The sequence below is a fragment of the Solea solea genome, chromosome 10 (assembly GCF_958295425.1).
Source record: "Solea solea chromosome 10, fSolSol10.1, whole genome shotgun sequence".
In the NCBI taxonomy this organism is placed as follows: domain Eukaryota; kingdom Metazoa; phylum Chordata; class Actinopteri; order Pleuronectiformes; family Soleidae; genus Solea; species Solea solea.
The window spans coordinates 903,280-964,227 of NC_081143.1; the positions used below are offsets into that span (position 1 = coordinate 903,280).

The 60,948-nt window shown below is 40.8% G+C and overlaps 4 protein-coding genes and 1 long non-coding RNA gene across 8 annotated transcripts in view; 2 read left to right on the plus strand and 3 right to left on the minus strand.

The window, feature by feature from the left end:
- Window positions 1–11,399, plus strand: part of LOC131466889 (syntaxin-10) — a 13,614-nt gene extending 2,215 nt beyond the window's left edge. The window contains exons 3-10 of one of the 3 annotated variants that reach the window (XR_009241456.1): window positions 1,970–2,063; window positions 2,932–3,026; window positions 3,942–4,004; window positions 6,484–6,585; window positions 7,713–7,819; window positions 8,437–8,531; window positions 9,457–10,393; window positions 11,039–11,399. Coding sequence is in view for 2 of the 3 variants with exons in the window: in XM_058640472.1 (XP_058496455.1) it covers window positions 1,970–2,063; window positions 2,932–3,026; window positions 3,942–4,004; window positions 6,484–6,585; window positions 7,713–7,819; window positions 8,437–8,531; window positions 9,457–9,533 (633 nt within the window). In the remaining variant the exon portion in view is untranslated. Of the gene's footprint in view, window positions 1–1,949; window positions 2,064–2,931; window positions 3,027–3,941; window positions 4,005–6,483; window positions 6,586–7,712; window positions 7,820–8,436; window positions 8,532–9,456 lie in introns of all 3 variants that reach the window. The other 2 variants (XM_058640472.1, XM_058640473.1) reach the window with 2 other exon arrangements.
- An 11,746-nt stretch (window positions 11,400–23,145) lies between these two features.
- On the minus strand, window positions 23,146–39,168 carry LOC131466381 (uncharacterized). 2 transcript variants are annotated; one of them, XM_058639568.1, is made up of 11 exons: window positions 38,693–39,111; window positions 37,870–37,997; window positions 37,612–37,715; window positions 36,397–37,521; window positions 36,173–36,240; window positions 35,427–35,728; window positions 35,279–35,335; window positions 35,144–35,188; window positions 34,747–34,809; window positions 34,496–34,610; window positions 23,146–23,280 (listed from the first exon to the last, which is right to left on the minus strand). In XM_058639568.1, the coding sequence occupies exons 6-11, from the start codon at window positions 35,640–35,642 to the stop codon at window positions 23,201–23,203; spliced, it is 576 nt and encodes a 191-aa protein (XP_058495551.1). In that variant the 5' UTR covers window positions 35,643–35,728; window positions 36,173–36,240; window positions 36,397–37,521; window positions 37,612–37,715; window positions 37,870–37,997; window positions 38,693–39,111; the 3' UTR covers window positions 23,146–23,200. The 2 variants fall into 2 exon arrangements, with proteins under 2 accessions (XP_058495551.1, XP_058495550.1); XM_058639567.1 differs by lacking the exon at window positions 23,146–23,280 and having other exon boundaries at window positions 33,459–34,610; window positions 38,693–39,168.
- Window positions 31,591–33,072, minus strand: LOC131466382 (ATP-dependent DNA helicase PIF1-like). The gene has a single exon (XM_058639570.1). It carries the CDS (start codon window positions 33,070–33,072, stop codon window positions 31,591–31,593), a length of 1,482 nt encoding a protein of 493 aa, XP_058495553.1.
- A 29-nt stretch (window positions 39,169–39,197) lies between the features above and the next one.
- Window positions 39,198–41,001, plus strand: LOC131466383 (uncharacterized). Its single transcript, XR_009241419.1, has 3 exons — window positions 39,198–39,715; window positions 40,556–40,748; window positions 40,862–41,001. It is a non-coding gene; the product is annotated as an uncharacterized LOC131466383 (long non-coding RNA).
- A 9,943-nt stretch (window positions 41,002–50,944) lies between these two features.
- Window positions 50,945–55,706, minus strand: LOC131466643 (gastrula zinc finger protein XlCGF57.1-like). The gene is made up of 2 exons (XM_058640038.1): window positions 55,309–55,706; window positions 50,945–52,487 (listed from the first exon to the last, which is right to left on the minus strand). The coding sequence occupies exons 1-2, from the start codon at window positions 55,373–55,375 to the stop codon at window positions 50,989–50,991; spliced, it is 1,566 nt and encodes a 521-aa protein (XP_058496021.1). The 5' UTR covers window positions 55,376–55,706; the 3' UTR covers window positions 50,945–50,988.
- Between the last annotated feature and the right edge of the window lie 5,242 nt (window positions 55,707–60,948).

The window sequence follows — 60,948 nt, forward strand, 5'->3', positions numbered from 1 at the left end:
AAAAAAAGAAAACAACCAAAATAATATATTTTCTCAGATTTATACATCATAAATTGATGCATTGATCGCACACTTTACTTCTTTTTCTTTTCTTTTCCTCCTTTGCTGCCGCATTTGTCATTGTTCTGTAGGAAGAAGGCGTTTTAGAGTCATTTGTATATTAATGTGTGGGTGGAACAGGGGCGTGGTGTGCACTCTTCTATACATGAGGCCCCTGGTGTTCAACAGCCATAACTTACGATAAGACACAAGCTAGGCGCCTTTTCAAGGTTCCCTCCCTAGATACCAAGGCGCCAGGCATCTGGACCTAGTACACTATCTCAAGGCTTACTAACTATATATGTATCAGACCTGGCACGTTGATGCCTTACTGTTCAGATGTCAGGCAGTGTCTCACATCTCCTCACATCTGAGCTGCCTTCAATAAAATCTTTCCACTTAAAGGGGACATATTATGCAAAATCAACTTTTTAATCATTGTAATACTTATATTTGGGACTCTGGAGGCCCTACCAGTCGCCAAAGTGTGGAAAAAGAATACTCAGTCATGTTTTCGTGGTCCCCCTTAGTGTAAGTATAGAAGATAAAACACGTGATGTTGAATTCCCTGCGCTTATGACGGCAGCATGTGCATTTCACCGCGAATGTTACCGCCCCACCAGTAAGTTTACTTGGAGAGCTCCACCTTAGCTCCACCTTAGCTCCACCTTAGCTCCACCTTAGCTCCACCCTGCGAGAGTGCAGGTGAGGGAGGAAGAGCGGTATTATGTCAACGCGGAGGGACAAGTGTGCTGTTGGTGGCTGCACAGTGGAGCACAGTGTTTTACACAAACTTCCAGCCTCAGAGGATTTTATATATGAAGCTAATGTGCCGGATAAAGTCAGCAAACGTGTGTTTGTGTGTTCGCACCACTTCACATCAGACTGCGGCCAGCGGTCGCCGTATTTAGTCAGCGACCGTATTTCACCGACGTACAAACACACACATTTTTAAGAAAAGGTCACATAGAGGTCATAACTGACCATTCTGACACGTCCTAATTAAAGATATTTGTTCAGTACGTCCTCCATGACCGGAGCACAGACTCAGTCTGATACAGTCACATACAGCAGCAGTTTATGCAGCGATCAGCGGTGGTGATCAGCGGTGCTGTCCCTAAGTGTTTTTAACTGATTTACAGTTGGTCAGTGTTCGGCTTGATCCTTGTGTCGGACGTCGCTTCCTGTGACGACACTCTCGCTGCCATGTTGATATTGTCAGAGAACTAGTGGAGGGAGGGGGAGAGGAATGGAGCGGAGGAAACAGGAGCTGAGCGAGTGAGCGCAGTAACAAGGACAAATCAGAAACCCCCTGGAAGAAGTGGGCGTGTGTTTGCCTGTGTCTCATTTGCATATAAAGGGACCAGGCACAAAACCGAGCGTTCTGAAAGGGGCGGTTTTAGCAGGGTTATTGAACTGCTATGGTGCTTCATCCTTATGGTATTTTGACCAAAGCATGTCACTGACATGTTCATTAGGACACCAGGGAACTATTTTAACTTGGGAAATAGGGTATAATATGTCTCCTTGAACTCATCACTGACTCCAGAGGTTCCATCACTGGTCATCTCACCTGATAATCAAAAATCTCTGTAACTCTTACAACAAAGAAATGTCATTGTCGCTTCATTTTGAGTTAAAATGTAAACTTCTACACATTTTAGGTTTGATTCATCAATGCCCAAACCTATAATATTAATGAGATGAATGACTTTTATATTTCTAAGGCAAATGTGAATGAACAATACAATAACACAGTTGATATGATACAGACATGGTTTTGGCTTAAACGTGGTCTTAGTGTTGGTAAGACTGAGAACACATTGATAGTGATCCCCTATACTATATGCGTTGCTTTCACTGAGTTTACTATGCAGTGGAGAATATTTATTCTTTATGTTGGTGTATAGTTAGTGTTTTTTCCTCTCAGGTGAGTCGGGATGAGCTGGACTGGAGTGCTAATGAACTGAGGAACTGTCTGAGAGCCATAGACTGGGACCTGGAGGATCTCAGTGAAACCATCAGTATCCTTTCTGTGAGAAAAAAAACGTTTCCCTTCAAATTACTATTTTTTATAACAATCCAATGCTTTGTTTCATTCCTTCATGCTCATCTATTTATTTTCTGACTTCTTCAGAAGACGTATTATTCTCATAAAAAGTGGAACAATTTTTCTTGCATGGTAGTTAAACATAGATCTGAAATAAGAAAAGACTCTTTCAGTCGTCTGGGATGACGGCCTGCTTCAATTTACCAGTAAAACTTTTCTTTTGACTCAAGACTGTTTTTGTTGCCTGGCCAAATAAAAAGTCGCTACCTAAAAAAAAAGGGTCACACACTCTAGTATTTTGTTGGACCGCCTTTAGCTTTGATTACGGCACTCATTCACTGTGGCATTGTTTCCATAAGCTTCTGCACTGTCACAAGATTTATTTCCGTCCAGTGTTGCCTTCGTTTTTCACACTTTTTTTTCCACCTGATTGTTTGTTTGTGTTTGTTTGTGTTTGTTTGTGTCTTCTGTTTTCAACTGTACAGCAATCTTGGGTTTCATGGAAGGTGCTTTATAAATCTAACTTATCATTATTATTACTATTATTATTATTATTATTCTCCAGCACAACCCAAAGATTGTCAGTGGCGTTAAGGTCTGAAAATGATGTCTCATGCTCCCTGAACCCCTCTTTTACAATTTGACCAGGCAGTGTATATAAGAACATGTTGCCACTAGCAAATGAAATTGAACACAGCTGTTCATATAACAGGGTTCAGCTGGGTTTTATTAATAAAATATCTAATATAGTCTACAGTTAATTTATATTGAATGTTTTTAAAGGTGTTTTAAATGAGTCGCATGATGTGTTGTCTGGCTCGTTTGACCCTTGACCCTTTCAGGTATTGTGGAGTCAAATCCAGGGAAGTTCAGACTCGGAGACAATGAACTGCAGGAGAGGAGAGGTTTTGTGGAGAGAACCAGGAAATCTGTCCAGGTACATTTCAACACAAGTCGTCACACATGATGCTCCATTAAAGCTGTCTATGTTTGCTTCACATATTAACTAGACAGATGTTACTTATACTTATAGATGTGGTCTAATTATTGTTGATTCCCAAAATAGATGTACATTTTCTGGCTTAGTCTTATGACGCTTTCACACCAGGATAGTCTGCGGGACTCGGTTTGACAGAATGCTGAAACTGTTCACACCTTTATTTGGTTTGGTTCACTTTCACACTGCACTTTTGTCAGCTGTAGGGCTGTAAACTCCTCGTCGACTGGTCAATTTATTGGTCCATACGTTCTGGCTCCACCGAAATTCTGTGTAACCCATAAAATGCCCGAAAATTATAAATAACAAGCAGTCTTTCCTTAACATCAAAAAGATTTTCAGTGTATGGTCATAGAGGAGCAAAACAAGAAGAAAACATTCATATTTAAGAAGCCCAAACCAATCTAATGGTGAGTCACTTATCAGATAATTGTTGCAGTCCTTGTGTGGTTTACTTTAAAATGTGTTGCCAATGGTGACAGGTAAAGTCAAACATCAGTGAAACACACCACAGTAATTGATCTATTTTCACTTTGGTGTTGTTGTTGTTAAAAGAACACATAGAATTGATCGTCAATCGTCGTCTGTCTGCTATTTTTACCTTCACTGCATCTGTTAAAGCTCCTTCTAGCTGAATTGAATCTCTGTCCATGCTGCAGGCGCAGTGGAAAACATGAGTCATTTTCTAACAAAAGCCTAGCGAGTAAAGGTACGCTCCTAAAAATAGACCTGAAAGGAATGGAATCCTCTGAGCCTAACAATAGATTTACTGAGAACAAACAAAAGACTTTCTCAGACATGTTTGTTTTTGTAGGATTTATGATTCAATGTAAAGTTACAGGTGTTTGTGTGCAGGAGATGAAGGATCAGTTGTCCAGCCCTTCTGTGGTGGCTCAGGCAGAGAAGAAGAACAGAGAGGTGGGTGAACGTTCAGGCTTTGTCCACACTACAACATGCTCATTTACATGAGCATGTAAACAGTTGAGTGTCTCTGGAATTAAAACGTACCTGTGCCCTTACAGTAGTGTTACCATGACTGCATTGTTAGAACCACATTCAAATCTGGTTCTGACATCTGTCCCCAGTTATCATGTGCAGATCACACACAGGTCTCCCAGTCTGTCAGATCAGATCTGACCACAAAACCTGCACCTGGAGATGATTTTATGGTTCATGTGGCCTGAGCACGCATGTTCCCAGTGCTAACTTCCTCTGACCGTCAGAGTTTCACAGTATTTTTTACGTTAAAGCTGTAGTCAGTAGCTGAAATAGCACTGTTTTCATGTCTGTGGCAACGTTCCAAAGCTACACTCTGAGTGACACACTTAACATCCCACCACACAGTCTGAACATGCTATACTATGTTAAAACGCAGACATACAACACCTACATCAGAAGACAGCATCACTCTCTCTCTGAATGTGTGTGAGTGGGTGGGGGAGAGAAAGGTAGGTCATAGACCACACTGTTCTGGTAATTACTCAGAAGTCCACAGGAGGTAACAGGTGTTTCTGCTCCACACCGCTAACAATATTAACCATGGTCAACACATGATTTATTCTTCAATGCTTAAAATCTTATTTCATCTTGCAGCAGCAGCAGAAGAGCATCGATTGACTTGAGCTTTCTCATCTCTTTTTTCAACACATAGTCAGGCTCATTAAATACATCATGTTACCTTCACAGACACACATGATGTGTATGTGTATTTGAATAAAAGGAGGAGAAGCCAGTGTCCAGGTGTGAACAGATGGTCCCAGTTTGCCTGGCTTCACGCCGACTCTAGTACCTACTCAACGTGGACGAGTCATCACTGCACCACTGCAGGAAACTGCCATGACTTTGTTTTATACGCGACACACACACTCACACGTGACCAGTGACTTGTAAAGCAGTTGCTTTCACTGTAACTGAATCATTAGAATCAGTTCATTAAGAATATGTGTTCAGTTCTTCCTCCATGACCGGAGCACAGACTCTGAAATACAGTAACCGCTCACGATCAGCAGTGCTGTCACTATATACACCAGACTCCTCTGTTACATTTTGAGACTTTTTAACTGATCTACATTTAAGCATTGGAACCTCGCCAGAGCGGGCATGTAGTAAAATAACTCCAAACATGTTTTATATTTTAGATTCCTCCAAGTAGCCGCCCTGTGCTTTGTTGACCGCACTGCAAACCCTTGGCCTTCTCTCAATGAGCACGATGTAATCACCTGAAATGGTTTTCACTTCACAGCCCTATTTGACAACTGTTAGAATTCATGTTATGATAAGAACCAATCAGCTAAGTGAAGAGAAACAACAGTCCAGCATTGCTTTGACAAATGAAGGTCAGTCAGTCCAGAAAATTGCGAAAACATTTGAATGTGTCATCAAGTGCAGTCGCAAAAATCCTCAAACACTACAAGGAAACATGAGGACCGCCCCAGGAAAGGAAGACCAGGAGTCATCAGTTCAGATCAGAGCCCAGATCAATGCCACACAGTTCTAGTAGCAGAAACATCTCTACATCAACTGTTCAGGGCAGCCTGTGGCCAAGTGGAAAGGGAACTTGGCTTGTAACTGGGGGGTCGCCCCATTGCTCCCCAGGCGCTACTCAGTGTGGCAGCCCACTGCTCCTAAATAAAGTATAAGATAAGATTTCAGAGGAGACTGTGCCTATCAGGCCCTTATGGTCAAATAGCTGCTAAAAAACCACCACTGAGGAAAAGCAACAAGCAGAAGAGATTTGTTTGGACCAAGAAACGCAAGGAATGGACATTAGACCAGTGGAAATATGTGCTTTGGTCTGATGAGTCCAAATGTGAGACCTGTGGTTCCACCCGTCGTGTCTTTGTGCGACGCAGAAAAGGTGAACGATGGTCTCTACATGGATGGTTCCCACCGTGAAGCTTGAGGAGGAGGTGTGATGGTGTGGGCGGGGCTTTGCTGCTCACACTGTTGGGGATCAGACTGAACCAGCATGGCTACCACAGCATCCTGCAGCATCCTGCAGCATCATGCCATCCCATCATCATCATTTATCTTTCAACAGGACAATGAGCCCAAATGAGACGGAGCACAGAGTGAAGTGCTCAGCATCTCTGGGAACTCCTTCAAGACTGTTGGAAAAACCATTTCAGTGACGACGTCATGAAGCTCATGGAGAAAAGGCCAAGAGTGTGCAGAGCAGGAATCAAAGCAAAGGGTGAAGAATCTACAATATAAAACATGTTTTGTTTACTACATAATTCCATATGTGTTCATTCATAGTTTTGATGCCTTCAGTGAGAATCTACAATGGAAATAGTCGTCATGAAAATAAAGAAAAACCATTAAATGAGAAGGTGTGTCTGGGAGTGTACATGCACGTGTGATTTTGCTGCTAACCTCATGCCATGTGTGTGTCCAGGCTCTGCTGGCCTCTTCAGGCCAGGAAAGGTCAACCGGTCTGGAGGCTCATCTGGTGTCTGCTAACTCCAGATACATCCAGGAGCAACAGGAACAACAGCAGGTATAGACGGTCTTTAAGCAACGTGACTGTTTTGTGTCCGTCCATCTCCCACGTTCTTGTGAACATAGTAAAGTCAATGAAATAAAATGTCTTGAGAGAATCCTTTCAAATTAAAAATGTACTGCTTTGGCTATGGTGGACATGTTTGATGTGAGCGCCAACCTGAGGATCGACATCTAAACATAAATGTTCCGGGTACAGAGACTGCATCACCTCCTGCTAACAGGAAGCAGTCCCTCTGACAAACATATATTTTCACTGATATTTTCACCTGATACATAGCAAACAAAGTATAATTGAAGTACATGTCCTTGATTCCTCTCTGTGCAAACAGGATGTTGTAGATTTTCCAATTTGGTCCAAAATTCACATGTACAGTAGGATTTGAGAACAAAAGTCATCCACCCTCACCCATGCTATTGATCATGCAAAGGCAGATTCCCCTGCGTAGTGTATTCCTACAGCTGTATGAACAAATAGTGTTTCCTGTTGCCGGGTGAATACACTGTTGCAGACTGGACGCTCTGAGTCGCACAGCTCCACCAGTTTACAGTGCTGGTGTCTCACGTCCGCCCGCTTCTGTGTGCCTGCACAGCTGGAGTTTAGGATTCTTCTCGCATGGAAATCCACTGTAAATGTAAACACAACAAACAGAGCAGTATTTCTACTGAGCAAATAAACACGAGGATTCTTTCAGTGAAATACGATGTGATGTCTACACAGGATCTTTATTCTGAAAAGTAAACCGGATGCTTTAGGTTCCTACTACCGCTCCTGCTCGTGCTGAGTTCCGCTGAATCCATGCGGCTCTGCTGCGGCATCCGCCGGAAATACAGGTGCTGCGTATCCACGCCGACCCCCCACTATACTGGGGGGTGTGGCCAGAGGAGGACGATTAGTGACGAAGCACCGGGAAGAGCCAGCTAATAGGAAAATTCAAATGTAATGGGAGGTGTTAAGCCAGAGGCAGTAAATACACCCTTTAACACAAAATATGTCATTCAAATCCTTTACACAAAACTAGAGAAAAAAAGAGTTGGACCTGGATCAGTGAATAACATTAGGGTTAAAAATAAAAACAGCACAAGAAGTGATGACATTAGGTTCTGCTGTGTGTGTTTGAGCAGCTTATCATGCAGGACCAGGACGAGCAGCTGGAGTTGGTGTCCGGCAGCATCAGAGTCCTCAAAGACATGTCGGGACGTATTGGAGACGAGCTTGATGAGCAGGCTGTGTGAGTGAACACACACACACACACACACACACACACACACACCTGTATCTGTCAGGTGCGCTGGTCGTGCACTTCCTCAGAAATGTAAGCGTCCATTGGCACTGCAGAAGCTCTTTAGTAACCACACAGAGCCGTGTACCAGGACCACAGCAGCTCACAACAAGGTTGAGTCTTATTTCTGCCGCCTGTGACAGTCATGGGATAGTCGTTCTCTAACCCTTTACCTTTAACTCAGGTGGTTAGGTGGCATCAGACTACAAGCTAACTTCCTCCAGTGTTGTTGTCATTTCAGTAGTTCTATGATCTGAGTGCTGTGTTTGCCCCCTGGTGGAAACATCCTGTAATGTATGTTCTAAATGATTAGTGAATCACACAGCATGTATATGAACAACTACAGCTGCGGCAGATCCTTGAAAAGGATTGTTTTTCTACATTTCAATAAATGGCCGCATTAAATTTGTCATCCAGTAAAAAAATCAAACACGGTCTTGTTTGTAGATTTATTATTGGCTACAAAAAGTGATTTATATGCATTTAACACAAGTATGTTTTTTTGTCTCGTTTTTGCCTTTGTACACTGTAAATCTAAAATGATACCTGGTTCTGTTGATGTTCAGTATGTTAGGTGATTTTGGTGATGAGATGGACCAGACATCATCCCGCATGGACTCTGTCCTAAAGAAACTAGAGAAGGTGTCTCACATGACCAGCAGTAAGTTACTGTTCATCTGTTTATAATTGTGCCTCTGATAGAATATCAGTGTTAGATCAACGCTAAAGAAAGATTTGTGGCTGTTTAAAACAAAAACACAGGATTCAACTTGTGATGCTTCATCAACCTTTTTAACCCAGACTTTTAAAAACTTCAGGTATGTTGTTGTTGTTGACGTGCAACCTTCCAAAGATAAAATGTGTTTGCATTAATGACATTTAATAGTATGTCCAGTTTGAATTCCTTTCTCACACTGTTGAGCCTTGTTTGTACTCTGTGGTAAAGATAGAGCCTAAATGCTCTGAACTGCCAGGCTGTGTACAAATAAATGATGTTGTAAGGAAGCAGGAAGTCACTTGGATAACATTGGAAATGGTTCTAGTCTTGAGGACCACTCAAAGCTGCTTTACACTGGGTGTCATACCCATTCATACGCTGCCGTCGAGTGTCTGCCCAAGGACACATCTGCATGAAGACGAGCAGAGCTGGGAATTGAACCCACAACCCTTAATTTGTAAGGTGACGAGAGAGAGAGACCCATTTTAATTGTAAATGGTTTCTGCATTTTAAATACCACATGCAACAATAAACATTATGTTATATATACATGTACATATATACATATATAAGTACATGTATATATGTACTTAAATACATATATAAGTACATACATATGTATGTGTATATATACTCTCCTTTTTGTTTTTTTATTTTCTCAGTTTCTCAACCATTTCATGTTGTATTTTATTTGTGTAATATTTGCAGTCCTGCCCCACAGAGGCATCTAGAGCTCTACAGCTGTTGGTGTGACTTGTGTTTCCCAGCATTAAAGAACGTCAAAGGGCCATGATTTAGAAAGTCAACCACATCGTATTTCCTGAAGATTTAAAGATAATAATTGTGCTTTGTTTGTGTTTGGTCCCAGGTCGGAGGCAGTGGTGTGCCATAGGTGTGCTGGTCACCATCATGATCGTGGTGCTCATCCTCTTCTTTGCTCTCTGACATCAGTGACCTCTCACCTCTCGACCACACTCACCACCTCCTCCCTGAGAGGAAGAGCGACGTGACTCCCCTCCTCCCCCCTCCGTCTCTTCTTCTGTTCACACGAAGGAGAATGTGGTGATGTGCAGAGAGAAGCTTGAACCCTCTTCTCTCTGCTTTAAACACGTCTGGTGGGGAAACACACAGCTGGTTTTAGTGATTTTTATATCGGTACATTTCGGTTATTGATGAAAGTAATGGTACTGAAGAGGAAGGGGCGGGACAGGAAGCTGATGCTGCCAAGATGAAAACACATTTGAAAATAGACAAAACATTTGAGTATATTAAGGTTTAACATTTACATGAAAACACACACACGTCACATGATGTATGCATCAATCGTGTGAAGGATGCTCTGAATGGAGCAGTGCAGTGTTCAAATGAACTCGGAAAACAACCCCATGTCAATGTTGAATGTATTAACACAGGGTAAAGCAGTTTAGACAAAGCCGACTTCCAAAACAGTCAAGATCAAGAGGTTTTTATTGTCTTTATGAGGACATAATGACATTTCTGCAGAGATATAGTCACGTAGGTTATATTTGTTTCCTGTAATGAATCGATAATGAAGCCATGTAATGACACTAGAAACAGCATTTGTTTTTTCTTCTTTGATGTCGTACTGATGAACCACAAATGTTCTCAGTCATCAACACTAGTTAGTTGTAGGCGACTGGATTTGCCTACAGTTAACTACTGAAAATCAACCATAAACTCCTCCTACTTTGTAAGCAGGTCGTTCTGAGAGGTTACACGAGTACTTAAAAGAAGATGAACGGTTGATGTGATGACAACGGCTCATGTGACACTTATCTCAGTTGGTAAGTGAACCTTGATTCTCGGCAGGTTAAACAGCCAAATAGTTTTGGACGCTGATAAATAACAGTTTCATTTGTGTTTTTGGTCCGTAGAAGCATCAGGGGAGGCAGGAGATGTTTTCAGTGTTGCCTTAAATCTATTTTTATACAGTCATGAAATGTGCAGTACGTCTCTGTGCCTGTGTGTGACTCAGTTGAAGAATGAAGTCTCAGCAGTCAAATGTAGTCTAAAGGTTTTTCTTACAGCTGATTTTTACTGGCGAGCACATTTCAGCCTCACAAGAACGAGTAGTCCCCTCTGTAATCAGAGCTGTGGTGCGTTTATGGTCCACGCTGCTGTGGTGCGTTTACGGTCCACGCTGCTGTGGTGCGTTTACGGTCCGCGCTGCTGTGGTGCGTTTACGGTCCGCGCTGCTGTGGTGCGTTTACGGTCCACGCTGCTGTGGTGCGTTTACGGTCCACGCTGCTGTGGTGCGTTTACGCTCCGCGCTGCTGTGGTGCGTTTACGGTCCTCGCTGCTGTGGTGCGTTTACACTCCACGCTGCTGTGGTGCGTTTACGCTCCTCATGCTGGTCTGGCTCTTGCTTGACGGGGTCTGGTCATTTGTTTGATGCTCCTGATTGTGATGGTGTCTCCTTCTGTCTGCAGCCGTGCAGCCACCTTCACACCACCTGCTCGTGTTGGAGCACATGATTGGCTGAGACTCTGTCATGGCTCAGGGTAAATGGGTTCACCAGGTTTCTTGAAAAGCTCATGCTGACGAGTGTAGGAACGGTTGCTGGGCAGGATGTGTCCACACAGATCCCAGATAAGGGCCTACAGCTCCCTCTGCTGGGGGGCGGTCGGCCATGTTAGGTAACGCTGCCCATATTAGGATGTGTTGCAGTGCACTACACGTTGAACACCTATGATGCTTTAGTATGTTGTGTTTTTGTGTTAGTCATTTTCTTCTTTTATCAGCCAGTTAGGGAAAATAAAACTATCAAGTGATGGATTTTCTTTCCGCAGACATCAGAACCTTTATTTTGTTTCATTTCAAAGGGTTATGTGTGCTTTTAATGTCTTTAACATATTCCAGCCCATTATTTAAATAATAATAATAATGTGGGAAATCAATCAACGTGTGTGCGTCGTCATAAGACGTCTACACACGTGACACACGTGACACACGTGACACGTGACACGTTACACACGTGTTACACGTGACACACTGGTCAGTGAAAGTTTGTGGTGAATCTTCTCGATCATGTGTGAGAGTTTGTTTATATGTGGATCCTGATTCATATTGCTTCATAGCATCTGTTTAATCCAAAGTGAAATTATAAACACGGCAGCCACTCGTGCAACATTTTAAATAAAAAAAAACATTCAAAAACCTGGGGGAGGAGTCAAGTGCAGCAATTTCTCTTCAAATGATTTCCACTGCAAGAAGCCGAGTCCTGCTGGACATTTGTGAAAGAATTGAACATGGAAGAGATTAACAAAGGCTGGAGTGCTTTTATGATGCCTTCAATGTTCAGGTTTTGTTGACGCTGTGGAGTCGACGGTTGTTTGAATGTTTGAACCTTGAGGCCATTAATAGTGCTGACGTCATACTGAACTGTTTAAAGGGTTAAGCATGTTTTTGAACTGGTGTTCATCTGCATGTCATTGCTATTGGTGTTGATCTTGTTGACTGCCAACAGTAAGATGACATCATCCAACACTCCATTCAATCACTTAAGAAGCTACTGTGCTCTAAAACCCACTTTATGACGGAAAATTGCATTGAAAGTTATATCATAAATTTGCATCTGAGATGGTTTAGGTCGTTTCTATCATGATGATTTCTTAGTCTCGTATAAAACCATACCAACATGCTTCTTTAAATTCAAAATGTACTGTAATATTAAGAAGAAAGATTAAAAACTAAATCCTTGCTCCGCCCACAAATGGCCGCACAACGTTCTTCCACTAAGTTTGATGAACATCCACTTTGTCCAAAAGTGTTGAAACAAAACAGGACTTTAGAATCGACTGCATCACAGTGGCCCAAACCAAGATTTCATAATTGGTGAATCAATCATTTCTAGCAATATCTCAAAAAGTAAACAAACATGTCAAATTGCTTATCGTGACCTTTGTTTTTCAAGGAATAAAACAAATGTTATTAGTATTTGACAAAATGAACTGTTGTTAAAAACTGTAAATGAAACCAACCTAAGTTACGCTAAAGTGCCAATAATCAGGATTTTATTCATGATTGTTCCTTTTTATTTCATTTTTACTACACGTGTGTATATATATATATATATATATGTACACATAACATTTTAACGATGTCTTGTTAAGTTTTTGTGGAGCTGAAGGTGTCAGATGTTACATGATACTTGTTACCTTTGTGCTCTTCTCTCTGTTTCACTGCCTTCAGTAAAGCTGTGGTTCTTTCTGCTGCTCTTCTATAGTTGATGATTTAGTTTCACGTTCACTACACAAATACTGCTGCTGTTACGTGTACGTGACTGTACTATAGCTGGCAGAGTTCTGAAATAATTCAGCTCAATGTTCATTTTCATTAAAGTTGTTAAGCATCATGTATGTGTGTGTGTGTGTGTGTTATTGAGGTCAGAGCTGCAACGGTTGTGAGGAAGAAAGTTCTGGTTCCTGTGTGTAAAAATAAACGCACGGCAAACTCAAATAGAGCTGATCGTCGTGATGGTTGCTCTGCAGCAGCCATGTTTGCTGTTAAACTACTGCAGTTTAAGTGTGAGGACATGGGAGCAGCTCATCTACTACTAACTTGTTTATACCCTTGTGTCACCTTCAAATGAGGGATTTCAAATCTAAAGTGTGATTTTGGTGTGGCAGAGTGAGTGTACAAAGTGAGGTTAACTTCAGTTTCCAGTCCAACTGTGAGAGGAACTTCCTTCAGCTTCTCCCTTTAGGGGACACCACAGACAGTGTCTTCTGTGACGAGACTGCCCATCCATGAATCTCCTCGGTATCCTTGTACATTTTCAAATGTTGAAATCTCCTAATGCTCTTTGGTTTTACATGAAACATTCAAATAAACATTTTTATTTACAGATCCTACAGTGTGTTCTTTTTGATTCCATTTTAAGCACAACGCTATAGCATTGTATCATTTGAAGTGTTTAGCCTAGCTGTAGATTCAGTTGTGATGGAGCATGTCACTCATTGCAAAGGATTATTATGCATTACCAATGTTTTATTTATATTTGTGTTAGTTTTTGAACAGCACTGAGTAGAAATTGTGACAACCAGTATTTTCCCACAGAGAGGGTTCATGGATGTTGTGACACATCACCAAAAACCAAACTGACTGCACATTTAATTTCATTTTATTGTATTTTATTTGTATTGTGCCAAATCATGACATACATTATCTCAAGGCTCTGTATATATGAAGGCATATACATTATTATAGAGCGCAGAGAAACACAACAGTTCACACAATCAGCAAAGAAATCTCTGACAGAACCAGACTCACACATGTGCAGCATCTGCCTCGACCGGTTGGGGTGAAAGGAAAAATGGGGGACAGAGGAGAGGAGGGGGAGAGAAAGGACAAGAGGGAGACGAGGTAGAGACAGAAGAAAGAAACCAGGAGAGACCAAAAGACACTTCTGAATCAGTCATGACATTTCTTCTTGACCTTAGGGGTCACTTCAGTCGTCTCACATGGAGAAATGAATGTAGACAGAAGCTGACACCCTCGCCCTCCTGTCGTTTCTCGTCTAACTAGAATCTTTCTTAGGTTTTCCAGGGGATTAGAATTTGTCCCGCCCCCCCAAACAGCAAGGATTCTTATTTTTCAATATTAAAAAATCACATTGGATTCCCAACTCCTATTAAACTGAGTTTGATTCAAAATCGAGACATCTGTCATCTTTTTATTATTATTGTTATTATCAGTGTTGTTGTTGTTATCATTATTATTAATTAATTAAATTATTATAACAACAATAATGATTTCCAGCAGGCTGAACATCATGAAGTGCAATGCTGCCCTCCACAGGTTGAAGTTCCCAATCACAGCTGAAAGTATTTTACCACAGCTCGTCAACTTCTTCTTCCTCTTCTTCTTCACGTGGTGTGGGGTGGTGAGAGGAGAGCAGCAAGGAGAGCTATAAACTCATATATATGTCTATATAAACCTATATATCTTTATTCTTAGTTCTAATTGTTTGTGTATTGTTTGGTCATTGTTAGTATTGTGTGTTAGTTGTTTTGTAGTTTAGTGTTTACTGTGTTTCCGTGTTTTCACGGCAGGGACGGCGTCTGCTGAGACGCGGTCCCTGTCCCCGAAGCACGGAGTGCGCATCGTTCCTCCGTCCACTGTGACGGTGGAACAGGTGTTGTTGGCGGTGGGAGATGAAGTGGGACACGGGAACATCAGCTACGCTTCCCGCATGAACAAAGCGGTGGTCGTGTTCCTAAAACAAGAAAGCGATGTAGCGAAGCTCGTGGAGAGCGGCCTCGTGCTCAGCGAGGAGTATACACAGGTGTCACTGTTGGCTGTTCCTTCCACAAGGATCACGGTGTCCGGAGTTCCTCCGTTCGTATCTAACAAGGCGCTGGAGAAAGAGCTACGGCGGTTCAATAAGTTTGCCAGTGGGTTCCGATCGGTGGGTTTGGGTTGTAAGGACCTTAAGCTGAGACATGTCCAGTCTTTTAGAAGAGAAGTACTGATGTACTTAGACTCACCCACTCAAACACTTGATGTCTCGTTCCGTGTAAAACATGACAATGGTTATTATATGGTGTTCGCCAGCTCTGGAAACATGAAGTGCTTTGAGTGTGGAGACGTGGGACACAAGCGGATCGCCTGCCCGCACAGGCGGCAAGCAGCGGAAGCTGCTCCGCCTGCGGTGGCCGCGTTGGCTGCGGCGCCTGCGGTTTCCGCCGGCTCCGCGGCTGCGGTGCGCGTCGCGCCTGAGGATCCTGCTGGTTCCGCGGCTGTTGTGCGTGTCGCGCATGTGGAGCCCGCTGGTTCCGCGGCTGCGGTGCGTGTCGCGCATGTGGAGCCCGCTGGTTCCGCGGCTGCGGTGCGTGTCGCGCATGTGGAGCCCGCTGGTTCTGTTCCGGACTGTGTGAGAGCAGGACAGGAGGTGGCTTTGGGACAGTGTGTTGTCATGGGGGGTGACTGGAACTGCTGCACAGATCCTGTAGACAGGACTGGTCAAGAGCTGCACCCTCAGTCAGCTGCAGCTTTAAAACATCTGCTAACAGAGGCTGACCTAGTAGATGTTTGGAGGATGAAGCAGCGGTCAGTCAGACAATACACCTGGGTAAGAGTTGTAGGAGGTGTGGTCAGTGCAGCCAGGTTGGACAGGGTTTACCTGTCGTCTGATTTTATTAATAGAGCGGCCACGTGCTACACCCTCCCAGTAGGTTTTACTGATCACCATGTCGTCTGCATGGAGTTTGTTTTATCAGCCAATGACAACGTCAAATCCTTTTGGCATTTTAATGTTAAACTTTTATCTGACTGTGTTTTTAGTAAAAATGTTCTGTTTTTGAGTATTTGTGTAGTGAACGTGAAACTAAATTGTTCTGGGCAAACTGGAGGTCAAGGAAAGAGTTTTTCCCCTCCTTGAGTCAGTGGTGGGAGGTTGGGAAAGGCCATATCAGGGTGTTCTCTCAGCAGTTCTCAGCCTATTCCACAGCTAAATCTGGAGGTGGCCTCTGGTCAGCAGAACACCCAGTTACAAGCTAAAACACAGCAGCTAAATTCCTTCCTGCAGGAGAGAGCCAAAGGTGCCCTGGTTCGAGCTCGGTTCACTCAGCTTAACAGCATGGATGCACCATCCAGATTCTTTTCTTTAACCCGGAGAGGTCGGTGGACCGGAGAAAACAGATTGTGTGTCTCCAGCTGCCTGACGGGAGACTGACGTCTGATCAGGCTGAGATCAGGAGACAAGTGGTCAGAACACTGACCTGTTCAATAAAGAGAAATGTGATCTAGATTCTGTTGCGGAGCTAACCCAAGATCTTCCGCAGCTGAGTCCAGAAGAACGCTGTACCCTGGGCTCAGACATCAGTCTGGATGAACTATTGACTGCTGTGTCCCAAATGGCCACAGGAAAGGCTCCTGGGATTGACGGACTATGTGTTGACTTTTTTAAACATTTCTGGACAGAGTTGGGACCTGACTTGTTGGATGTTTTTAAAGAATCTTTTAGTAAAGGTACTTCACCAGCTTACTGCAGGCGAGCGGTGATCTCCCTCCTGCCGAAGAAAGGAAACCCCACATCCGTAAAAAATTGGAGACCAGTTGCACTTCTGTGTTCGGATTATAAAATCCTCTCGAAGGTTTTATCAAACAGACTGAAGGCTTTTATTGATGTATTGATTGGAACAGATCAATCGTACTGTGTCCCTATGGTGTTTCTGTCTCTGTGAATGAAATCTGTGCCATGTCTTTCTCCGACCACTCCCCTATTCTGTTCTCTGTATCAGTCCTATGCTCAGGTAATACCCCTAGTATCTCCAAACGGGCCTCGCGCTTGATTAACCCCTCGACTGCTGGGCAATTTTCAGGCGCTTTTAATGACTCCCCCTTGTGTAAGCCGTCATTGGGCCTTAGCTCTGATTTTACTGCTGATCAGCTTCTATCTATGTTCTCTTCAGCCTGCACTGTAATTCTGGACTCTGTCGCTCCTCTCAAGCCCAAACGCACTAAAGCACAGACATCACCATGGCTCAACGATGCAACGTGCGACCTCAGACGTGCCTGTAGGTGGGCTGAGCGTAAGTGGCAGAAGGACCGCCTTCACGTGTCCCTCCAGATTCTACGGAATTGCTTGGCGGATTACCATCGAGCCGTTAAAACTGCCAAATCCCAGTACATTTCCTCCCTGGTCTCCAGAAACAGTCACAAACCCCAGGTTCTTTTCAATACACTAAATTCTCTCATAAATCCCCGAAATGAATCCCCTGTCGTGCCCTCACCTGCTCTCTGTGAAAGCTTTTTAAAATTCTTTATTGAAAAGATTGCAGCACTCAGGCCTACTGATACCTCTGCCACCCCACTCCCTGCCCCACCCCCCCTCCCCCAGCCAGCTGTCCTCGAGCGGTTTGAGCCCAGTACCCTATTCTCCCTCTCTAATGCAGTTAGACATCTGCGGCCCTCCAACTGCCCCTCTGACTGCCTACCCTCCCGTCTATTCAAGGACTCTGTAGTCTTCGACTCAGTTGCCCCCATCCTTCTACTGCTGATCAACCTCATCCTCTCCTCCGGGTGCGTCCCAGCTGCCTTCAAGCATGCCGTGGTGCAGCCACTATTAAAGAAGCCAAACCTTGACCCCTCTATTCTCTCGAACTTCAGGCCTATTTCCAAGCTACCCTTCCTGTCTAAAGTCCTTGAGCGAGAAGTCTATGTCCAGCTGCAGTCCTTTTTAAATAATAACAACATCTATGAGAAATTCCAGTCTGGCTTTAGAACAGCTCACAGCACTGAGACTGCTCTCCTGAGAGTGCTTAACGACCTGCTCCTAGCTGCTGACTCAGGTAATCCTGTGATCCTGGTGCTTTTAGACCTTACAGCAGCCTTTGACACGGTGGATCACAGGATCCTGCTGTCTCGGCTAGAGCATCACGCAGGCATCAAAGGCACAGCCTTGAAGTTCTTCCGGTCCTACCTGGCCAATAGGAGCTTCTCTGTACAGCTTGGTGATTCCATCTCGTCTGCTGCCCCCCTCACCTGCGGGGCCCCTCAAGGCTCCATACTAGGCCCCATTCTCTTTCTGTTGTACGTTCTACCCCTAGGGGAAATCCTAATTAAACACAACATCTCCTTCCACTGTTATGCAGATGATGTCCAGCTGTATCTCCCCCTCAGGGTTGATGGGCAGGCTGCACTCCATCCACTGCTTGACTGTCTGGCTGACATCAAAGCATGGATGGGTGCAAACTTCCTCAACCTCAACGAATGCAAGACTGAGATCATTGTTTTTGGAAAAACCTCTCCAGCCTTCTCCACTGATGCCCTGGGCCCTCTCGCCTCTAACATCAGGCTTTCTGTCAGAAATCTGGGCGTGATTTTTGACAGTGCCTTTAAGTTTGAGCAGCAGGTCAGCGCAGTAGTTCGAAAAAGCTTTTTCCACCTGAGAACTATTGCCAAGACCAAAGCCTACCTGCCCCAGAGTGATCTGGAGAAAGTCATGCATGTCACTGCAACGCCCTATACACCAGCATCGACCAATCACAACTCCGCCGCCTGCAGTTAGTTCAAAACTCAGCCGCCCGACTCCTCACTTGTACTAAGAAGCGAGATCACAACCCCCCGGTCCTTGCATCACTCCACAGGCTCCCCATCTGCTACCGCACTGATTTCAAACTTCTCCTGACTGTTTACAAATCCCTCCATGGTCTGGGCCCCACATACCTGTCTGATATTCTCCACCACCACATCCCTTCTAGAGCACTCCGGTCAGCTGACCAACTGTTGTTGGATGTGCCCAGGACCAGGCTAAAAACCAGGGGGACCGAGCCTTCGCTGTGGCAGCCCCCAGACTCTGGAACTCCCTCCCCCTACACATCCGTGCGGCCCAGTCTTTAAATATTTTTAAATCCCAGTTAAAGACCCACCTTTTTTCCCTTGCCTTTGACTAGTGTCTTTTTAAATTGTTTAACTCGGTCTTCGTCTTTTAACCCTTTTCTTTTCTTTCTTTTCTTTTTTTTCTTTTTGTATTTTAGCACTTAAGCACTTTCTGTGAAGCACTTTGGTTGTGGCTCAGCCGTTTGTATATATGCTATATAAATAAAATTTGACTTGACTTGACTGAACGGTCCATGCTGGACAACTTGTTTTTAATGAGAGACTGCATGGATGTGTGTGAAATGTATGGGTTACATGTGGGGATTGTATCCATTGATCAGGAGAAGGCCTTTGATCGTGTAGACCTGTCACGGCTTAGCAAGAAACCCAGAACGAGACTCTGACTGACGAAAGAAAAGGTTTATTTGAGATGAGGGAATGCGGGGAAGGAAGTGTGCTGGTCCGGGGGGGGGGATGACGGCTGGAGGGCTTGAGGTGATGGCTGGGCTGGCAGACGGGCAGGCAGGAAAGGACTGAACAAAAGACAAACAGGTTTAAATTCTGCACCGACTGGCAACAGAGTACAGTTTCTAAAGGTTAGCTCGATTAGTAGTCTTCTTCCAACAAACCGTGTACACTGAGTGACGATCCGGCAGAGACTGAAGGTAGGGACAGGAACTAAGTGCAGACTGGGTGATGGGCTGATGGAAACCAGGTGGCTTGATTGCAGCAGCAGGGCAGGTGTGGAGTGGGAGGTAGGCAGATCCAGCAGAGGTGACAGAGTGCAAGGGGGGAGGGGAAAGTGACAGACAGACAAAAACAAACACCAAAACTGTCATGAGGCTGGCCTCATGACAAGACCACTCTTTTTTGTTTGCTACACTTGGAGCGTTTGGTGCTGGGGAGCACTTTCTTTCATGGGTGAAGCTGTTGTACAACAATGCCTGTTGTGTTATAAAGGTGGGAGGAGGTCTTGGTAGGCCTATCCCAGTTAAGAGGGGGATTAGGCAGTGCTGCCCCATTTCAGGCCAGCTCTACAGCGTGGCTATCGAGCCACTCCTCCAAAGACTGAGATCCAGGCTGGGGGGTCTCTCTCTTCCGGGGCTGACTGACTGCCCCCCTGTGGTCATATCCGCTTATGCAAACGACTTAAATGTTTTTGTCCGGGACCGGGGGGGATGTCAGAGAATTAGAGGCGGCACTGGCTATGTATGGGAGAGCCTCCACAGCTAGGATAAACTGGGAGAAGAGTGGGGCTTGTCTGGTTGGGTGGTGGAGTTCAGAACTCCCCCCAGACCTTCCGGGCAACCTCAGTTGGGGAACAGGAGGGTTAAAAGTACTAAGGATCTATCTGGGCAATGAGGACATAGAAATAAATGTCCTGGGAGATGTGGGAGGGAGTGCTGGTAAAGGTTGAAGCCAGATTGTCTAAGTGGAAATGGCTGCTCCCTCAGTTGTACTACAGGGGAAGACTTCTGATCATTAACAACCTGGTCACCTCTGCGTTGTGGCACAAGCTACAAGTATTGGTTCCACCACCAGGTCTTGTGGAAGCACTGCAGAGACTGCTGGTGAACTTTTTCTGGATGGGTCGTCATTGGCTGCGGGCAGCTGTCCTGTACCTCTCTGTGGCAGAGGGAGGACAGGGCCTGATTGAAATCAGATCTCAGCCAGGCTCAGGATAGAGCACTCGTTCTCGCAACTGACCTGTAACCTGGGAGCTTTTGAGGAAATGTGGGGCATTGGACAAGTCCTGTGTTCAGTAGTAGAGGATGGGTCAATGCAGCTTAATTTTTAATTGTGTGTGCGAGTGAGTGAGTGAGTGAGTGAGTGAGTTGATTATTGACTATTATTAATGAATTGTTGGTTTGGAAAACTGTTTTCCTTAACGTTTTCTTAAAGTCAAAGTATTCTTCTTCTTCTTTTTCTCCTCCTTCTTCATCCTCGGCTGTACGGTGTGAGATGCAATGTGTCCCTTCGCACCACATTGCTTCTTCAGGCCCCACTGATTATCTTCTAATAATCATTTCCAGCTTGTTATTATTATGATGTACACTGTCTCATGATGTCACTAAAGATTAAAGGACAAAGGCAGGTCTGTCCTCAGTCTCAGTTACTTCACAGCCACACCTCCAGTTAAAGACGACTACAGAGGAACGTGGAACTGCCAATAAACACAACTACTAACCAAACCGACTGACCTCCTCAATCTCATGTACTTCATATCCACACCGACACGAAACTTTCTCTAGAATGAATTCCTGGGGAGATGGACAGCATAACGGTAGAAATCGTAAGTATTTTGCTCTGATTCACAGTTGGGTCACATGATGGAACACAGTTTTCTGCCGGTTCTCCGGTTTCCTCCAACATTCCAAAACATGCAGAGGTTCTTTGAACTCTCTGAACGGCCATGAGTGTGAATGTTGTTGTTGTTTACCCTGTGATGTAACCCTGCTTTTCACTTTCCTGACTCCAGATAAAGCAGCAGTCGACACATGAATGAATGATTCACAGTTTCATTGTATGAATGATCATAAGTCACATTTCTCTCATTTGAAGGTCCACCTCTGACGGTTATAAGAAGACAGCGTCCGTCAGCGTTTTTGTTTACCAGGCGGGAAATGGCTTGGTTAGATCGACTGTGGCGATCAGGGATCAGTGAGTTTGCGTACATGTTACGAGTGGCATTTCTGCAGCAGGACGGCCATGTTATCGATGACATCGATGAGGACATAGATATCGATGACTTCAATGACAATGGCGACATCAACAACAACCGTGTAGATTATTATATTGGCAACAACAATGAAAATGAAGAGGATGTAAGTGGCGAGGTTGAGGTGGACCAGCATGTAGAGGAAGAGGACTTCCTGTCTGCAGGGTCAAGAGAGGAGGACAGACGGGACGCGGAAGGATTCAGGCGGGGGGAAGAGAATGATGACACAAGTAACTCAGATTATTATAATCCTGAAGGACTAGTATTGGATGATTAAATCCACTTTTACAAATGCCAGCTGCCATAAAGAAGCTGAGGAATACAGTGATACTGGGAACAGCTCAGTATACACTGATGCTGATGACATCCAACAAAAACAAGACACTGTTCCAGCTCATGCAGGTGATGAGCAACAACAACCAGCAGCTGGAGGGGAACAAAGAGGAAACGTGATGGAGACATCACTGACACTGTTTTCAAGACCAAATCCTGGATCCAGCCGGAGAGGACGTGCTCGAGGCCTGGTTTCAGGGTTTTTCTGAGCCATACCAGGGGTAAAGAATGAGTATTTGGGTCAGCAGAGGGTGTAGGTGCAGTTTCACTACAAGCCAACATGACCACAAACAGCCTAACCCATCCTTTAAACAAAGAGTTTGCCATATATGTTAAAATGATACAAATCTTCTGTCACAACCACTGCAGTGATTAATGTAATAAATGACAATGAAAAGGTAGAATTTAAATAGATTTATTATGTCAGATCTGCATCACCCACTTCCCATACATTGACCTCAATCTGTTCATCGGACAGGGATGAAGTTCCGCTGCACACCTGTGCACACTATAAGTCAACAGGTCTGACGCACTAATAGAACAAAACAGCACACACGTGTATGTTTTTACAGTACTGTACTGACTACATCGATATTGGAACTGGGTCTGATACGAACGGGGAAGTGAGCAGATAAAAACAAACGCAAACTAAAGAAAAGAAAACCTTCTTCTGCCTGCTACTGGCTCACAAAAACACAACAGTGCCTCCACAAGAGCAGCTAGCGGGCCACTGATGCCGTTGTCTAGTTATTCTTAAAATAATGTCTAAGATAATATTGAAATGCTAAGTAGACGTTGAACATTTCTCAGAGTCCTTCATGAACCTCTGGTGTCTCCGTCCCCGTGTCGTCATAGCCTGTGCCCGTTCAGTCTTTGTTGAAGTCGAAATTGCATTTCCACTTGTTGCTGATGTACGTTGTGAAAGTGGATCATGAGTCCCCTGAACTGTTCTTCATTTCCTATCGCTCGCACATAGTGCTCCAAAAAAGCAATCGTCTCGTTGTTCAGCTGATTAGCTGGTGGCACTCTGCCTATAGGAAATAAGATGTGAAAAGACGGACCTGCAAATCAAAGAGTGCTACAGTTGTTATTATTATTCAAACAATGACTATCTGTACAAACAATGATGAACTAAATCCTTACAGTTTCTTCCGTTATGTTGTCCGTCTCCCATGGCGTTCATGTTAGACACAGCTGCTTTACTTGTGCTGATGTTTTACAGGCGTGAGAATGTCTCGTCTTCATGTGTATGTTTCACGTCAGCTGGTATCTGCAGTGTTGCATCACTGAGCTCTGCTGGAGTCAACATACGCACAAATACGTCAGTTATAGGGCTTCACATTCATGATGTGGACGTGTGTGTTCGAATATTCAGTCCTTTCATCTCCCGTCGTGTCATCATATGACACATGCAGCGTAAAGTGGAGATCACATGACAAAAGAGAAGTAAGACAGTGATGGTGGAGATGGTTTGTGGACAGTTGCTTATGACAGACGATGGAGGAAAAGAGGAAGACCACAGAGAAGCTTCATTAATGTTGTGAAGGAGGACATGAGGACAGTTGTTGTAACAGAAGAGGACATGAGGATAGTAGTTGTAACAGAAGAGGACATGAGGACAGCTGTAACAGAAGAGGACATGAGGACAGCTGTAACAGAAGAGGACATGAGGACAGTTGTTGTAACAGAAGAGGACATGAGGACAGCTGTAACAGAAGAGGACATGAGGACAGCTGTAACAGAAGAGGACATGAGGACAGTTGTAACAGAAGGTCCTGGGTCGGGAAGGAGCCGCTGCCCGTCTCTCTCTCCTCACTTCACGTCGTTTACGTCAATAGAGGGAAAATTGAATTTGGGCTGAAAGTTTTATTGACAAGATTAAACTGAGTAACACGATCTCTGTCTATCGATCGCGCTTCACCTGCACACACACACACACACACACACACACACACACAAACGGTGCTGTCCACGGTGCTGTGACACTGAACATGAATATCATGCTCACACAACGATGGGACTTACACGTTTTTATTCACCATACGCACAGAGCTGTAATACTTTTCATTAGATAATGTGATTCCGATAGGTGCAGTTCATTTTAAAGATGCAGTTTTATTTATTTATTTTGTTTGTTTTTTGTTTTTTATTCTTTTTGATGGCTATCCCCCGGTGGGTGCCCGAGCACCGGAGCACCCACGGGATCGGCGCCTATGCTTAAGGATATCATTATAATTCATCCCTAGATTAAAATAAAATGAAATCAGATCAAACTTGTCCATGTTTGCAGCTGAAGCTACTGATGCCAGAAAGTCAACAGTCTCACTGATGAAATGACTAACATTTCTCCCGGCCACGCGTTATTAATTTGTGGCCACCTAATAATCATCTCGTTCCCACGCATTTAAGCAAGTTGTGGCTAAGGAATAGGATCTCGTTCCCACGCATTATTAATTTGTGGCCACGGAATTTTTTTTTTTCCACCCATGTCACCAGAGGGGCTCCGTAGATATGTAGTTCATTCATTTTGTATTATTATTATTATTATTACTATTATTATTATTGTTGTCATTATCATTATTATTTTTGTTATTATCATTATAATTATTATCATCATTGTTATTAATTATTATCATTATTAATATTATTATTACCATTATTATTATTTATTGAATGTGTTTTATTTGTACTCTACAGCACTCTGGTCAGTGTTGATGAATATAAATAAATAAAAATGACAGCTGCCCCGTGGTCTTCCTCATCTTCCACATCCTGTGTCCCTCCTCTGCACGTGAACCTTCACTCTCTTACTCTGCTCTAGTTTAAACTGAGAGTAACTGAGGGAGGAATGCTGCCAACAGCTCGAAATGATGCTTTAATAACACCTTCAAGTCATGTGATGACAGACCGACATTAAATATTCAGTCACATTATGAAGAGAATGAAAAATGAAAGACTGACATATTTGGTGGAAAAGCTGTATCCTGGTAGAGCTGTATCCCCCACCTCCTCTTTTGTGTGTGTGCTGTGGGCGTGTCTCGTCGGTGTGGTGACACAGGTGTAAGGAATCAGCTCTTGGAAACACTCTCTACTTAAGCAGCAGACTCACACTGCTCTGGCTCTCTGTCTCTGGTTTGTTGCCGTCCAGGTGTGTTGGAAGGGGGATATACGGGCATCGCCCTGGGAGGAGAACGCAAGTGGGTCCTAGTCAAAACCAAGGTCCGATGAAGAACCACAGCTCAAGCTCCACATCGCCTCACCGCAGCACGGCCTTGCCACTCGGACCATTAAGCAATTGACCAAATCTCCTCCACTGACTTTCCCCCTGCCCAACTATTAGCACACCTGCACTTTGGATAGATCTCTATTTTAATAATACCCTTTTAACCTTTTAAACTTTGTAATAAAATGTAACCTTTTAACTACAACCTGCTTTATGCATTTTTGTCCACACTACGCTGGTTGGTCAGACAGAACTCTGGGCGTTACAGAGCGACATGTTCACTTTTCATCCTAACGGGGGCGACAGAGGCTCAGTGGATAGATACTTAATCCCACGCTGCTCCTGACAACTGTGTGTGAGTCGGTATGAAAGATAGAACATAGATGCACTGTATGAACGTATGAGTGTGAATGGGTGAACCTGCAGTGTAAAGCAGCTGTGAGTGCTCGTCATTTCTCCTACTGTCAGTTTGGAAAACCACGTCAGAATAAAGAATCTGTTATAGTCGTGGAAGTCAATCGTCCGACATGATAAAGTTACAATTGTGTCATTTTATTGACTCACAGATTATTAATATAACAAACTCTAGCTGGGGGCAGATTATTATGGATTACTATGCTGCATGCATGCAGGCTGTCTGTCTGTCAGTCCTGTGACCCGCTCTCACTGGAATAAACTGTCTATGTAAACAACGCGTATGACATCACATCAATGACATCACATGAGATGAAAGGCCTAAGACTTTAATATTGGACCTACATGTTTGTCTGAGAGTCCTGAAGGCGTTCATGTGTCTTTACATCACATGGATGATTAAACCAAGGGAAACTCAGTAAGACTCAGTGAGAGGAGAGAAGAAGCCTTTGAAAGAGGAAAGGTAGTAATGCGACATTACTGCCAACTGCTGTGAAACACCTCCCACCTCCTCAGTGTCAGTCTGGTTCTTCACATACACACCTGCAGTCTGTTCCTCTTTATCTAGAATGAATAACAGGGGAGATGGACGACACATTCCCAGGAACCGTGAGTATTTGGCTCGTCATTTGTCCCTGAGTGCAGTCTCCAGCAGTGATCATGTGACATGTCTCTCTGTGTAAATTACAGGTCCACGATGGTACTTTTTACCAATAAGACATTTGCCACCAGCGAATCAGCTGCCCAACAGGCAGATTGTTATATTGAATAACTTTGCACAATGGGGAAGAAATGAACAAGAGCTTAGGGAGATTATGATCAGTATGCAAGATCGACATCCTCAGAGAATAGGGTTAGGATATGTTCCAGAGCTGCGAGATCCACGAGAACCGCGGCTGCCCCGGAGGCGATGACAGTCTGTCAGGTATCAGCTGTTTCTCATGAACAACACTTCTCTGGATGAATCTGTTTATGAACTCTCGTCACAGAAACCTCAAAGTACCTCATCATGTAACAGTGTCATAGATGATTAGTGTAACGATGATGAATGAGAGTAACTCTTCCACACATTAAAATATAACACAAAAAGGGCCAGTGACACAATCACTGTCTGTTCTTAATGTAATAAACTCGTCGCGCTCTGGACCGTACAAGTAGTGCCAAAATGCCCACTTGTAGCACTAGTAAGGGAACAGAGCTTTTTTCTTTTTTCTTACTAGTGTAACTAGTAGGTGAGTGTCTGTCTTACTAGTGAGCCTCTAAACCTAACATGTAAAGAGTTTGACCATACTAGTATGAGACTGAGCACAACTAGTGTGTGACTGCATGCAACTAGTAAGGCATTCCTCTTAAACATGTAGTTTAATTTCTGTTCACTAGTTAGTCGACTAGCATCCATCCATCATCTACCGTGGGCGGAGCTGTGCTCATCTCAGCTGACGGGGCGATAGGCGGAGTCACACCCTGGACAGTTCACCTGTCCATCAAACAACCATTCACTCTCACTCTCACACCTGTGGTCAATTTAGAGTGACCAATTGACCTCATCCCTATATTGCATGTTTTTGGACTGTGGGAGGAAACCCACGCACACACGGGGAGAACATGTGACCTCCATGCAGAAAGACCCCATGTCGAACCCGGGTCTTCTTGCTGCAAAGGCAAGAGTTGTCGGACAACTAGTGAGACCAAAATGTGCACTAGTTAGCATCATACTCGATGTTAATTAGTAGAACTGTATAATGCAACTATTTACATGTAGGGTTTACTAGTAGTACTAGTAAACATTTTGGCTTCTATTAGTTTTGCTGTTACTTGTTGTACTATTAAGGCAAAACACATTGCCAACATTTTAGGTGGATTTAGTTTGTTTTAGGTGGATTTAGTTCAGTTTTGGTTTAGGTTTAGGTGGATCTAGTTTGGTTTAGGTTTAGGTGGATTTAGTTTGGTTTAGGTCCGGCCCTAAAGACGTCTATATGAAAATATTCAATTTTGAAAACAGCGCCCCCTGGTGACAGCAGACAGTATGACAACCGGTATTTCAATTAACTCGTCCTAGAGCTTTTGTGCGATCACCTTCAAACTTGGTGAGATGACTGTGGACGAGTTGAGCATTTAAAGTTATCAAAATCTTTTTAAAATGTTGTATGGCGTACGAGATAGGGGGCGCCAAAGTTGGAGATAATTGTGGTTTTTCAAAACAGACAATGAAACTCTTATAACTTTGCGATGGAAGGTCTGATCCCAACCAAACTTGCTATAGTTGATGATGGTTAGTTGTTGAAGACGACTATGTTGCTGAAACGGTACATTTTGAAAACAGCGCCTCCTGGTGGTGGTAGATAATTCTAAAAAAACAAACTTACAACTTTGTCAATCCTGGTCCGATCTGAACCAAACTTGCTAGGATTGATGACCGTCCTGCCCTGAACACAACAAGTAAAACCTAACATTGTCCCATCTGCACGAAAATTGATATGTGAGTTACGGGACCTTACGGGACCTTACAGACACGCCTTTCACAAGTCGGCCATTTTACACAGGAAGTGCCCTCTAACTTTGCCATACGTTGTATGATCTGCACTAAACTTTATATGTGAGTTAAGGGACCTTCCCTGTATACTTATACGGAGACGCCGTTGACCGAACAGGAAGTCAGCCATTTTAAACAGGAAGTGGCCTCTAACTTTGCCATACGTTGTCCGATCTGCACGAAACCTTATATGTGACACCAGGGACCTGTCCTGAGCAAGTCTGCAAAAGATGACCTCCCAACAGGAAGTGGAACGCCCGAAACAGGAAGTAAAGTCTTACATTGTCCGATTGACACCAAACTAGATATGTGAGTTACGGGACCTTCCCTGAACACGTTTAAGGAGACGCTGTTGACCAAACAGGAAGTCGGCCATTTTAAACAGTAAGTGCCCTCTAACTTTGCCAGATGTTGTCCGATCTGCACGAAACTTTATATGTGAGTTAAGGGACCTTCCCTGTATACTTATACGGAGACGCCGTTGACCGAACAGGAAGTTGGCCATTTTAAAAAAGGAAGTATCCTCTAACTTTGCCATATGTTGCTGTTCTGCATGAAACTTCTTATGTGACACAACAGTCATGCCTTGAACACACGTCTCTTATAAACATGACCAAACCTCACAGGAAGGCAACCCCTTTTATTTGAATGGCCATTTTAGGGCTTTATAGACGATTTCATACATTGTTTCAATCAACAGCAGCTACAAACTACTGTGCAATAGTCTTTTAAAATTAATTAAATGTAGGTGTGTTGTATGGACTTTAAAAAATACTGGACCTTTAAGTCTCAATCATCTGTTTTCTTGTTCACACCTCAGTGGATATTTGAGTGATTATGCATATTTACTTTGTAAATTACCAAAATAATCAGTACACTGTGGTACACCAATCTCACGGCTCCACCTGCTAGTGACATTGAGCAAATACATTGTAACTGATTTAAATTGAAATTACCAGATTATTCTTATGATATATACATATACTATGTATATTTGCTATGTATACAAATAGAGATATTACTAAAATAATCAGTACACTGTGGAGAACCAAATCAAATCGATTTTTCTTGTATAACACCAAATCTTGGTCATCACTCAACCTGGTGGTAACACTGAGCAAAACATTTGTAACCAATTTGAATTGACTTCAGTACATTTAGGTTTGACTTGACAGATTATACAAAATATAATCCATTTTTACTTGTGTCATGCCAAACCAAGGTCACAGCTCTACCTGCTGGTGACATTGAGCAACTACATTGTAACTCATTTAAATTAAATTTGATGTAAGACTTTAAACCTTACTAGATATGTTTAATTTGATTAATTCTTCAAAACCTTTGTAAAATACCAGATTTCTATTATGCTATATACATATATTATTTATATTTGCTATGTATACAAATATAGAAATTACCAAAATTATCAGTACACTGTGGAGAACCAAATCAAATAAAAAGAAAATTGTATAACACCAAATTGTGGTCATCACCTGAGCAAAGACTTTGTAACCAATTTAAATTGACTTCAGTACATTTATGTTTGACCTGACAGATTCTAGAAAAAATGTTAAGTAGTATAACTTTCTTGTGTAAAGTAATAGTATGCATAATTAACATGGATAAAATAATGAACAAGATCAAACACTCTTGCAACAAAAACTTGCATAATGCAGATTTAGCAAAACTTGGGTAAAATGTATAGTTTTGATAAAGTGAAAATGTATGCATTAGGACAACATTTAAAATGTACACGCTCTTAGATGAAACTTGCAAAAATAATAACCAGGAAACTAAATGAATTACAATATGATACACTTTTATTTGTATACTGCCTAATAAAAGAAGACATACTTTCCACTCAATTATGATACTTAATACTTATCATACTGTAAAGGGAAGGGAAACCCAACCATTCACACAGTGAGCAAGCACTTGGCAACAGTGGAGAGAAAAAAACTCCCTTTTAACAGGAAGAAATCTCTGACAGAACCAGACTCAAACATGTGCAGCCATCTGCCTCGGCTGGTTGGGGGTGAAAAGAGAAATGGGGACAGAGAAGTGGTGGAGGAAAGCGTGGAAGAGACAGGAAGGGGGGGGGGGGGGGGGACAAGCAGCAAACATATAACAGCTGTACTAACTTGGTAATAAAAGTCATTATTTTAACGAACAATTACAGTTATACATTATCAGCATGATCTCGTAAAAATCTATATCGCAACTTGGTATGGCCCTGGACAAAGAAAAATAGGTTATTTGAAATAACAACATAATCACAACCATCAACAAAGAAAAATTGGTTATTTGAAATTACAACACAATCACAACCAACAATAATAACAAATGTTGTACAAGGACATGGAGTCTGCAGCCCAGAACAGATTATGCCTACAAAGCAAGGAAGAGAGGTTAAGTGAAATAAAAACATCAGCATCTGGAGCCTCTGATTTGAAGATACCTGTAAAATGAGGACTAAGCAAATCAGAGTATGGGAACAAGAGCAAAGTTATTGTTATGTTATTTCAAACTGTTACAATATGGATGGACACTTACTTACTACTTAATCTAATCCTCAGACAACACCTATATTATAAACATTTAAATTCATTGTGTACTAACAGATTTAACAGTATGCAAAATAACCTGTCTACCTGTCTCTAAAAAACTACTCACAGTAATTCATTGTTACAGTTATCATGATGGATCAAGCAGCCAAACTCTGGTGGCATAAACACTTAATTGCCATCACTTGAATAAACATAAGACCGCCTCATGATCACTAACGTATGAAGGCAGCACAAGTGATTCAGCCCCATTACCTACTGTTTTAATGTAAATGTGATCAATTAAAGTGCCCTTTTCTGTTGTTTCTTCTGTTACAATCTGAACATATCCTTTTTCTGTTAAAAGTTTAAATGTTGCTGATGATTTCAAAACATCATCATTAAAATCAACCATAACTGCAATGGTTTCATTTACTGAATCAAACCAATCAAGAAATTTGCCTAAATGCTCTTTAAATAATGTCATGGGATAACATAGTGGTCGATACATCACGGCAATTGCTATGTTGTCTATAGCAAATTTGGACACTATGCACTCCAAATTAAAAGAAGGGACTTTTACTATCTCAAATTCTGTGTTGTCTGCAATATAAATGCCAACTCCACCATGTTGTTGATCTCGCAATGTAATCAATGTGCGGTCATCACTAGTGTAGGATGAACTGTGTGAACAACCATGAAAACTATAACCCTCAATGTTCACTGATTCCACTAACGATGCTGCAGCTAACCAAGTCTCAGTTACAGCAATACAGTTAAGCTGTAATTGCTGTGTACACAACACCAAATCTGACACATGCCGACTCAAACCCTGCACATTCATCCAAAAAACAACAAACCTGCTTGCCCTCAATCGATGCCCTGCCAACCTATCAACTAAAAATGGAGATACAATAAATCTTGTCCTCATCAAACTGTTCAATGATCAAACCTGACAAACTCCTGACTCGACTTAAAGCAACATATGCCTGTCCACCTGCAAATATCCTCTCAAAACACACAACAACATCATCTACTGTGATACCCTGAACTTTGTGTATTGTACACGCCCATGCTAATTTAAGAGGATACTGACGTCTCAGGCCGCCTTTCTTACACACTCTCTCCTCCTCTGGAGCAAAAGCTGTAGAACCCACTAATTCTGCTGAAACACTTGGAGACTGTCTTCTCCTCTCTGCACCTACATTCTCATCATCAAATTTCACATAAACCATTTTTGGAAACTTAACACCCTCTGATTGTACTATCTGTGTTATAACACCACATGCTCCATTCACCAGGCCATCACTCACATCAACATTTTGACACAACATCACACGTGCACCCTCACCTAACAACAACTGCTCAGCCAAAGAAGTATTCTTAGCTTTAGCATGATGGCCTTGAATTAACTCTAATTTCCCTGTTCTCCCATTGTTTTGAAAATCCTGTGCTTCAATAGTCACGTAATCACGACACACATCATACAACCGCTGAATATTGTGCTCATTTACTTGTTGAGTTGTCGCATAAATGTGTAAAGCTGAGCTGACTTCACCAGTTTCACAATGCTTCAAAATATCAACATCACTTTTTAACATCGGTGTCTTTTTTCTATGAGTCCTAACCCTGTTCAACAACTCTGCAAACACAGTGTCTTTCTTCCTGACTACTTCTGTCAACTGTACAACTGAAAACAAAGACCACAAGTCAATATTGAAATCCTCTACATACAGAGGTTTTCCTTTAACTGGAGGTAACTGGTAAAAATCTCCGACAGCAATAACACAAATGTTTCCACTTTGTTTCATTTGACATAATCTACCGTGAATATATGCCAATAGATTGTGATTTACCATTGAAATTTCTTCTATTATCAACATTTGCAGATCACTGAATTTAGTACGAAGAGAATTGATTTTTTCCTCACCCAGTGGAGTGTACGGTAAGTGTATATCTACTCCAATACTGAATGTGTGGTGAATTGTTGCTGCATTCAAATTATATGCAGCAAAACCTGTTGGTGCAGTTATTAAAACACTGACATTGTCAGGATGACTGCACAATGGTGATAACAACCAAATTGACTCGTATTGAATAGCTTTGATTAAATTGCTTTTACCAGTTCCAGCACCACCTGTAATGAAAACATGTAGAGGAGGTGGATGTTTCCCTGAGACCTTGTTTAAACACCACTGCCGAATCTGATAAAACACCCGCATCTGTGTATCATTCAAAGACCTAACCAACAACAAACCATTACTCCTACACATTACATTGTTCCTTTTCTCTAAATGTTGCACCTGTTCACCAGTAACAGCTAAATCTGGACTATGATCCTGGTGATCTGCCACTGCCTCCTGTCTCTCTGCCATTTCCTCCACAGACTCTAAACACAACTGACACCACGCATCTTCTGCCACACATCAACATTAATCCTATTCTGGATATTTTCTAACATGTCTGCATCTACTTCAAACCTGTTCCTATTTGTATCAACAACTGACTTAACTGGATGTACCGATCCATCACAAAACACAACACTTCCATTCTCATAAAACTGCTGGAATGTTTCAAAACCCTCCCGTTGTAGCTGATCATCAACACGATATGGCATGAACAACTGCAATCTACTCAAATGAAACAATTGTGGATTTTTTGTTTCAGAAAACCGAGCATAACGCACTACAGCAGGTTGTGTTCTGATTCTTTTTACAACAAAACCACAATTATTGCTTAACTTAATCTTATTTTTACTGTTCTAATTTTTACTCGGAACACGATATTCAGACACAAACACGGCAATACACGTCTCCTTAACTGTAACCTCACTAACAAATGCTAAATCTGGATAACCTGGATCACTCCTTACAACCCTCTTTGAACTACGTGTAGAGATTGGAACTTTACGCTTTGCACCAATCTGACTGACTCTCTTACCTGAAGATGACTGGCTAGCACCACCATCATCTTTGCAAACACAACTATCATCTATGCTATCACCACCATCTACTTTCAGAGTGACACGAACACCAGCAATCTCAAACAACGTCTGTGTCCCTCTGAATCCTGCAGCGAAACAACTGAAATGCTGAATCAAGTGTTCAAGACTACTAAAATACACAACAACACTCTTCCCTTTGGGATCCACCATCCCATCTGCACTGCGTGCATGAGAGTCAACTACAGCAAACCGTTCTCCTTCCCTAATAATCCCACAAGTACTGGAGGACAATGTGAAAAAGCATGTGTCATATTTCATACACATCTTTTCCAAACCGTCCCTCAGAGTTGTGCACACACCTGCCTCAATAAGCTCTCCCTCAACCACATTGACATCTCCAGTCACAAAGCCACCATACTCAAACTCATAACAATGGCCATCTCTATCTAACTGCTTTGGTAACTCTGGAATACACGGCATAGAGTGCCCGCCACTTATCGAGTTACTGTCACGCAAAGATGTGTAGATCTTGTCACCAGAAATCACAGCATTGTCCAGATCGCGAGTTTGCCAAGAAAACACATTCTTGGTCTTATGCATTGCCATGGCAGCCAAATGTACTGCCATACACTGCAAACCTCCATAATTAAAGCGCCGGTGACCATGATGAAAGGATCCCCTTACAGAACCCACACCAAAAGTTAACGGAAAGGTATCAGAGCACCCAAACGAAATTGCAACCTCACTTTCTGCATCAGAAACCACTGTGGCCTCCTCTACACCTGAACTAACCGACCCTGCAGCAAAAGTGACCGGCAAAGTGTAAGAGCACCAAGAATTAGGAATAATCCTACCTTTGATGGAGTCTGGGGAGCTGTGCAGAGTAGAGCAGGGAAGGTCCTCGGTGGTCACAGAACTGGCAGGCGATGGTCCAGTCATCACCTCCACAACATCTGCAGCTGCCCCCTCCTACAAATCAAAATGAATGTTATATTAAAAAATTACTTCACATAAACTTGATCACTATGTTACAACTGCCACAATGTTTTAGCAATATCAACACAAACAATTACTTAAAAAAGCATAATAAAAAATAATTACAAACCTGCTGCCGGGTACGTCTCCTCTGGGATCCGATGCGCCTGCGTGGCCGCTCCACAGGGACCTCCTGATGAAAAAACAGATCAAAGTTGTTACACATTGTAAACACACTGTTACTTTTCAGTGAATCAAATAGAAAGGAATATCTTATCTTATATCCACACAGAAATTGGCATATTCAAGTGAATATCAACTTCTACCAAAAAAGTGAACTTTGTTTTAACTTATTCAAGAGCAATAATGAAGAAAAATATTCAGCAAATACTGTACCTTCTTCACACTTAAACAGCTACAAACGAATTACTGACACTATTTATCAGCAAGCAAAAGAAAAGGTTTTACTTAGTTTGAAATTTAAAAGTAATAAAGGTGTTGCATGCTTTAACACAAAGTGCCCTTACCGCCACAGCCCTGCGAAGTTCGGGCCACTCCTCCTCCAGCTCGACCTTAGAAAAAAAACAAATCAAACAAATTAACTGCATGTCTTTCCACACTTTTTTGCCCAACACTAGAAAAAAAAATAGAACTTGTCAGACCTCCTGGTTCCCACGGCTCTTCTTTGGAGCAGGAGTGCTCCTACGACGCTTCACCCCCTAAAGGAAAAAAATAAAAATGCTTTGAACGCAACAACGTTGGATAATTTCAGCTGTCTTGTTCAAAATGAAATCATCAGCCAATAAATACAATTTGCGCGGGAGCAGGAGAAGGAGCAACTGGCGGCAAGCTGTGTTCAACCTCCACAACAGTAGCCATCTCTAACTGCTGGCGGGAGAAGAACAACAGCAAGTCCACCAGCAGCCCCATCCCGGGTCCATCGCTGAGGTGCACCTGCAGAAATACATAATATAAAACACAAATTAACAAAAATATCTTTACTGTCAATTGTCTGGGAAACAACATTTGTCATATCAACTTACACCATCCCAACTCCACAGGTCACTTCAGCTGAGAGGAAAAAAACTCTGCGATAGAGTAGTACCTCACGCCTAAACAAAAAAAACAAGTTTAAATATCCATGCCTACATCATATTGATTTAATGCTGAATGTGATGGAAGTTATATTTCTAAATTTGCCATAGAAGACAATTAATAATACATGCTACTTCAAGAGGAGAAAACTATGCAACAGAGTAGTACCCCACACCTAAACAAACAAAGATACATGATTTTTAAATATGCATGTAGAAGAATTTAATTTTATTAATCCCCTTAGGGAAAGTATTCCTCTGCATTTGACCCATCCTAGAATTAGGAGCAGTGGGCTGCCACACTGAGTAGCGCCCGGGAAGCATTGGGGGGTTGGGTACCTTGCTCAGGGGTACCCCAGCCCTTTTTGGCCAGGTGGGGATTTGAACCAGCGACCCTGGTTACAAGTCAAGTTCCCTTTTCCACTTGGCCATGGGCAAACAACATTTGTCATATCAACTTACGCCATCCCAACTCCACAGGTCACTTCGGCTGAGAGGAAAAAACTCTGCGATAGAGGAGTACCTCACCCCTAAACAAAAAAACAAGTTTAAATATACATGTGTACATCATATTAATTTAATACATGCTGAATGTGATGGAACATATATTTCTAAATTTGCAATAGAAGACAATTCATAATACATGCGACTTTAATTCAACTGAATTCAATATTTTTGGGACATACCCTTGCGTGCGGCCACGCGGTGGAACTCTTGGCGAAAGAGCTCCAGGTCCACGTTCCGACGCGGAGGGAAGTCCAGGACAAACACCTATACAACACATAAAATTAAAAAAATATATATAATAATCTCAAACGGTCAATAGAATAACAAATCTTCTGCAACAGCCTATAAAAGCACATCCATTAAAGGCCACATAGACCGGAAGCTCCAATTAACGCTGCGTTTGTGTGTGTATCTGCGTCATTACCTCGTTTATGAAACCCTAACGTTTCAGAACAACAGTTCAGCCACTGCTGAGAAAATAGTGTTGTATTGTTTTCCTGGGCTCTGCGAAGCGGATCGGCACTTCCGTAGTTTGATGTCGTCATCAGTAAACCTCACCACTCCTCTCACCACCATAGCGCCTCCTGGTGCGGGCACTAGTCCGGGCACATCCGGTTGCGTACATTCAACCGCAGAAGAAGAAGAACTACTCTCGTTGTAGCTGCTGAGATGCAGAGCATCCACCGTGCCAGAGGGGGAGCTGTGTATCTGAGAGCTGGCCTACCAATTACGTCACTTCCAGGTATCTGGCCAATCACAGGACAGTGGGAAAGCTCTCGTTGGCTGGCCAATCACAACACAGTCCACGTTCGGGGGGTGTGGTTTTGGTCTGAAACAGCGCGGCTGACGAGAGCGTCAGTGAGGAGATATTTTGATCGGCTCGTTTGCAGCGATTAGGAGGTTTTTAACCATGAAAACAAGTTAATATATGTAAGTAGACCTCCATAACTAACATATATGTGTGATACAAGCATTCTATGTCGCCTTTAATTCATTATGATGGAACACATATGTAAATATTAAAATAATCTTGCCTTTGGCCACCGAGACAAGGCACTGGTGAGGAGCTTCTCGAAGTCCACAGCAGCTTCGTCCAAAGTCCTACTGGCAGTCAGGTCGTTGCTGGGGGCTAGAACACAGACAAGGTCAGGTGTCCTGGGGAGGACTGCACTCACCAACTCGATCGTCAGCTCCCTGGCACAGGCCCCCGGCGTCGACATGGCACCAAAGGAAAGGAACTCGTCCAGAAACTACACGATGCCATCAACGATGGCGCGCAGGTGGGAATCCCCGACAAGAACAAACTGGAACAATGGAAAATATTTTTTTTGAGAATTTTAATCATTTTGTATCAGATCAAATCACTGTGTTTGTGAATTTTGAAACAACAATACCTTCTTGTCAGATGACTCGGCCGGGATGACCACTTTGTGACTCCTGCCAGTCAGGGTTGAAACTGGCCAGGTGCTCACACGGTGGCGACGACCAGTACCTCGGCCTTGTTAAAATGAGAAAGAACATTAAAATAGAAGTACACATCTTCCAATTACATTGTACAAATGCAAAGAGGAAAAAAACAAACTTAAATGAGCATGAGCATTCTCCACACACATTAAAGAAAACACTTAATGACAAAACAGGTGACTACATACGTGAGGGACCGGGAGCCGGTGGCATGAAGCTGGTGGAGCTCCGCAGGCGCAGACTCCACCACCGCAGCCAGGTGCTTCTCCATCCTCTTGGCCGCACTGGAACGGTTGTGGCCCTTGAGACGAGGCATCTTACACAAAAAAAAACACTTTAAGAAAAACACCAAAACTGAGAAAATGTAAAATTGCCTTCTGTTTTTCAAAGTTACAAATGCAAAATAATCATAAATGAAATGATCGAAATACCGCACAACAAAAGCCAATTAACAAAACGCATCATTTAAAGTTGAAGAAAAAACGACTACATAAAAAATACATTATCTACATATTTATAGGATCTGTAGCTGTGTTATAAAATGAGGATGTAATTTAAATCACTCTTATCTGTGTTTAACGTGGAATAAATGAAGCTCCATGGAGCTGAGGCCTGACGCAGACAAGAGATGCACCACGAAAAAAGAACTTAATTCAAACTACATAAATAAATACAAACAGAAAAACACGCATACTAGAAGCTGTAGTTGTGTTTAAAAATATTAGTCTTATTTAAGTTACTCTCATCTGCCTTTAACTGTGATAATTGGAGCTAATATGTACAGATATTAAGCCCTGCATTAGCAGACAGGAGGTTCATACACACCATAACGAAAAACACTTAATTTAAACTACATTAAACAAAATATAACTGAAGCACAATATGTACAGAAGATGTGGCAACATTACTTTAAATGATTCGTTCAATTACATCGTTCTATCTGCTTTTTTCACCGTGTAAACAAAGAGCTACGTCACGCTAATATTTAGCCACCTGTAGCCATGCACTTACCTTCGATCCTCCGCTGGTTCCACTGGTTCTGCTGCTCTGCTGCTGCTGAAGTCCGGTCCACACGATGAAGAAGGTCTTTAAAACCGTTGATAGTCACTGGTAGAGATGAAATTCGCTGATAATAGCTGATAATAGCTGCTCAAATGCCAATGCCAAAGTCTAGTCCAACTCCGTGAACAGTAGACTGAAGGAGGCGGGGCAAACAGGGGGTATTTATAGATTACCTGCCTTCTAGATCGTTCTAATAGCGAAATTTACAATAACAGTAATTATAACATAAAAAATAAATAAAAGCAGTGTGGTATTTTATCACAATGTAAAATGAAAATTTTAAAATAAACAGGAAACGCCGTGTAATAGCGGAACATGTCAAAATAAAAACTTTTGGCGCCGTTTAACGGAGAAAAATACTCTTCCATTAAGGACGATAATCATACGCTTTCTGATGGAAAAAAATGCATTTATTTTCAAAGTGTAAAGTAAAGTAAAGTAAAACTATGAAAATGAAATTTAAAAAAAACCGGAAACACTATGTAATAGCGGAACATGTCATCCTACAATTAACGGAGGTAAATACTCTTCCATTAAGAACGATAATTATACGTTTTCTGGTGGAAAAATACTCTTATTTTCTGGTGGAACAATGGTATATTTTATATTTTCCCCTCACTTCTGTGACCCAGTCACACTTCTGTCATGCCAAACCACAGACATAAAGTCTACAGGTGGGAATCACCTATCTGCGAAGGGATATGGAACGGTCCTATTGTCGGATTGAGCTAATCACTGTGACGTATATCACAATTAACGAAGATTTACACGACAACGGACGTAAGTACAAAGTAGTTAAGAACGATAAAATAATAACCAACGTCAAATTATTATCTACAAATATACAAATATAACAATTGTATAGAATTGATATGTGTTTATAACTTCTTTGTGCATGTGTTTTTAAGATGACTTCACCAACCAAAATCCCGGCGATGTGGCAGGAACATGAAGCAGCTGCAACTTCTGGCGGTAAGTACATCATTAAACCTTCTCACTAGAAAATGGGTTTTCAACTCAGTTGCATATAACTACTTATTGAAACAAAAAAGAATAAATTATATGTAAAAATAAGTATTTTTACAGCTGCTCATAACTATTCTGATACTCAACTAATAATCTATTATGAATATGTTGGTGAACTAATAACATAATACATCACAAAACAACTCACTGAATGTCTTTAGCTACAAGAGTTTATATTTACCCTGGAGTTGTTTTTGGCATTTGATAACTAACAATGTAAACGATAAAAAGGATTACCTTACCAAAGATAAATAAAATTGCATCAATATTTTTCAGACAAATGAATTTCCTTAATAAAAAAAACCCCACTTAATTTACCATGAGTTTTGTGCCCAGTTCCCTGTAATCTACAGTGTTAGTTCCAACTGAATGATGACATGACTTTTATCAGAACAATGTACTCCCTTGATTCATTCACATGAAATACTGCCATACTTTTGATATTTTCAGGGAAGACAGTATTGCATCAGCAACAGCCATGAAACTCATACACAAAAGTAAAAACAATAATAATTAAATTTGAATGAATGCATTAAATAATTAACCTAACTATAACATTTCCAAACTCACATTAAAATGACCATGAACATCACATAAAAATACTAGATAGATAGATACTTTATTGATCGCGAAGAAAATTCAAGAGTCCATGTGTTTTTCCTAATATACCAAATATCAACAAAAAATGCAAAATATCCAAAACCATGACAATAAACCTATCAAGACTATCAATATGCTTTTCCAGTTACATGTAAAATATGTGCATCATTTCGTCTGTCTCAACAGTACTCATCCACCGACCCTGCAGTGCCAAGGCACATTTTGGCAGCCAGGGTGCTGGACGTATCCACAATAGTGGCACATAAAATTAATTGGTATGAGAGACGGCTGAAGGCCGAACAAAAAAAAAAGGAATATCTGGATAAACAATTGAAGGAGGCCCAGAAGTGGATGGCAGACGATGATGACGCAATGGCTGGTTAGTACTAAAAACATAAAATAAGTAAGTTTTGTGTCAAACACAAACAAAAGGAATCATAAATGTGTCATTACAAATGCTTATTAATATAAATGTGTCTTTCATATTCACAGTGAAAATGTCTTCAGAAGAAGAAAAAGAAGAACTCAGTCCTGACAGAAATAAGCAATAGAATGCAACAAAACTTAAAACAATTTAGTCTGAGGAAAAACACATGGACTCATGAGTAAAACTCTCTTTTTTGCAGTGTCCCACGAATAAAAAAGTAAGTATTAGTGTGCAAATCAATCCAAACATAAAAACATTGACCTGACATTTTGCTATGATGCTAATTCTTTGTTTCTTTTCTCCCTTTATAATACACTGACAACTCCTGAAAAGTAATTTTGAGTTTTTGAAAAAATTAAATAAAGAAAAATACTGAACATGTGTTATTTTTTTATTGCAATAACTATTGTATTGAGTATTGAAACTTTTATAACAACTATTTCTGATGTGTTATATCATCTATTACAACTATCTGAACCACCTAAGGTGATAAAACACCACACATAGGAAATGTGAAATACATTTTCACCATTTTCACATAATGCTGTTTTCACAAAGTCTAATCTATAAAATGAAACACAATCTTACAAAAGCTGCAACACCAGAATAATATTAAAAACAGATCAATATCACATAATGTCATAAGTTTATTATTTGAAAAATAAACAATTGAAGTTATACAATATTGTTCTTACAAATATTGTTCGAGAAATGTGCTATTACAACCATTCAATCCTGTGTGATCATATGCAAAATATAACGTTTGTATTATAAAAAGGTGAATGAAACAGAAATTAAAATTTTACAGGTTAGAACAGTAGTTGAGTAGCTTGACGGGGGAGTGGAAGATAATGGTTCAACTCACGTTATATCATTTTCTTTATATCGTAATATCAAGAATGTTGCAGCCCTCAATTTTATACGATCCATAGCTCTGGTTTTAGTTCACTGATCATACGTTGCTTCCATTAGCTCAGTTGAGAAAATGTTGGACTGATGCCACCATATCAAGTTCAATCCTGAGCTTATGTTTTTTCACTCCAAATGTGTAAGAAAGGCCGATATTTTCAATTTCCTAACTCCTGCGTGGCTTACATTTGGATACATAGCCATTCAACAATGATATTTGTGACAATGAGAATTTAATTATTATAAAACAGTGCAATTGTATGGAATTTTCACTGTTAAATAAGGTCACAATTGACTGGTATATGAAAATATCAGCTCCACATGGTGTAGGCATACAATATGCCATTTACAGTTTTTCATGCTGCTCTAACAGGGATTGTTATATCCACCGAAAACTCAAGATGTGACACCACAGACCCGCCCTGAACATGTCTACAAAATATGACCTCCCAACAGGAAGTGGAACATCCAAAACAGAAAGTAAACTGTAAGTTTGCAGTACATTGCCCAACCTGCTCCAAACTTCAAACAGGAGACCCCTACCCACTCTGATGAGGTTTTTGCACACGTCCCGGTGGATCAACAGCCCGACATGTGCAGAGACGCCACTGAAAATAACTACCACTGAAAATAACTAGTACCGTGCGGGGTGAATGAACAGGTTTGAGCTCGAGCCTCAACACATGCTTCTTCACTTCTCATTAGCATTTTGTCCAACTAGTGTTAAGCACTTTGGCTTTTACTAGTTCAACTAGTGAGCATTGTTGCCCTCAGTAGTACTAGTAAGGTCCCAAATACCCCCCTAGTGCTACTAGTGATTGTTCTGGCTGTCACTTGTAGTACTAGTAGACATTTTGGGCCTTACTAGTACTACCAGTAAGATCAAAAACATCCAACTAGTTTTAATAGTAGGTGCATTGACTCTTACTAGTACTACTAGTCAAACATCTTACTAGTGGACATTTTGGCTCGCACTAGTAGTAGTACTACTGGGCATTGTGGCAATTACTAGTAGGGTCCAGAAGGAAGTGCTTACTAGTGCTTGACACATACCTACTAGTTGGGCCTGGTAGTGTTATTAGTATGGCACATTAGTTTACTAGTCCGGTTTGGTTGCATATCATGAAAAAATCATTACGAGTAAGACACAGTTCTGCTAGTGCACAGAATTGTCTTGTGTGGTCTAAGAGCGTACTAGTACATGTCAATGATATGTAATCAATGCTCAGAAGGGTCTTTCAACACATGCTCAAGTATTTAAGTTACATGTATGATGACAGTTCTGTCATCAAACTCCATCATATCCTTTCTTCTCACCTTCAGTAACATCTGAGAGAAAGACAGGAAAAAGACTCCATTCACTACAGCAAATCTCAATACTTTGCCATGACAGGAAATTGCCGTAACTCGAGTTCACTTGGTCTTCTTCTGCTTCCATAATTGCTGTGTTTCGCATCAGGTTGAACAACAATGACCCACGGCCAACACAGAGCTGGCCATTTTGAACGTGTTGTACTCAAACACACAAACTCGTCCTACAGATTTGATCTGATCAACTTCAAACGGGGTCTCTGCTCTAAAGACGTATAAACAGATTCAGATTTTGTGTGGTGAATAATAGCGTTTTACTATGACACTGGGAGTTGCTGTCACTCCGCTGCACGTGGTCCAATCTCCATCAGACTTCTCATTTACATTTTGTGCTCGACAATAGGAGAAACTAAGATTTGAGAGTGTGTATGCTTGAGAGGAATGAGAATAAAATTGAAGCGTGCAATAGAGTAGTCTTCCTGATTTAACTTGGACAGACAGTTCAATTCAAGACTTTTTCAAACATTTTAATGCCTCTTGAACTTCATGAATGACATGTTGGACGTTGCTGCTGGTCCTGAGGTCTCATTTATAAAGCTTACGTATGCACTAAAGAAGTTTGGGATTTATAAAAAGCAAACTTCACAGGAATTGTGTGGTCCTTGATGCAAACAAAACGGAGATTTACACGACAACGGACGTAAGCTTTGCTGAATTGCAAGTTGATTGTGATTTATAAAGAGAAACTTGTGTGGGGTGTACATGTGAATGCTTTAATACAGTAGTTCCCAACCTTTTTTCCTTGAAGCCCCCCTTGCTTGTGTCCAGGACAAACCAGGCCCCCCCGAGTCGAACCTGTCGCACACAAAAAAGAATAAAGTAAAAGGTTCATATGAAAAAATAAACAGCAGTTTGAGGATTTTGTTCCTAATCTCACAGTGTGTATAGATAAAAACTGTGCTTCCATTGAATCAAAACCAAGGTATTACCTTGTTTTCTTTTTTTGATACCGCTGAGTCTTTGGTACTTTTACATTTCTCACACAACTGGAACGTGATCAGGTGTTGGTGATAAATAGCTTTATAAAGTGAGGTTGAAATTATAGTTTTTATTTGGGTCATACTGACTTCTAATTATCCAGTAGAGTGTCTGATTGGGATGCACAAATATAATTATATTAACCTCACAAACTCAGAGCAGTCAAAGCTCTGTGTCCACCCATGTGATCTCTGGCGCCCCCCTAAGGGGGGCTTGAACCCCAGGTTGGGAACCATGGCTTTAATAAATCAGAATATTTTGTACACGAGTACTTTCTGTATTTTGTACATATGCCAACTTTTCAGGCATAGTGTAACATAATGTGAAATGTTGCATCCAGGAGAATCACACAAATTAAATTAAATTAAATTAAATTAAATTAAATTAAATTAAATTAAATTAAATTAAATTTTCAATGTTGCTGTACGTCTAATAAAGAAAATACAATTTCAATGAAATACATACAAACACTCATTTAAGTCCACATATTATTCAAATCTAAAACATTAGCCATTCAGACATCCTATTTCTCTCGTTGGTTTAGAATAACAAATACAATTCTATAACACATCATTATTTATATAAGTATGTTGGATTTACTTGATTTTATCGGTCCCACATGATCTGAATGTGTGAAACCAAAACATCTCATTCACATTAATTCAATTCAATTCAATTTTATTTGTATAGCGCCAAATCATAACATACATCATCTCAGGTCTCTGTACATAGACAACATCAAGGAGAGCAGAGAAACACAACAGTTCACACAATGAGCAAACACTAGGCATCAGTGGAGAGAAAAAACTCCCTCTTAACAGAAGAAGAAATCTCTGACAGAACCAGACTCACACATGTGCAGCATCTGCCTCGACCGGTTGGGGTGAAAGGAAAATGGGGGACAGAGGAGAGGTGGGGGACAGAAAGGGGGGAGAGAAAGGACAAGAGGGAGATGAGGTAGAGACAGAAGAGAGAGAGAGACCAGGAGCAGATACACAACAACTGTATCAAGTTACAAGTTTATACAGTTAATGATATCGACTTTTAATTATAGCACAATAATTATGGTGATGATATGTATGATATGGATAGCCTCGAAAACTGGATCTGGATCCTGCAACCTGCAAGATGAGAATACAGAGAGAGAGAGAGAGGGGAGGAAGGAAAGACACACACACTAGGGAGAGAAAGAGACAAGGTTAATGACATATAAAAAGTCATATTCATACCCTGAGTGTGAGAGAGTGAATGTGCGTGCACCACAGGAAAATCCCCCAGCAGTCTAGGTCTATAGCAGCAGAACTAAGAGATGGTCCAGGTTTCCCTGAACCAGCTCTAACTATAAGCTTTATCAAAAAGGAAAGTTTGAAGTCTAACTTTAAATACAGAGGGAGGCTCCGCCTCCCGAACTGTCATTGGAAGCTGGTTTCACAGGAGAGGAGCCTGGTAACTGAAGGCTCTGCCTCCCATTCTGCTCTTACAGACTCTGGGAACCACAAGTAAACCTGTATTTTGTGACCTAAGTGGTCTATTAGGGTGATAAGGTAAGACTAGGTCTTTCAGGTATGAAGGGGCCTGACCATTAAGTGCTTTGTACGTAGAGAAGCTAACACTGGAGTTATATGGTCTCTCTTTCTAGTTCCTGTCAGAATTCATGCTGCAGCATTTTGAATGAACTGAAGGATTCTAACAGACTTGTTGGAACATCCTGATAATAAGTAGTTACAGTAATCTAATCTAGATGTAACAAAAGCATGAACTAGTTTTTCAGCATCCTGTAAAGACAGAATGTTTCTAATTTTCATAATGTTCCGCAGATGGAAGAAGGCTGTTCTGGAAATGAGTTTTATGTGTGAATCAAATGACATTTCCTGGTCAAAAGTAACTCCAAGGTTCCTCACAGTGGAACTGGAAGCCATGGTGATGTCATCTAAAGTGACAATGTGATCAGAAAGTTTTTTCTCTGAGGTGTTTAGGGCCGAGTATAAAAGTGTAAAAGTAGAAAGTTACAGGTCATCCAGGACTTAATGTCTCTGAGACATTCCTGGAGTTGAACAACCTGATTTATTTCATCCGGCCTCATTGATAAATAAAGCTGTGTGTCATCTGCATAACAATGAAAGTGTATGTTGTGCTTTCTATGTTCCCTAGAGGAAGCATATATAAGGTAAAAAGTATAGGCCCAAGCACTGAGCCTTGTGGAACTCCACAATTAACTTTTGTTTGTAGTGAGGCTTTATCATTAACATGAACAAACTGGAATCTATCAGATAAGTATGATTTAAACCAGCAGAGGGCAGCACCTGTGATACCAAGGGTCTGCTCCAATCTCTGCAGTAGAATATTATGAACAATGGTGTCGAATGCAGCACTAAGATCTAACAGGACAAGTAAAGAAACTAGACCATTATCTGAAGCCAAGAGAAGATCATTACTAACTTTAACTAGTGCTGTTTCTGTGCTATGGTTTAATCTAAAACCTGACTGAAAATCTTCAAACAGGCCATTAATGTGCAAATATTCACATCATTGATTAGCAACTGCCTTTTCTAAGATTTTAGAAACAAAGGGAAGATTAGATATAGGTCGGTAATTAGCTAAAATATCTGGGTCAAGGGTCGCTTTTTTGAGAAGGGGTTTAATAACTGCTATTTTAAACGTTTGGGGCACATATCCAGTTAATAAGGATAGATTAATTTGAGTTAATATAGAGCTGTTAATTAAAGGAAACACATCTTTAAACAGTTTTGTGGGGATAGGATCTAACTGACAGGTTGATGGCTTAGATGATGAAACTAATGATGTTAACTCAGGGAGATCTATAGGGGAGAAACTGTCTAACTGTGCACCTGGTGCTTCTAAAGCTCTTGTGCTAAAAGATGAGTCAGTCCCAATATGAGGGAGGAGATGATCCATTTTTTCTCTAATTGATGTTTTTTTATTCACAAAAAAGTTCATAAAGTCATCACTGCTCAGTGTTAAAGGAATAGATGGTTCAGTGGAGCTGTGGCTCTGTGTCAGCCTGGCTACAGTGCTGAAAAGAAATCTATGATTATTCTTATTTTCTTCAATTAAAGAAGAATAATAGGCAGCTCTAGCTTTGTGTAGGGCTTTTTTGTAAGCTACAAAACCATCTTTCCAGGCTGTATAAAATTCCTCTAGGTTTTTGGAACGCCATTTTCTTTCTCATCTACGTAACGTCTGTTTAGGAGCACGAGTATTGGAGTTAAACCATGGTGCTCGTCTCATCTGATTCACAACTTTCTTTTTCAGAGGGGCAACACAATCTAATGTAGTACGCAGTGAGGCTGCTGTACTATCAACAAGGTTATCTATGAGGGCGGGAGTAAAATCACAAAAGTTACCTTCAGATGTACTGACATATGGCACCGAGTTAAATAAAGGTTGCACTGTCTCTTTGAATGTATTCATATTATTATCAGACAGTATTTCTTATTAATGTTATTGTAGTTCATTATTGTACAATTAAATGTGAGTAAATAATGATCAGTAAGGAGAGGGTTTTGAGGAACTATGTTTAAGTTATCAATATCAATACCATAAGTTAAAACAAGGTCGAGGGTGTGACTAAGGCAATGAGGTGGTTTATTAACGTGTTGAATAAAACCTATTGATTCCAACAGCGAGTTAAATGCGCAGCTAAGACTATCACGGTCAACATCTACATGGATGTTGAAATCCCCTACAATTATGATTTGATCTGTCTTAAGCACTAACTCAGATAAGAACTCAGAGAACTCTGATAGGAACTCTGAATAAGGTGCAGGTGGACGATAAACTGTGACTATCATAATTGGTTTCTGTGATTTCCAACTAGGATGAGACAGATTAAGAATAAGGCTTTCAAACGATGAATATCCTGGTTTGGGCTTGGGATTGTCATAATTATGAGCTAGCTCAGCCATAATTATGAGATAAAAAGTCAAAATTATGAGATAGCTAAGTCATAATTATGAGATAAAAAGTCGAAATTATGAGATAAAAAGGCGAAACTATGAGATAGCTAAGTCATAATTATAAATTAAAAAGTCAAAAACAGAGGTACAAAGTCTGCTGTTCAATAGCAGCTCATGTGTGATGTGGGGAGACCAACACAGACATGGACCTCATTTAGGATTGCATATTGTGAGCATGGCCAGCGAGATGATGGATGAAGGGACCATTGAAAACACTGCCATTGAGGCGCATGCGCACTTCTTATCTCATAATTTCGACTTTTTATCTCATAATTTAGATTTAGTGTCTCATAATTTCGACTTTTTATCTCATAATTTAGATTTAGTATCTCATAATTATGACTTAGCTATCTCATAATTTCGACTTTTTATCTCATAATTATGATTTAGCTATCTCATAATTTCGATTTAGCTATCTCATAATTTCGACTTTTTATCTCATAATTTTCCGACTTAGTATCTCATAATTTCGACTTTTTATCTCATAATTATGACTTAGCTATCTCATAATTTCGACTTTTTATCTCATAATTATGACTTAGCTATCTCATAATTTCGATTTAGCTATCTCATAATTTCGATTTTTTTATCTCATAATTTCGATTTAGTATCTCATAATTCCGACTTTCATCTCATAATTTTGACTTTTTGTCTCATAATTTTGACTTTCTGTCTCATAATTTCGATTTAGTATCTCATACTTTCAACTTTTTATTTCATAATTTCGTCTTTTTGTCTCATAGTTATGACTTTGCTATCTCATAATTTCAATTTAGCTATCTCATAATTTCGACTTTTTATCTCAATTTTGTTTATTTATTTATTTATTTCGGTCATGACATTTAGATCACTCATCACATAACAGTGCAGTTCACACAATATATATAACCGAAAGGGAATGCGGGAGAAGCAAAGCTTAACTAGTCCCGCCCCCATTATCATCATACATTTCGTTTCCTTTTTTTTTTTTTTTATGACATTTTGACAAAGAAAACATGTTTCAGCATCCGATAGAACTCAGAGATATAGTCTAGCTCTAGACCAGGGGTGTCAAACTCAAATACAGAGTGGGCCAAAATTTAAAACTGAACAAAGCCGCGGGCCAAGGTTGAACAAATTAACCTTTTAATAGGGACCCAAACAAGTTTTGCATTGAATATTGAACAAGCAAGGCTTATATAACTTTTAGTGACATGCAAAATTGAGTTTCAAATAATAATAATAATTAAAAAATATCAATGGCATATCAAATAAAATTTAAATAAAAATGTAATGCACCCTAAATACAGGATAAGCGGTAGCTAATGGATGGATAAAAATTGAATGCCTCTTTTCTATTTGCAGCCTTCTGAGGTAAATATCAAAATAAACTTTTTCCACAGGCTAATAAATTTGAAAATAAAATAACAATAATGAATGAATCAAACATTCAAGCCTTGAAGTAGCAAGAGAAAGTGCATGAATAAAACGTTAATTATTGCTCAGTTTGCTACACTGATTTGTTTTAACACTGAATATGGAACAAGCAACGCTTATATAACTTAATAGTGCAAAATCAACTTTCAAAAAACAAACGAAAAAACATCAATGGCATATTAAATAAAATTTAGATAAAAAATGTAATGCCTCTTTTCTATTTGCAGCCTTCTGAGGTAAATATCAACATTAACTTTTTCCACATGCTAATAAATTTGAAAATAAAATAACAATGAATAAATCAACCATTCAGGCCTTTTTACTGCTCAGTTTGCAGTTGGCGGTGCCGCTGTATAATACTGGCGGGCCAGCTCTAATGTTAATTTGATATTGCCTCAAGGGCCAAATGAAATTACACGGCGGGCCAAATTTGGCCCGCGGGCCAGAGTTTGACACCCATGCTCTAGACAGTCAACTCAGACTCCATGTGTGTTTATTCATGTGTCCATGATGTTCCGTCGCGTGTGACATTCTCGACTTGTTGCCTGGCATATTCAACTTCCCAAAAGTCACAAATAATCCAATCAATAATTTCGATTTAGTATCTCATAATTTCGACTTTTATCTCATAATTTCGAATTAGTATCTCTTAATTTCGACTTTTTATCTCATAATTTCAATTTAGTATCTCATAATTTCGACTTTTTATCTCATAATTTTGACTTTATCTCCTAATTTCGATTTAATATCTCATAATTTCGACTTTTTGTCTCATAATTATGACGTAGCTATCTCATAATTTCTATTTCTTTGCAAGGAGCATCTGGAACAAAAACAATTTCCCCCTGGGGATTAATAAAGTATTCTGATTCTGACTCATACTTTCATTTGTCTATTCTTCTCTATTATTGGTCATTATGGGCATATTTGGGCACATTTTTTTAGACAAAAATTTAATTACAAGCGTTTAAAAATGAGTTACTTTAACCTCTTAACCCCACGGAGCTCAGCATGGTAGTTAGCTAGCTAGCTAATAATATAGCTACAGTGAGAAGACTGTGAGCTAGCTAGAAATGCAATACCACCCAGCAGTGTGTATTGTTAGACAACGTTAGCTTGTTTGCCACCTCTTATCAGATGCCATGCTTTCAAAGAGAATGAGCTTGCCTAACATCACATTCAACACTGTCCTACTAGCACTAGGTAAAGTGACATTAGCTAGCTGTGACTACCAACTTACCTTTTTCAGTAGCAAATTCAAATCATTCAAATCATGGCTGACCAAGGGAAATCTCCGTCTGGGAGCGACGTCACTTCCTGTGGTGACCAAACTCAATTCAATCAACATGAGAAAAAAAACAGCAGATTCAACCCGCTCCATAAAACAGTTGTAGTCTTCTTGATAGAATCATGTTCGCAGAGGGAATATAAATTAATTGTGTTGCATATACTTATGTATTTTTTGTAAATTCAAAGACCTCCTAAAATCATTTTTCTCAGGGCATAAAAGCATTTTAATAGTCAAGCAGTTCATAACAACTTTACAATTTCACTCCTTTATGATCCCTCATGTGCATTTTCAGATGAGACCTAGTTGTAACTCTTTTACCACAAACATCACAAATAAATGGCATCTCTCCTGTATGAATCATCATATGTGTTTTCATAGAACTTTTATATCCAAATTTTTTCCCACACACATCACAGCTACATGGTTTCTCTCTTGTATGGACCATCATGTGTCTCTTAACATCACACTTCTTTGCAAATCCTTTCCCACAAACATCACAGCTACATGGTTTCTTTCCTGAATGGATCATCATGTGTGTCTTTAGAGAACGTTTGAGTCGAAACCTTTTCCCACACACATGACAGCTGCATGGTTTCTCTCCCGTATGGACCATCATATGTGTCTCAAGAACATTACTCTGTTTAAATCTTTTCCCACAAACATCACAGCTGCATGGTTTCTCTCCTGTATGGTCCATCATGTGTACCTTAAGAACATTACTCTGTTTAAATCTTTTCCCACAAACATCACAGCTACATGGTTTCTCTCCTGTGTGGACCATCATGTGTCTCTTCAGAAAAGACATCTGTGTAAATCTTTTCCCACAAACATCACATTTACACGGTTTCTCTCCTGTGTGGACCATCATGTGTCTCTTAAGTAAAGAGCTCAGTGTAAAGCTTTTCCCACAAACATCACATGTACATGGTTTCTCTCCTGTGTGGACCATCATGTGTCTCTTAAGTAAAGAGTTCAGCGCAAAGCTTTTCCCACAAACATCACATCTACATGGCTTCTCTCCTGTGTGGCCCATCATATGTGTCTTCAGAGAACTCCTCTGTATAAATGTTTTCCCACAAACATCACAGTCAAATGGTTTCTCTCCTGTATGGACCATCATATGACTCTTAAGAGAACTCTTCCGCGTAAATCTTTTCCCACAAACATCACAGTCAAATGGTTTCTCTCCGGACTGAACTCTCTGTGTGTGTCTCTGAGGTTGACATCGGTCAGGAGCTCTGGTCTCCTTCCAATCATCATCACTGTCTTCAGTCTCAGATGAGTCTGGAGTCTCGTCGTCATCTTTATCTGAGTGAAGCTGATCGTCTCCATTTGCTTCTGTTTTAATTGTTAATGCTGAGCTGGTCGCTGGAGGCTCTGCCTCCCGGCTCTCCTCGGTTTGGCTGTGATGAGGCTGCGAGGACTGAGGTTCCTCGTCATCATCTTCAGTTTTTACATGGATGATAGTTAGTGGGTCCTCCTTCAGATGCTGTTCTTCCTCCTGAGTGGTCCAGAGATCTTCCTGTTCCTTGTTGATGTGAGGATTCTCATCTTCACTTTTCACATGAACAACAATGAGTGAGAACTTCTCCTCAGCCTCCTCCTGCCCTTGAAGCTGCTCTTCCTCCGGACTGGTCCAGAGATCTTCTTGTTCCTCTTTGATGTGAGGTTTTTCCGAGTCCTCCTGATGTGGACTGCTAATCATCTCAATGGGAACCTCTTCTTTGATCACCAGCAGATGTTGGACATCTGCAGGGAACAAACACAAAATGCACAGAATAAGATTATACTGTTGAAACCAGAAGTTTACATACACTATATAAAAAGAGACAAATGCTTTTTTTCTTACTGTCTGACATGAAATCAGACAATCACTTTTCCTGTTTTAGGTCCGTTTGGATTACCAAAATTATTTCTATTTGCTAAATGCCAGAATAATGAGAGAAGGATTTTTTAGACAATTTTTTATTACTTTCTTCAAATTCAGAAGTTTACATACACTAAGATTATTATGCTTTTAAACAATTTGGGAAAGCCCAAATGAAGATTTCATGTCTTTGGAAGCTTCTAATAGGTTTATTGACAACACTTGAGTTAATTAGAGACACACCTGTGGATGTATTTTAAGGCACACCTGAGACACACTGCTTCTTTATGTATCATGGGAAAGTCAAAAGAAATCAGCCAAGATATCAGGAAGAGAATTGTGGACAAGTCTGGTTCATCCTCAAATGTTGTCAATAAACAGAAGCTTCCAAAGACATGACAACTTCATTTGGGCTTTCCCAAATGTTTAAAGGCATAATAATCTTAGTGTATGTCTCATTATTCTGGCATTTAGCAAATAGAAATAATTTTGGTAATCCTAACGGACCTAAAACAGGAAAAGTGATTGTCTGATTTCATGTCAGACAGTGAGAAAAAAAGCATATGTATCTTTTTATATAGTGTATGTAAACTTCTGGTTTCAACTGTATGTACCACAACATTGAATTTTGAATGAGAACATACAAAAAAGGATAATAATAAAAGGATTATTATTATTATTATTATTATCATCATCATTATTATTATTATTATTATTATTATTATTATTATTATTAATAACTATTTACTCTTCTCCAACAACCTGAAATTAGACTTTCTGTTTAAATTCTAATATTAGCAGTCATTTTAACAGACTATCATTATGTTAAAATGACAATGTTAGTTACAAACATATACAAAAGGCCAAAATGTAACCATTTGTGTAAGGTCTTATTCCTCGGAAATTTGTTTAAAGAAATGTCTTCATCCATTGAACTCCCAAAAACTACTCTAAACGCTGTAATTGTTGTAATGCTGTTACAGAAATACACCAAAAAAGAAGGAAACAGTGAGCATGTGTGCTGTGTACAAACATTTTTCAAAAAAAGCTTTACTCGAAAAAGTCTAAAATACAATGCCTCATTACAATGTGTAATGTACAATGTACAAGGTAAAGTGATCAAGTGAATTGACCAAAGAAAACAGATGACGATAGTGATGGGAGAGAGATGGGAATATGACATCATTGTTTTCCAAAAGCAGCTGATTGGTTGTTAACATGAGGTTTTGAGATTTTCCCACTCTGGGAAATGTTTTTCAAAAATGGTTTTTATGTTAAAAAAAAAAGAAAAAAGTCAAGGCTAAAACTTGAGCGAATTAGCTATAAATGTTTATTAAGTTTTGTTATAATGCTATTGTTGTCAAGCTAGTATTGAAAACTTTGTTCAGCTAAAACTTGAGCGAATTAGCTATAAATGTTTATTAAGTTTTGTTATAATGCTATTGTTGTCAAGCTAGTATTGAATCCTGATCATTTACTTTATGGTTCTTTCACTTCAGTTGATTATTATTACACCCTGTCATTGTGAGAAACATTTAATGTGTTAGCTTATTTGCTCTTATCGGTTTTAATGACAATAAGATTTTCCTAAGTTAAAATGCTAATGTACAGTAGTTAAGAAAAGAGCATGAATATCTCCTTCACAACTGCAGCTAGTTTCTACAGTTGTCATTGTTTCAAGTGATCTGATCACATGTTCTTTATGTACAGTTAATGATCTCCCTGCTGTCAAGGTGTGTGGTTGTATGTTCAGTTGTAATAGAGGTTGTCATTTCCCTGATATAAAAAACAACAACTAAAGCTCAAGTTAGTCAAACGATCACCTGTGACGTAAGCTAGCATGAAGTTGACCTTGAAACGACCCCTGCTTTGTTAGTTTAATTTAAAGAACCAATTGCAGCTAATGTTAGCACAGGTCTTACTTGTTGGGTAAAATAGCATAACCTTTGTTCATTTGAATTTTTATTTAACCTTCGTTAATCCCATAGAGAGAACTGTCAAAGACAACACAACAGTTCAACACACAGTTACAGACAGACAACACAACAATGAAGGAAATGTGCAAAGTGGCAGGCGAATAAACAAATTAAAATACTAGGAGCAAGTACCCAAAGATGACCTCTCCAGTGACGCTAAAATCATTTTTGAATCCGCTAAGGGAATCAGCTTGAGACACAAAACACAAAAGTGAAAGAAGAGATTGAAGCTAAACTTATTCAAACTACCATACGTGAGGCAACATACAAGTGTGATTTACAATTTTCAAATGAACAAAGACAAAACGCAGAAACAGTGTAAACTGGATTCAGATGTGATACTTAAAAGCTATCACATTAACTGTAAAACTAATGTGCATAATAGTTACAAAGCTGCATTTAAATTGTGTTAATTATTGTAATGGACAGTACTTAGTTTAACTTCAAATTTTATGATGTTTTGTATTATTCCATTAGCAGTGTTGCAGACGAGTTAAGTGACATTACTTGAATAGCTGGCATACATATAAAAATAACCTGAACTAATGCAATGTATAATGATCAAATGTGAAGTTAATTTAAACCCAGATACTATAGCTTAATAGAATATGTAAGTTTAAACATGCAGTGATTTTAACAGAAAAGAAATACACCCAGGCCACATTTGGGTCATCGAGACCAATAAATGATCATATGACAGACGAATTCTATTTATGTGTCCTCCTACCTTCTGAGCAATCCGCTAGAGGGCGCCTGTCTTCAGGATTATCTGAACAGAGACTCTCCTGGTTCATAATGTTACCGTTAGCTACCAGTGAGCGGGAGCTCCTGTCCAGCTTCTCTGTTTATCCTCTTTGTAGAAACGCTGATTCCACACTGCTGTAAGCTAACGGGATCCAACCGGAGCTAACGGCAGCTAACGGCAGCTAACGGGAGCTAACGCGCTGGCTCCAAAGCACACACACACACACACACACACACGGTGTTAGCCGATCGGCAGTGACAGCAAAAGCAGACGCAGAAGTTCTTGACTTGAAGGAGTTTTTAGAAAAGACTCCCAACACTTTGTTGTTAACACCAACATCATCCTGACTGAACAAGGAAGTGAAGCGTTTGCGTGCGCGGTCCCGCCCACAACTTGGTGTGACGCCATAAAAAGGTTGTCTGCCAGAAACAGCCTCGGATCCGCGGGTGCGCGCACAGCGTGTGTTTGTTTTTCTTTTTTACAAACAAGATTTGAAACGTGCATACGTTGACAAGAGGCTTGACAAAAAGCCATGAAAAAATCAATGGCGTTAACAAAGAAAATACTAGTAATTAAAAACACTCATAAGTAAATAAACAGTAAACCCAAATCAAAGACAACTATTAAGATGTCCTGCTCAATTTCTGTCTTGAGCACAAGGAAATGTGGTTTCTTGTTTGAGAATGTGACTTCATGGTCGCAAGTTCAACTCCACCCCCGGCAGGTTGTACTCAATTCCCTTGTAAGTCGCTTTGGATAAAAGCGACTGCTAAATGACATGTACTGTACATGTATGACATGTACAGTACATGTCATACATGTACTGTACATAGAACTTTTTAACACTGTGCAGAACTTTTTCAAGGTACTGCGTGTCTTTGACGGAGTAGACTCACAGTCTCGCTTATCTGAACGACCTGTCGTGATTTCTGCTGAGGACGCTTCCTCGTTCTTTTCATCCTCCACCCATCTCAGTACATCAGGTCTACATATATCTACGTGTGTATATATATAAGCATATATACATATATATATATATAAGCATATATACATATACAAACATATATATATACATATATACATATATGTATGTATATATATATATATATAAGCATATATACATATACATACATATATACATATATACATATATATGCATAGACAACTATATAAGCATATATACATATATGTGTGTATATGCTTATATAAATGACATCATAGTTGTATAAACATGTCATCATTGACTGTATGAACTTGTAACTTGATACAGTTGTTGTGTATCTGCTCCTGGTCTCTCTCTCTCTTCTGTCTCTACCTCATCTCCCTCTTGTCCTTTCTCTCCCCCCTTTCTGTCCCCCACCTCTCCGCTGTCCCCCATTTTCCTTTCACCCCGACCGGTCGAGGCAGATGCTGCACATGTGTGAGTCTGGTTCTGTCAGAGATTTCTTCTTCTGTTAAGAGGGAGTTTTTTCTCTCCACTGATGCCTAGTGTTTGCTCATTGTGTGAACTGTTGTGTTTCTCTGCTCTCCTTGATGTTGTCTATGTACACACCTGAGATCATGTATGTTATGATTTGGCGCTATACAAATAACATTGAATTGAATTGAATTGAAGTTTCACTGTGCCACGTAACGCTACTGTCAACTGTTGAAATGTGTGAAATGATTCAGTTTAAATGATTCCTGTAATCAAGGTTTGTGTGAGTCACATGATCTGGAAAGCAATGTGCGGGAAAACGAGTGAGACAAGAGACACATACGAATGAGATGAAAGACACATGCGAGCTGTGTTGTCTCTGTGAAGACTGATGTGTTTTATATGAAAGTATTGTATTGTTATTGAAACCTTCTTTCTAGATTTCACGGTGAGTCTTCAGAGACAGTGGCGGCGGGTGGGACGCAATCGGCAAGTCAGTTTTTCACATGGGCTGTGGTTATATATATGCAGGTACCGCATATCACCACTAGGACACGCCAAAGCACCATTCTCATGCCTGATACCATTATTTTAAGAGATTCACTTAAATGAAAATAAAAACACACAACAAAAGGTTTTGTTGTGTGTTTCAGGCATTTGAATTGTGCCCATGTCTCCTTTAAGCTTCTCGGTCACTCCTTTGTAGGTTTCTCCATCTGTATCCTTGTCTGTGTTTTTTTGCTCTTTCAGAGAAAAGTTTGAAGTCGGTTTTACCTGTCTGAATGCAGGCTTGTTCAGTGTCCAGCATCTGAAAGAGGAGGCAGGGAAAACCAAACATGGCACTGGTCTGAGGGCAACCAGTTAGCCAGTCCTTCTTCTCATTCCTGGGGGGTATTCAACGTAGCTAAGAATTGCCAGACTTAGGTGTAAACTTGAATCTTGACTAAACTCCATCTCCCAATCTAGCTCCAAGTTGTTCCATCAAGTGAAATCAGCTGGCTCCACCTGACGCTTAGTCAAGCCTCACCTGTTAAGCCTCAACTTGTGCACGCCCACAGGGAAAATAAAAAGCCCATTCTAGTCGAGCGTGAAAACTGTCAAAAATGCAGAAAAGCAAGAGGAAAAGAACGTGCAGAGATGTTCTCCGCAGCGGAGCAAACCCTCCTCATGGAGGTATATGAGGATTACAGCCACATAATCCCAAAGAAGGGCAATACCGCGGCAATCAATAAAGCGAGGGATGTGGCGTGGCAGAATATTGCCGACAGGCTGAATGTGTAAGTGACAAAGAAAATGAAGTATTTCAGCATCATCATGTTATATAAATCCTCCATCAAAGGGACAAAATATATGTAGACAATAATCTACCAATTGATTTCTTGATGGTTTTTGTTTTAAACTGATCAATTATGTGGACCTATTAATGCAACAAAATCTCTACAATTTAAAGGAAAATCCCCAAAGAACAAAAAGACAGCCCTAATAAGTAACATTCATATGAACATAATTAAAATAGCATTATTGTTTCACTGCAATTAATGCGAAATTCTCCATATTTGATCATTTGGCAGCCCTAGTAGTAATGTTAGAAAGTGATATTCATCACATTTATCAACTGATTGTTATGCAAATCGATGGGATAGCTCTCATTTATTTCCTGCATGGCCAATTGTATAGAATTGATATCCTTTTCATTTAAGCCTGTCATTTTTACATGCTGTATTTGTGCTACTTCTGTATTTTGTCCCAGATGCTATATGTTGAATTGTTGTATTTTCATTTTATTTTATGTAAAGCACTTTGAATCACCTTGTGCTAAAATGTGCTATTTAAAGTAGCCTTGCCTACATTTTTGATAATAATAGGCTACATTTAATCAAAGTATTTTACATGACTTGTTGCGACTTAACAGCCGTTTAACGTCGCTTGAGAGGAGATAGGTCCTGTTTGTTTGTATGAGGCGCTGCAGGTACAGAGGAGCACGCTGAGTCCGGGTAAGCAAGTTTCAGGATGTTTAATAAACACAACAGCTACTACAGCGGTTATTTCGAAATGCACACCCAAGTAAGATGTAGTACGTGCACTGTTTGCGTATGTGTATCATAGCTGAACATAAAGCGGTCAACAAAAATTACGGCTACCTTACTCTCCTCTCTCCTCCCAGTGCAGGTGATTCAGCCCCTAATTATAACCTGCTACAGTGCCCACGTGACCCAAACCCCACATATCACCGTGGCAACCATACCAAGCAAATCAAAGCCCAAATAATCCCCTGCAAGCAATGTGTGGCTCCTACAACACCAGCCCCTAATTATTAAATTAATCTAAATAATTACTCACATACCAATTAGGAGACATAAACACATAAAAAAAACAATAAGTGTCCATCAATAATCCACGCTCAAATCTTCTTTCTTCCTGAATCATATATATGACTCAAAGGTCCACAGTGTCACCGGTCAAAGTCAAACAGTCAAAATCCAGCAAGATGAGTCTAGTAACAGTCCAAAACAAAGTCAAAGAAGTCACAACTGAGCCAGCATGTCCTCAAATGGCTTCAGCCTCCTGCAGCAGGCAAACCTTCGTGATAGGCCGATCCAAGCAGCTGCTCCGGGTTTTAATCCGCACCACACGAACAAATCCTCTTCGGTCGAGGAAGGTTTGTATCACTCGTCCCACCGGCCAAGAGTTTCGAGGCGCCGTGCCGTCCATGATGATGACAAGGTCTCCCACGACAAGGTTCCTCTTCACCCCTGTCCATTTCTGCCGCTCCTGCAGCTGAGGCAAATATTCCCTGACCCATCTCCTCCAAAACAAGTCAGAAATATATTGAACCTGTTTCCACCTTCTGTGCGCATAAATGTCTAAGGGCTCAAACACTCCTGGTGGCAATGTTGGTGAGGTCTTTAACAGTAGCAGGTGATTTGGCGTCAGCGCTTCTAGATCATTCAGATCCATGGAGGCCTTGGTGATTGGTCTGCTGTTCATTATGGCTTCAATCTCACAAAGCACTGTGTGAAGGCTTTCTTCATTCAAGTTTTGTACTTTCAGGGTTGAATTAAGAACCTTTCGAACAGACCATATTAATCGTTCCCAAGCTCCTCCATGATGAGAGCCAGCAGGTGGATTAAAGTTCCATTGGATCCCCTTTTGAAGCATGACATCGTGGATCTGCACCTGATTCCACTGGCCTTCCTCAACTCTCGTTCTGCTCCTACGAAGTTCGTTCCATTGTCAGAGCGTAGCTCCCGAACTTGTCCTCTCCTGGCAATGAAACGCCTGAGTGCATTAATAAAAGAGTCGGTGTCCAATGATGATGCAACTTCAATGTGCACCGCTCTGCTGGCGAGGCAAGTAAATAAAACACCATACCTCTTTACCATGCTCCTTCTACTCTTAACCTCAAAAGGTCCGAAGCAGTCAACTCCCACACAAGTGAATGGTGGTTCATCGGGGACAATTCTTTCATGAGGCAAATCTGCCATCTGCTGGTGACCTGGCAGAGAATTCCGACGGCGACAGATGATACACTTAGCTAGCACTCTCCTCATAGCTGAACCCACACCAGGTATCCAGTATCTCTCTCTCAGTTTAGACAGCATATGGTTACGGCCACCATGTCCAACTTCCTGATGTACGTGTCTAAGTAAGAGCTCTGAGATGTGGAGATCTTTCGCTAGGATTATAGGATGTTTCTCTTCCATAGGCAAAGACAATCTACTGAGCCGACCACCAACTCTCAGGATTCCATCTTGCAACTGTGGACAGAGCTTATGGAGGTGACTGGACTTCTTAACAGGCTGCTCTTTCCCCAAACTAATCAGCTCTTCAGAAAATCTCTTTCCCTGGCAGAACTTGATGACAGCTAGCTCAGCCTGGTCCAGGTCTTTCACTGTGAGACACCTGTGCACCAATGTCCTCCTAAAATTCTTCATCTGCCTTTCCACGGAGGATGCCTGTTGTTCCTTACTGATGTCAGACTGCGCAAAGGTCAGATATAACTGTCTTCTCTTCTTTACACAGGACATAAACCAGCTTTTAATCCTCAAGAGTCATGCCACTGATTTCTTTACATTTGTCCAGGAGGAAAAGTACTCAATCAAGAGAGTTACAGGTTCTTCCCTGGCCTGGACAACATTCACTGCAACACTTTTGACCTCAGGATCGCCAAGTGAAAGGTGATGGAGGTCTTCCTGGTCAAGAGG

Excerpts from the sequence above, each read along its gene's own strand:
- LOC131466382 (XM_058639570.1), bottom strand. The coding sequence starts at position 33,072 with ATGGCAGAGAGACAGGAGGCAGTGGCAGATCACCAGGATCATAGTCCA.
- LOC131466381 (XM_058639567.1), bottom strand. The coding sequence starts at position 35,642 with ATGTTGTTTCCCAGACAATTGACAGTAAAGATATTTTTGTTAATTTGT. Across the intron at positions 34,810-35,143 it reads AACTTCGCAGGGCTGTGGCG|GAGGTCCCTGTGGAGCGGCC; the intron begins GTAAGGGCACTT and ends TTTTTTCATCAG. Across the intron at positions 34,611-34,746 it reads GGAGACGTACCCGGCAGCAG|GAGGGGGCAGCTGCAGATGT; the intron begins GTTTGTAATTAT and ends TTTGATTTGTAG.
- LOC131466643 (XM_058640038.1), bottom strand. The coding sequence starts at position 55,375 with ATGAACCAGGAGAGTCTCTGTTCAGATAATCCTGAAGACAGGCGCCCT. Across the intron at positions 52,488-55,308 it reads TCTAGCGGATTGCTCAGAAG|ATGTCCAACATCTGCTGGTG; the intron begins GTAGGAGGACAC and ends TGTTCCCTGCAG.